Below are 72,089 nucleotides of genomic sequence, written 5' to 3'. Positions count from 1 at the left end.
GGTATTGAATATGTACTTATGCACTTTATCTCTTATTAAGTTGCTTGTTGTGCGATAACCATGTTCCTGGGGACGCCATCAACTACTCTTTGTTGAATATCATGTGAGTTGCTATGCATGTTCGTCTTGTCTGAAGTAAGGGAGATTTACCACTCATTTAATGGTTAGAGCATGCATAATGTTAGAGAAGAACATTGGGCCGCTAACTAAAGCCATGAATCATGGTGGAAGTTTCAGTTTTGGACATATATCCTCAATCTCATATGAGAACATTAATTGTTGCTACATGCTTATGCATTAAAGAGAAGTCCATTATCTGTTGTCTATGTTGTCCCGGTATGGATGTCTAAGTTGAGAATAATCAAAAGCGAGAAATCCAATGTGAGCTTTCTCCTTAGATCTTTGTACAGGCGGCATAGAGGTACCCCTTTGTGACACTTGGTTAAAACATGTGTATTGCGATGACAATCCCGGTAATCCGAGCTAATTAGGACAAGGTGCGGGCACTATTAGTATACTATGCATGAGGCTTGCAACTTGTAAGATATAATTTACATAATACATATGCTTTATTACTACCGTTGACAAAATTGTTTCTTGTTTTCAAAACCAAAGCTCTAGCACAAATATAGCAATCAATGCTTCCCTCTTCGAAGGGCCTTTCTTTTACTTTTATGTTGAGTCGGTTCGCCTATCTCTCTCCACCTCAAGAAGCAAACACTTGTGTGAACTGTGCATTGATTCCTACATACTTGCATATTGCACTAGTTATATTACGTTACATTGACAATATCCATGAGATATACATGTTATAAGTTGAAAGCAACCGCTGAAACTTAATCTTCCTTTGTGTTGCTTCAATACCTTTACTTTGATTTATTGCTTTATGAGTTAACTCTTATGCAAGACTTATTGACGTTTGTCTTGAAAGTACTATTCATGAAAAGTCTTTGCTTTATGATTCATTTGTTTACTCATGCATGAATATACCAATTGAGGTTCTGATCGTTGCATCTCATTCCAGCATATGCCCACTATTAGCAAACGAATAAAAGATGCATTCCCCTAGGCCCATAAAGGTGAAGTATCATGTAGTCGATGTTCACATGACACCATGATACGTCTCCGATGTATCGATAATTTCTTATGTTCCATGCCACATTATTGATGATATCTACATGTTTTATGCATACTTTATGTCATATTTATGCATTTTCTGGCACTAACCTATTAAAGAGATGCCGAAGAGCCGATTGTTGTTTTCTGCTGTTTTTGGTTTCAGAAATCCTAGTAAGGAAATATTCTCGGAATTGGACGAAATCAACGCCCAGGGGCCTATTTTTCCACGAAGCTTCCAGAAGACCGGAGTACTTACGAAGTGGGGCCACGAGGTGGCCGGACAACGAGGCGGCGCGGCCCAGGCCTTGGCCGCGCCGGCCTACGTGTGTGGGCCCCTCGTGACGCCCCTTTACCTGCCCTTCCGCCTACATATAGTCTTCGTCGCGAAACCCCCGATGCCGAGAGCCACGATACGGAATACCTTACTGAGACGCCACCGCCGCCAATCCCATCTCGGGGGATTCGGGAGATCGCCTCCGGCACCCTGCCGGAGAGGGGAATCATCTCCCGGAGGACTCTTCACCGCCATGGTCGCCTCCGGAGTGATGAGTGAGTAGTTCACCCCTGGACTATGGGTCCATAGCAGTAGCTAGATGGTCGTCTTCTCCTTATGTGCTTCATTGTCGGATCTTGTGAGCTGCCTAACATGATCAAGATCATCTATCTGTAATGCTATATGTTGTGTTGTTGGGATCCGATGGATAGAGAATACTATGTTATGTTGATTATAAATCTATTACCTATGTGTTGTTTATGATCTTGCATGCTCTCCGTTATTAGTAGAGGCTCGGCCAAGTTTTTACTCTTAACTCCAAGAGGGAGTATTAATGCTCGATAGTGGGTTCATGCCTCCATTAAATGCAGGACGAGTGACGAGAAAGTTCTAAGGTTGTGGATGTGCTTGTTGCCACTAGGGATAAAACATTGATGCTATGTCCGAGGATGTAGTTATTGATTACATTACGCACCATACTTAATGCAATTGTCCGTTGTTTGCAACTTAATACTGGAAGGGGTTCGGATGATAACTCTGAAGGTGGACTTTTTAGGCATAGATGCATGCTTGGATAGCGGTCTATGTACTTTGTCGTAATGCCCAATTAAATCTCACTATACTCATCATATCATGTATGTGCATGGTCATGCCCTCTCTATTTGTCAATTGCCCAAGCTGTAATTTGTTCACCCAACATGCTATTTATCTTATGGGAGAGACACCTCTAGTGAACTGCTGGACCCCGGTCCATTCTTTTACATCGAATACAATCTCTTGCAATACTTGTTCTACTTGTTTTCTCGCAAACAATCATCATCCACACTATACATCTAATCCTTTGTTACAGCAAGCCGGTGAGATTGACAACCTCACTGTTTCGTTGGGGCAAGGTGCTTTGGTTGTGTTGTGCAGGTTCCACGTTGGCGCCGGAATCCCTGGTGTTGCGCCGCACTACATCCCGCCGCCATCAACCTTCGACGTGCTTCTTGGCTCCTCCTGGTTCGATAAACCTTGGTTTCTTTACGAGGGAAAACTTGCTGCTGTACGCATCACACCTTCCTCTTGGGGTTCCCAACGGATGTGTGTCTTACACGCCATCAAGCATTTTTTACGGCGCCGTTGCCGGGGAGATCAAGACACGCTGCAAGGGAGTCTCCACAATCCAATCTCTTTACTTTGTTTTTGTCTTGCTTTATTTTATTTACTACTTTGTTTGCTGCACTTATATCAAAACACAAAAAAAATTAGTTGCTAGCTTTACATTATTTACTGTCTTGCACTCTATATCAAAACACAAAAAAATTAGTTACTTGCATTTATTTTATCTAGTTTGCTTTATTTACTACTGCTAAAATGGGAACTCCTGAAAATACTAAGTTGTGTGACTTCACTACCACAAATAATAATGATTTCCTATGCACACCTATTGCTCCACCTGCTACTACAGCAGAATTCTTTGAAATTAAACTCGCTTTCTTGAATCTTGTTATGAGAGAGCAATTTTCTGGTGTTAGTTCTGATGATGCTGCAGCCCATCTCAATAATTTTGTTGAACTTTGTGAAATGCAAAAGTATAAAGATGTAGATGGTGACATTATAAAATTAAAATTGTTTCCTTTCTCATTAAGAGGAAGAGCTAAAGATTGGTTGCTATCTCTGCCTAGAAATAGTATTGATTCTTGGACTAAATGCAAGGATGCTTTTATTGGTAGATATTATCCCCCTGCTAAAATTATATCTTTGAGGAGTAGCATAATGAATTTTAAACAATTGGATAATGAGCATGTTGCACAAGCTTGGGAAAGAATGAAATCTTTGGTTAAAAATTGCCCAACCCATGGATCGACTACTTGGATGATCATCCAAACCTTTTATGCAGGACTGAACTTTTCTTCGCGTAACCTATTGGATTCAGCTGCTGGAGGTACCTTTATGTCCATCACTCTTGGTGAAGCAACAAAGCTTCTTGATAATATGATGATAAATTACTCTGAATGGCACACGGAAAGAGCTCCACAAGGTAAGAAGGTAAATTCTGTTGAAGAAACCTCCTCCTTGAGTGATAAGATTGATGCTATTATGTCTATGCTTGTGAATGGTAGATCTAATGTTGATCCTAATAATGTTCCGTTAGCTTCAGTGGTTGCTCAAAAAGAACATGTTGATGTGAATTTCATTAAAAATAACAATTACAATAATTCTAGGCCATATCCTGCTAATGGTAACTCTTATGGTAGATATGTTTCACCTAATGAGGAAAAGATGGTAGAAATTGAAAGATCCACCAAGAGCTTTATGCAATCACAATATGAGCAAAATAAATTGTTTACTAAAACTATGAATGAACAATCTACCTTGTTGAAGAATATAGGAAATCAACTTGAAAATCTGAATATGGAGATTTACGGGTTGCAAACTAAACTTGCAAATGCTTGAAAACCGAATCTCATACATGTCTGCGTCACAATCTTCTTTAATTAATAAAATGGATGCTAAACCTGAGGATATTGATAATAAAATTGTTACTACAGCAAATGCCATCCAAGTTAGAATTAATGAGAATATAAGATTGATGGCCGAATTGCATGCTAGGTGGGAAAGAGAAGAAAATGAAAAACTAGCTAAAGAGAATAATGTAGCTAAAGTTTGGACTATTACCACCACTAGTAATGTTAATGCTACACATGTTGCTGCACCTCCTACTAATAATGGTAAAAGAATTGGTGTTGGCAATGTTTCCACTTCTAATGCAAAGCCTGCAAAACTGCTAAAACTGCTAAAACTGCATGTGATAAAACTGCTGAATTTTTTTCCAACATTGGGGATGATGATCCCATTGCTTTAGATTATAATGGTTTGGATTTTGATGATTGCCACGTCTCTGAAGTTATAAAGTTCTTGCAAAAACTTGCTAAGAGTCCTAATGCTAGTGCTATAAACTTGGCTTTCACAAAACATATTACAAATACTCTCATAAAAGCTAGAGAAGAGAAACTAGAACGTGAAGCTTCTATTCCTAGGAAGCTAGAGGATGGTTGGGAGCCCATCATTAAGATGAAGGTCAATGACTTTGATTATAATGCTTTATGTGATCTTGGTGCAAGTATTTCCGTTATGCCTAAGAAAATCTATAATATGCTTGACTTGCCACCATTGAAAAATTGTTATTTGGATGTTAATCTTGTTGATAATGCTATAAAGGAACCTTTGGGGAGGATTGATAATGTTCGTATTATGGTTAACAATAACCTTTTCCCCGTTGATTTTGTTGTCTTGGATATTGAATGCAATGCATCTTGTCCCATTATATTGGGAAGACCTTTTCTCGAACTGTTGGAGCTATCATTGATATGAAGGAAGGTAATATTAAATATCAATTTCCTCTCAAGAAAGGTATGGAAAACTTCCCTAGAAAGAGAATGAAGTTACCTTTTGATTCTATTATTAGAACAAGTTATAATGTTGATACTGCATCTCTTGATAACACTTGATATACACTTTCTGCACCTAGCTGAAAGGCGTTAAAGAAAAGCGCTTATGGGAGACAACCCATGTTTTTACTACAGTACTTTTATTTTATATTTGAGTCTTGGAAGTTGTTACTACTGTAGAAACCTCTCCTTATCTTAGTTTTGTGCATTGTTGTGCCAAGTAAAGTCGTTGATAGTAAGGTTCATACTAGATTTGGATTACTGCGCAGAAACAGATTTCTTTGCTGTCACGAATCTGGGCCTAATTCTCTGTAGGTAACTCAGAAAATTATGCCAATTTACGTGAGTGATCCTCAGATATGTACGCAACTTTCATTCAATTTGAGCATTTTCATCTGAACAAGTCTGGTGCCTCAATAAAATTCGTCTTTACGAACTGTTCTGTTTTGACAGCTGCCTTTTATTTCGCATTGCCTGTTTTGATATGCTTGATGGATTTTTCTATTTCATTGACTTTCAGTAGCTTTGTGAAATGTCCAGAAGTGTTAAGAATGATTATGTCACCTCTGAACATGTAAATTTTAATTGTGCACTAACCCTCTAATGAGTTGTTTGAGTTTGGTGTGGAGGAAGTTTTCAAGGATCAAGAGAGGGAGATGATACGATATGATCAAGGAGAGTGAAAGCTCTAAGCTTGGGGATGCCCCGGTGGTTCACCCCTGCATATTTTAAGAAGACTCAAGCGTCTAAGCTTGGGGATGCCCAAGGCATCCCCTTCTTCATCGACAACATTATCAGAGTTCCTCCCCGAAACTATATTTTTATTCCATCACATCTTATGTGCTTTGCTTGGAGCGTCGGTTTGTTTTTGTTTTTGTTTTTGTTTGAATAAAATGGATCCTAGCATTCACCGTGTGGGAGAGAGACACGCTCCGCTGTTGCATATGGACAAATATGTCCTTAGGCTTTACTCATAGTATTCATGGCGAAGGTTGAATCTTCTTCGTTAAATTGTTATATGGTTGGAATCGGGAAATGCTACATGTAGTAATTCTAAAATGTCTTGAATAAATTGATACTTGGAAATTTTTGTGCTCATGTTTAAGCTCTTGCATCATATACTTTGCACCTACTAATGAAGAAACACATAGAGCTTGCTAAAATTTGGTTTGCATATTTGGTCTCTCTAAAGTCTAGATAATTTCTAGTATTGAGTTTGAACAACAAGGAAGACGGTGTAGAGTCTTATAATGTTTACAATATGTCTTTTATGTGAGTTTTTCATCCTTGTGTTTGTTTCAAATAACCTTGCTAGCCTAAACCTTGTATCGAGAGGGAATACTTCTCATGCATCCAAAATCCTTGAGCCAACCACTATGCCATTTGTGTCCACCATACCTACCTACTACATGGTATTTCTCCGCCATTCCAAAGTAAATTTCTTGAGTGCTACCTTTAAAATTTCCATTCTTTACCTTTGCAATATATAGCTCATGGGACAAATAGCTTAAAAACTATTGTGGTATTGAATATGTACTTATGCACTTTATCTCTTATTAAGTTGCTTGTTGTGCGATAACCATGTTCCTGGGGACGCCATCAACTACTCTTTGTTGAATATCATGTGAGTTGCTATGCATGTTCGTCTTGTACGAAGTAAGGGGGATTTACCACTCATTTAATGGTTAGAGCATGCATAATGTTAGAGAAGAACATTGGGTCGCTAACTAAAGCCATGATCCATGGTGGAAGTTTCGAGTTTTGGACATATATCCTCAATCTCATATGAGAACATTAATTGTTGCTACATGCTTATGCATTAAAGAGGAGTCCATTATCATGTTGTCTATGTTGTCCCGGTATGGATGTCTAAGTTGAGAATAATCAAAAGCGAGAAATCCAATGCGAGCTTTCTCCTTAGACCTTTGTACAGGCGGCATAGAGGTACCCCTTTGTGACACTTGGTTAAAACATGTGTATTGCGATGATAATCCCGGTAATCCGAGCTAATTAGGACAAGGTGCGGGCACTATTAGTATACTATGCATGAGGCTGGCAACTTGTAAGATATAATTTACATGATACATATGCTTTATTACTACCGTTGACAAAATTGTTTCTTGTTTTCAAAACCAAAGCTCTAGCACAAATATAGCAATCAATACTTCCCTCTGCGAAGGGCCATTCTTTTACCTTTTATGTTGAGTCAGTTCACCTATCTCTCTACACCTCAAGAAGCAAACACTTGTGTGAACTGTGCATTGATTCCTACATACTTGCATATTGCACTTGTTATATTACTTTACATTGACAATATCCATGAGATATACATGTTACAAGTTGAAAGCAACCGCTGAAACTTAATCTTCCTTTGTGTTGCCTCAATACCTTTACTTTGATTTATTGCTTTATGAGTTAACTCTTATGCAAGACTTATTGATGCTTGTCTTGAAAGTACTATTCATGAAAAGTCTTTGCTTTATGATTCATTTGTTTACTCATGTCATTACCATTGTTTTGATCGCTGCATTCATTACATATGCTTACAATAGTATGATCAAGGTTATGATGGCATGTCACTCCGAAATTATCTTTGTTATCGTTTACACGCTCGGGACGAGCGAGAACTAAGCTTGGGGATGCTGATACGTCTCCGACGTATCGATAATTTCTTATGTTCCATGCCACATTATTGATGATATCTACATGTTTTATGCATACTTTATGTCATATTTATGCATTTTCCGGCACTAACCTATTAACGAGATGCCGAAGAGCCGATTGCTTGTTTTACTGCTGTTTTTGGTTTCAGAAATCCTAGTAAGGAAATATTCTCGGAATTGGACGAAATCAACGCCCGAGAGCCTATTTTTCCACGAAGCTTCCGGAAGACCGGAGGAATTACGAAGTGGGGCCACGAGGTGGCCGGACAACAGGCGGCGCGGCCCAAGCCTTGGCCGCGCGGCCCGGTGTGTGGGCCCCTCGTGGCCGCCTTACCTGCCCTTCCGCCTACATATAGTCTTCGTCGCGAAACCCCCGATGCGAGAGCCACGATACGGAAAACCTTACGGAGACGGCGCCGCCGCCAATCCCATCTCGGGGGATTCGGGAGATCGCCTCCGGCACCCTGCCGGAGAGGGGAATCATCTCCCGGAGGACTCTTCACCGCCATGGTCGCCTCCGGAGTGATGAGTGAGTAGTTCACCCCTGGACTATGGGTCCATAGCAGTAGCTAGATGGTCGTCTTCTCCTTATGTGCTTCATTGTCGGATCTTGTGAGCTGCCTAACATGATCAAGATCATCTATCTGTAATGCTATAGGTTGTGTTTGTTGGGATCCGATGGATAGAGAATACTATGTTATGTTGATTATCAATCTATTACCTATGTGTTGTTTATGATCTTGCATGCTCTCCGTTATTAGTAGAGGCTCCTTAACTCCAAGAGGGAGTATTTATGCTCGATAGTGGGTTCATGCCTCCATTAAATGCAGGACGATGACGGAAAGTTCTAAGGTTGTGGATGTCTTGTTGCCACTAGGGATAAAACATTGATGCTATGTCCGAGGATGTAGTTATTGATTACATTACGCACCATACTTAATGCAATTGTACGTTGTTTGCAACTTAATACTTGGAAGGGGTTCGGATGATAACACTGAAGGTGGACTTTTTAGGCATATATGCATGTCTGGATAGCGGTCTATGTACTTTGTCGTAATGCCCAATTAAATCTCACTATACTCATCATATCATGTATGTGCATGGTCATGCCCTCTCTATTTGTCAATTGCCCAACCGTAATTTGTTCACCCAACATGCTATTTATCTTATGGGAGAGACACCTCTAGTGAGCTGTGGACCCCGGTCCATTCTTTTACATCGAATACAATCTACTTGCAATACTTGTTCTACTTGTTTTCTGCAAACAATCATCATCCACACTATACATCTAATCCTTTGTTACAGCAAGCCGGTGAGATTGACAACCTTCTTGTTTCGTTGGGACAAAGTACTTTGGTTGTGTTGTGCGGGTTCCACGTTGGCGCCGGAATCCCTGGTGTTGCGCCGCACTACATACCGCCGCCATCAACCTTCGACGTGCTTCTTGGCTCCTCCTGGTTCGATAAACCTTGGTTTCTTTCTGAGGGAAAACTTGCTGCTGTACGCATCACACCTTCCTCTTGGGGTTCCCAATGGACGTGTGTATTACACGCCATCACACCACTAGAAGAATAACACCACAACTTAAATATCAAACCATTAAATATTACTCAACATAGTTCAGTACTAACATTTAGACTTCACCCATGTCCTCAAGAACTAACCGAACTACCCACAAGACATCATATGGAACATGATCAGAGGTGATATGATGATGGATAACAATCTAAACATAAACCTTGATTTAATGGTTTCACTCAATAGCATCAATAACAAGGAGTAATCAACACCGGGAGAGTTTCCCCTATGAAATACTCAAGATTCAACTCTAGATGTTACAGCGGAGACGAGGTGCAGCGGTGGAGATGACGGTGTCGGTGGTGGAGATGATGATGATACCAATGAAGTCCAGCTCGATGACAGTGACGATGGCGACGATTTCCCCCCTCCGGGAGGGAATTTCCCCGGCAGATTTCTGCCTGCCGGAGAGCTCTTTTCTCTCTGGTGTTTTCCGCCTCGAGGAGGCGGCGATGACTATCCTCGATGATCTTTCACACCTTAGGGTTTCTGGGAGATGAAGTACGCGAAAGGGCGATGGCTGAGGGGGTCGTGGGCCCCCTCCCCACGTGGCGGCGCGCCGGCATTGGTGGCCGCGCCGGCCAATGGGGAGGGCCCATGGCGGCCCTCCTCGGTCTCCCCTTTTGGCTGGCTCCGTCATCTAGAAAAATAGGAGCTTCGTTATATTTTCCGTCAATTGTTGATCTTCAGAAATATTGTATCCTGACGGTGCTTTTTCCAGCAGAATTCTGACTCCCGTGAGTAATTCTCCAATAATCATGAAACATGCAAAATAGGTGAAATAACATAAGTATCATTTCTAAATATAGAATATATCAATGAATAACAGTAAATTATGATTTAAAATAGTGATGCAAAATGGACGTATCATGAACTCATGAACCCCGGTCCAATTTTAATCATAAGAAACATCTTTCCATTGCATTTATCTTAATTTGTATTTTCAACACTATTTTAATCCGAAAATACAAAAATATTTATTTATCTTAGTTGCATATCTTATTTGCATAGGAAACCCCAAAACAAACAAACCTTTATCGCTTTGACTTAGTTTAATTTACTTGTTTAGTTTGCTTTACTTTAGTTTCTACTTTATTTTACGTTTACTTACACAAAACCTTGTGCTTGACAACCACACAGTGGAGTTAGGGACATAAGACTTTATTTTCTTTTACAGGATTGCTAGAAGAAGAGAGGGAGAGATACCTCTTTACTCCATTCCCCGAGAGTTTGATATAAACCCTCGAGTCCCCCTGGGGGGGGGGGGATACTCTGCTGACACAACACTCTGCAGTTGGAGTCTAAACATCATCAGCGGTATCTTGTTGTTGTTGGGAGACCGGGTGTTTAGGACAAGCTCTAGCTCATCTAAAACGGACTCCGTATTGAAAAATTGTTGCACTTTCGAGTTTAATGGTTTTATCAGTATGTATTTTATAGATATGTCAAAACTTTCTTGATTTGTTTTATCCTCCCTTGTTGTACTATGATATTTAAATTAATGATCTTTTAGATCTTGTTTCTAGCTTCGAAACGATCCCAAGATCATCAAAATCGGAGTTTGGATGCTCCGGTTATGGTCGTTTCAGTTTCGGTTGTTCCCCGTACAATAAGTTGGTAACTCGTAGTAGGGGGCGGACCACCCGGCGCCCAACCCCCTCGGACTATTCTACACCCTGCACGGTCCATAACGATAAGCCCTCGAGGGTCATATTTAAGGGGCCCTTCTTCCCCAATGGTTCCCCACCCTTTAGGCAAGGTCTTGAGCACGTTTTCTCCTCCATTCTTGACCCTCTTGAGCTTCCTATCTCCTCAACCCCTCCATGTTTCTTGAATCTTTTTGAGGGCAAAGAGAGTGGATATCTAGATCTACAATCCTACCAATAAAAATCCCCTCTTTGTGAGGGGATATTTCTAGATCTTGATCTTTGAGTCTTTTGTGGATTTCCTCCTTTGTTCTTGATCCCATAAGCTTCTGTAGCTTTGTTGAAATTTGGGAGTGAACGATTTGAGCACTTGTGCTCTTTCCCTTGTATTTGGTGCATCGATTTGAGTTCTCTAAGGAGGTTCAGTTGTGGGTGATTTCTGTTGAGTGCTTGTACCCAGAGTTGTACATCTTGGGTTCTTGGAATCCTATATGGTGTTGTCGCCTTTGTGGAGGTGTGGCCTTCATGGTGGTGTAGCCTTTGTTGCAGTGTGTCCTTCGTGTCGGTGTAGCCTTGGTGGCGGTGTGGCCTTCGTGGCATTGTGGCCTTGGTGGCGGTGTGGCCTTGTGTGGCGTTGTGACCTTGGTGAAGATTACTTGGGAGCCTCCAATTGGCGTGGAGTTTGCCTCAAGCTTGTGACCTCCGTGGAGTTTACTGGGAAGCCTCTAATTAAGTTGTGGACCTCGCCCCAAGCTTGTACAGGTTTGGTGACCACCCTCAAGGGTCCCTTAGTGGATTGAGGATTTCCCTTTTGGTGGGAGGCTCGAGGACAATAAGGTGCGCCATTGTGGCATTTGGAGTCCTTGTGCCGCCACACCTCTCGAACAGAGAGTAGCACCTGCAAGGGTGTGAACTTCGGGATACATCGTCGTCTCCGCGTGTCTCAGTTACTCCTCAACCCGAACTCCTTTACTTATTCACTTTACTTTGTGATAGCCTTCTTTCTTGATGTGCTATATCTTTGCTATCACCCTGTTTCTTATCTTGCTTAGCATATGTTGTTGGTGCACATATGCAAACCCAAGTTTATAGTGTTTGTGCTTGACAAGTAACAGTTTCTCAAGCCCCCATCGTGGAAGTTTTTAAAACGCATATTCACCTCCCCCTCTAGGTGGCATACTTGTTCTTTCAATTGGTATCATAGCTTGGCCTCTCTTTTTAGGCTTCACTGCCCTGAGAGTAAAGATCACAGCTAGTGGTTTAGTGCACAATGGCATTTATATTTGATGGCACACATTATGATGTTTGAAAATACTACATGCTTGAATATTTTCGGGGCATGCACCCACATATGGAGCAAATTCTTGATATGGGGTTTTCTCCTCCTAAGGATCCACAAAATCCAACTTTTGAGGAGAAGAAAACTCTTCTCTTGATGCCCAAGATACTAAAGTGCTTTGCCTCTGAGCCATGTACTCACTTCATCAATCATGCCTTTTCAGAGCGCTTATGAGTTATGTATAAAGCTTTAAGACAAATATAATGTGTCCAACCGTATCGAGGATAATTGTACTAATTCCATTTTGTCCATGAGAACTCTCATCTACTTCACCAATATGTTACAAGACACAAGTGATGTATTTAAAATGCATACATGAACTTTATAGTTTATTATGTCAAAATCATTATTATTATGCAACTCTATTATATGTATTGGTACTAACCTATTAATAGTTGCAAAAGTGCAAAAGTTGTTTTTTTATACTTTTTTTGTGTAGGAAACATGCAAATATAAAAGGAAATCGGTCATTATGGTGAAATCTGGAGTTTCCCGGACTTTGTCGCTACAGAACTGTTTTTCGAAGATCGCCACGGTAAACCCCCAAGACAGCATCCAATGGAAAAAGCCGAAACATGAAAGTTGTGGGAAATTTTATGCGCTTCATTTTAGATATAAATTTCGCCACAATCGGACTCCGGATGCCCCCTTCCCGGCCATATTACTACGGATGACAAAGGCAGTTTTGGGACTCCAAAAATATGTGATGACGTGATTGACTCAAACCCTTCTATATTTGTGGATTTTTTTGCCAAGGCACGACTTGATAGACTCATAAAAGACATAGGAGGAGGGGGGGGGGGGTCCTAGGAAGCTTCTAGAGGTGCCGAAGAGGCCTTAGATCGAAGAGGCATCCATCCTATGGCCAAGATTGCATCACCACCTCTATTTATTGAGGAAACCGCTACATTTGGAGGAAACCACCCATAGCCACAAAAACCCTCCTCCTTGGCAGCCGCCAAGGAGGGGGAGAAACTTCTCAAGATCAACACCGTGGACAAGGGGCCTCCGCCCCTAGGGAAGTCACCTCCTCCATGCCGATACCGCTTCTCCCCCATGGGGAGGCTCATCTCCATCACCATCTACAGAAACTCTCCATCACCCCACTGTAATTATACCATGACTTCAGTAAAGTAAGCAGGCTCCGTAGTTGATGCTAACCAGAGAAATTATGGAGACAAATCATGATAAACAACCTGCAAGAGGGATGTAAAGACATGAAAACAATAGCATCTTCTGCCATGTACACTTCCGTGCATTTAAGCAGATGCAGTTTTTGTTTTGAACTATGTAGGAGAACTGCATGTGATCAAATAAGATGAGGAAATCCTTAGAAGGCAAAGTACATACGCCTATACAACACATAAAACGACCAAGTCGGGGTCTAGATTGAAAATCAGATATATTCTAAAAATGAAAACCAGCACAAGCCTGAGAGTGAAAACAAGATCAAAATGACTGAAACTGCCATATGTCCCTGCAACAGCCAAGATTAAACCACCTCTACTGGCAGACTCCCATTAATGCATCTACCCGGAGTGTTTTTTTTTCTGATAAAGAGTTTCTCTGTTTTCGCTTATCCTTTATAGGACATCATGTGCCACCTTAGAAAGGGGACGACACCTGGCTTATATGGTAACCCCGAGTCGGTTCAGATCTTGGAATCTTAGTACAAACTACGTGGATTCCTCCTAGACCGACTTTGACGGTGAGTCGACTCAAGTCTCCCATTGTGCAAGCCCACTTTCGAAAGCGGCCATATGCCGATTATGGGTCCCCCTTGTCGTCTAGGCCGTCTTCATCTTGGAAATACACCTTTGGTATTCCCACGTTGGGTTTGCGGGTGCTTTGGCATATGTGGGTCTTTCACTAACTGAGGTTATCAGCTCAAGCATGGTTGTCGTTATTGGTAAGTTAGTATCCTCTGATACTGAAGTTCATTTAACATTCATATTCTTTTTCTGGGCAAGCTTCTGATGATACATGTGAGGGACATCTCATTATCAAACACAGTATGACCTATTATTTTATAAATAATTACATGAGGGACTCTATTTATTAGGTTACCACAAGTTGGATTAAGTCAGTCTTTTCTTCGATAACTCTAGTTATCTCATTATATGACAACTCATTTCGCTTCAGAAATTTGGTCTGTTAAATAGTCAGATATATACCAGAGCAATATTGTCAAGATTTGAACAGTTCAATTATTATAGTTCCTCCATTTCAGTAAGAGATTTCAAGATATAGGTTCTACGGAGTAATATTTATTATCCGGTGTCCTGATTGTAGAATTAGACACATTATTACCTGCCCATTCTATTACTGGATATTTATTACTCAAGATGCATGTTGTATTTTCAGGCACAACAGTGGATTACTTCCTAGACAAGCGCATTAACAAGGCAGGGATTCTTTTCACTGGATCGAGTGGCATGCTTCCTTGCTGCGGTCATCCTTGGCTCTTCTGTCCACGCTTCCAATGCACTTGATAATGAACAGAAACTAAGTGGATCCACAAACAACTACAAACTTGGGTATATTATTCCCACTTTCTTGGCCATAATTTTTCCTGGATGAGTAACCAAATCACCTTACCCACTTTGTAACTTCCCTCTGTTAAATGTTTAGATATGAGTCTTCATAAACTATTTTATATTTTATATTTGCTGCTCAGATCATTATGACGCGTGATTTTACAGGAAAACTGGAGGCGCAGAGACAGGGAAACAAGTTAAAGGCAAAGGTAGCATATATGGTGCACGATTATATAACTACTGGCACTGTTGATGTACTGCAGTTGCAGATTCTAATTCTTAACGGTGCCTATTTCAGATGCTCCTAGGGACATGGAGGATGGAGCTTCTGCTGACTATGCCACCAAAGCTGGAGCAGGAACTGCAGACTACCTAATTGAGCTCGAAGAGCAGCGTTCAATTAAGGTATTATGCACGTAATTCTATCATATAATCATCATTGTAAGAGCATATCTAGTAGATCCCCATATTGGCCCCCATATAGCAATTTGGGTTGATATGGAGTTTTAGGCTGTCTTTTTGGACAGGCTGACACCGTATCTATGGTCTGGCCTAGATATATTTTCCAGCTGCAGCCCAAAACCGCTCTCGTCCGCTATATATCCCAGTCGGCGCAGCGGATGCAGGTCAAACCCCATCCGCCTCTCCGCTGCTTCCGCTCCCGTTGACGAGAAATCCGCCCCATTACTCCACTCTCCGGCGAGCAATCGCGTTCCTCCCACGCCCGCAAGAGCCATGGTGTCCGACGGAGGTCTAGGAGGCCGCGGCGGAGGGAGGGTGGGCGGCGCCGGATCCCATTCGGCCCCCACCCGCAAGCTGAACGCCGCCGAGGAGCTCGAGCGGGACCGTCGGGCCTCTGACGCCGCCTGCATCCGCGGTAATTACCAGTACCTCCACCATGGCCTAAAGCCGCCGCGCGAAAGTCGTTGTTCTACCGTGACCTGCAGACGTCGAGGTCCCGAGATCCGCCGCCACGCCGCTCGAGCTTTAGCGAGGCATCGAGCTCAAGCGCCTCGCCCCGGAGCCGCGGTTCGACCCGGGCGACTACGCGGAGGACGACGACATCCCCACCCTCGCCACCAAGCTTGAGCTTGCCGCCCCCGCGCTGATGGCCGGTGACTTCATTCCCGATTTGGCCCTGGCACGGTGAGGAAGCTGGTGGAGGAGCAGAGCCGCCGTGACGCCGAGAAGGAGGAATGGCTCCGTGAGTAGGCGCGCCTGCTACATCGAGATCGATGACAGCGACCGAGCTCGAGCCAGCTCCGCCGCTGCGGCACAAAGCTCTCCGGTGAGCTGTATTTTGGTGGTCTCAGCGGCCGCGGCGGCGCCATTGACGTAGAAAGCAGAGCACTGGGCTCCGCTGCTTCATCCCCTGTCTATCAAAATGTAGCAAACAAAATCTAGCGTGAATGTTTGTTTTAAATTATGCAGTTTGATTTGCTGCTTCTGATCTGCGCCGTCCTTTTTTAATCCGGATATATGCTTTATGGGGGGCCTGGATAGATGCTTTTGGGGTTTGGGGATCTGCTGGAGATGCTCTAAAGCAATTCAGATATATTTGACTTTTTTCTGAAGCAACACCACTGAACTGATGTGGTAAAACTTCTTGCTTTTCCAGGTATTTGGATCAAGTACCTACATAGGGGTTGGGATAGTTTTCTTTTCTGGCATCTGCTTCTCTCTTTTCTCCCCGGCGTTCAACCTAGACACCAACGACCAGTGGCACACCTTGAAAGACGGTGTCCCACATCTGGTAGTCTACACCGCCTTCTTCTACTTCTCGATTTCGTGCTTCATCATAGGTATCGGGTTGAACATCTTGTTCCTATACCGACCAATGGCCGGTGTGCCAAAGTCTTCATTCAAGGCCTATCTGAATGACTGGGAAGGCAGGCAATGGGCTCTTCTTGCCGGTTTCCTTTGCGGTTTCGGCAATGGCTTCCAGTTCATGGGTGGTCAGGCTGCTGGTTATGCCGCTGCTGATGCTGTTCAGGTTTGTCTAATCAATGTCAAGTCTGATGCTGTTCCTCTACCCACATGTTTGCAATATCTGATTCAATATGTTGAAGCAATATACAGTTTTTTGAGCATATGTTGTGGCCAATTGGCCACACAAATATAATATTTTACTTTTAAGATGGTAGCAACAGAGAAAGTAGGGAACTTTTCTGCACCTATATATATGATTCTAACTGCTTCAGCATTGCTGTTCGTCAGGCCTTGCCACTCGTGAGCACATTCTGGGGCATCCTGCTATTCGGGGAGTACCGGAAATCATCGAAGAAAACGTACACCCTGCTCGCCTTCATGCTGGTTATGTTCATTGCCGCTGTAGCAACGCTCATGGCTTCATCAGGTCACAGGAGCACAAAGTGATCTGCTGCCCCATCCTTTTATCTTATCTTCTAGTTTGCAACTCTTTCTGTCATAACTCGTAAGATCACTACCAAATCATAATGTTTGATGCCATGTGAAGTTGAACTTCGAATTCCAATGTTCAAACTGATGCATGGCCCAATAAGTTGGTTGGTTTGGTTCGGTACGTGACTACAAAATAAGCATCTTGGTTCTGCACAATTGGCATTCTACTCATGCACAGAATACAGCGAATAGAGTAGTACCATGTTTGTAAACCAAACAGATAACAACTTTACAGAGTATTTCCAGGCAAAATCGCATGCATGGACGAGCATTCCTTACAAGAAAGGCATATGTCCATGTTATTATTGCAAACAAGTGTGTTTTCACTCTGTTAATATGAGCAGATTATTGGGAGTTGTTCAGCTCCAATTTGAACATCGGAAAAAAACCAGCAGCTGGCAAAGCATCCCATTTTGAGAGTGGACTTTTGGAGCAGGTGCTTGGTGAGCACCCGTATCCATACCGTGTATACTGCATCAAGATTCGTGCAAATTCTTTTTGTTCCCCTCTCAAACAATTTCTCATTTTTGTATCTCTCGCACCACACATTTTTTGAAAAAAATCTTTTGCAGATCACTTAAACATAACAATTAGAACATGGGAAAAATATTTTGGATTTTTTATTTCATTGTGTAAATATATATTTCAAGAATTTATTTTGAATTTTAAATAATTTGAAATTTGAAATTGCACAAAAAAAATTCCGAGCTATTTTTGTCTCATTCCATTTGTTATTTTTTAGTGAATTGCAAAAAAATCAAATCGAAATATTACGTAATTTAAGAGATATAAAAAAGAGAAAATGAAAAAGTGTGAGGGTGCGCAGAGCGCACCTGCTCTCTCACACTTTTCCCCATTTTCCATCCACAGAACATCGATCACAGCTATAATCATATCGAACCAGCGACACTAAATCCATTATATCCATGTTATTCAATAGCTGTATCATGTATGGATTCAAACGTGCCACAGATAATTTAACTGCTAATTACCAAAACCACCACAAGAGTAATTCTTTTCTTCCTCTCCCTATCTGATCTGATTACTTCCTAATTAACCAAAACCTGCCTAAGCTCGAAAAGAAAAAGAAAAACAACCTCTCGATCTCCTAATCCTACGACCTTAGCTTCTTCATACGATCCTGGGCCTTTGGACGAGGAGAGGACTCCGCACCTGGTGGTTGCCGGTCCCGTCGGACCAAACGAGAGCACCGAACGCGTACCCGCCGGCGCCCTCCGGCCTGGGCACGACGGGGACCTTCTCCGCGAAGGTCACGTGGAACTCCTTCTCCTCGCCCACTGCCCCGAACGCCAGCGTCGGCGGCGTCACCGTCACCTGCACCCCCACGGGCTCCACGACGGCGGCCGTGTATGTGGTTTGCTGCGCCGGGCCGACGTTCGTGACCCTGCGGCGCACCGTCCTCGGCTCGGCGAGGGCCGGGATGGTGAAGGTCGGGTAGTTGAGGTCCTGCACGGCGACGGGGGACGCCGGGCACTGGTAGGGCACCCCGTTGAAGAGTTCCATGGCTGTGGCGTTGTACCCGAGCGTGCAAAGGAAGCCGAGGTAGTCGGCGGTGGAGGCGTCGTAGACGAGGCCCGGGTCGAGCGCGCGGGCCGGGAAGACGTGGCCGGAGCCGTAGGCGAAGGGCGTGGCCTTCTCCAGGAACGGGTCCAGGATCGGCCGCTTCTCCATGTCCAGGTCGGTCGCGGTGGTCATGATGGCCGACTTGATGGCGGCGGGGCTCCAGTCGGGGTGGACGGTCCTGACGAGGCCGGCGATGCCGGCCACGTGCGGTGTCGACATGGACGTGCCGGATATGGCGTTAAAGGCGACGCGGCGCGGGTCCCAGGGCCGGTCTGACGGCGCCGCCTGGCCGCTCCACGCGGCGATGATGCTCACCCCCGGCGCCGTCACGTCTGGCTGCATGCATGCATGACCACAAAATCATTTACAATGGAACAAGTAGATGATCTGAGAGAAAAAAAATATAGAAATGTAAGAGAACAGATTGTGCTCAGTTATGGAAATTAAGAGAACCTTCAGGATCTGCCGGTTGAGGATGTTGGGCCCCTGAGACGAGAAATCGGCCATGATAGGCGCCGGCGTCATGCCGACCACCGTCCTCGCCTTGGTGATGAAGCCAGACGGCGTCCTTCACACGGACACAAATTGGTTGATACACTCAGGAATTGCAAGTCGAATTTGTGGCAAAAGTTGTTAAATTTGAGGTTCTGTATGTCTCATTGGATAGTACGTTGCAGGAGGATCGGCTGGCTTACGGGGTGGATTTGATGTAGGCCAAGAGCGCGAGCCCGTCGGTGTAGCTGATGTGCAGGGCCGGGAGGATGTGCGCGTCGGCGGTGACGGTGCTCCCGCTGTCCTCGTCGTTAACGAGGACCATCCCGACGCCGCCGGCTCGCCGGACGGCCTCGCCCTTCTCTATCCTGCGGTTGGCTCCTTTGACACACACCACGATTTTCCCCCTCACCTTGGCCGCGTCCAGGGTTTCCAGCTTGCACAGCCGACTGCATAGATGGCATCCACAAGTAGTAAGTGCAAGCTAGCAAGGCAAGATTATTATTGTGATCCAAGTTCAGCGTGCGTGCATACGCGTCATCGACCGTGCTGTTTGGAGCGACGGCGTCGGTGGCGACGATCATGGGGTAGAACATCTTCCCTCGCAGCGACGTCTCCGACAGGCTCTGCCCTCCGACCCTAGTTTTGTTGAAGACGAGGTAGGCCGTGAAGCCCCTGTCGGTGGTGCTGGCGGCGACGGTGACGACCCACGGCGCGAGGTTGTTGACGGTGCCGAAGTCCGGCCCGTTGTTGCCGGCGGAGCACACAACGGTGATGCCGGCCTTGACGGCGTGGAGCGACCCGATGGCCACGGCATCCTCGAGGAAATCCCTAGGGTCGCCGCCCAGGGACGCCGTGATGATGTGCACGCCATCGGCGATGGCGGCCTCGAAGGCGGCCAGGATGTCGGCGTCGAAGCACTGGGTGTCGTTTACTTCCGGGCTGAAGCAGACGCGGTACGCCGCCACGCGCGCGAGCGGGGAGCCGCCCCTGGCCGTGCCGTTGCCGTAGCCGAAGGCGTTGGCGCCGCGCACGGAGGAGCCGCCCGCCGTGGCCAGCGTGTGCGACCCGTGGCCGTCGTCGTCTCGCGGCGTGTTCTGCCTGTCGCCGAGGGGAGCGCCGGCCGCCGACCCGTACCCCTTGTTGAAGTAGCGCGCCCCGATGAGCTTGCTGCACGAGCGCACGAAATCAATATATCAGCAAACGAACACGTACGTACAGCTGAAATATATAGTCAAGGTACATATATACCTGTTGCACTGGAACTGGGGGTCGTGCTCGTTCTGGCAGATCCCCTTCCAGGTGTCCGGAATCGCTCCCATCTCGCCGTCGTTGAAGCTCAGCGACTCCGGCCACACGCCCGAGTCGAGGTTTCCGATGATGACGTCCTCGCCGTACCTGGCCACCTCCCACGCCGACCACTTGGGGACCTCGCCAGCTCTCTCGAGACCCAGGAACTCCCAGGACCTCGTCGTCTGCATCGTGAGGCCTCTGTTCGGGAACACCGAGACCACGTCGGGGCGCTCTGCAACACGCACGCGCGCACATCCAGAACATGAGAATGTTAGGCGCTTCAATCAATACGTGCAAGGATCTAGATAAGTAAAAAAGGCTCGTGTACGTCGGCTCACCGGCGATGGCTGCGGCGACGCCGGGATCGAGGTTGGCGGCGAAGCCGTTGATGTTCTTGGTGTAGGAGTAGAAGATGGCGTTGCGCGCCATCTCACGGCTGCACGAACCGATCGATCGATCAACCATGGCACATTCATATCAGAACTAGGTACGAATACACTTACTCTCCTAAGACGGAGCCAAGGATGTCGTAGTGCGACTCGGTGACCGCCTCTGTCGACACGCCGAGGCCATGGGAGCGGCCGCCGAGGTACACGATGTACCCCGACGACGACGACTGCTGCGTCCCGGAGGCGAGCGCGCGCGGAGCGCCCTGCAGCAGCGAGCAGAGGAAGAAGGAAGCTGCTAGTGTGAGGAGGATCCGGCGCGTGGACTCAGCTGCCGCCGCCGCCGTGCCGGTCTCCATGCCCAGGTGCACGTACGGGAGGAACGATCGGTGAGTGTGGCAGGAAGCTGGCTATAAAGGAGGAGTGGAGGCGGTGTGAGTGAGGCAGGAGGACCGTGTCTTACTTGCAGCTCGTAATTCGCGTCGGCAGTTTCGCTAGATCTGCTCGATGGAAATCGGTTACAGAGGTAACTGCCGCCATTCGTGTGCATGAAAGCACTGCAACCGATCCAGATGGACTATGGACTGCATGCAAATAGAAGGTCGTATCTAATGGCCCAATTAAGTGAAGTATTTTGCGATTACAAGAGTGACAACTTTTTACAAAAAAAAAAGGAGGCACACATTTTCTTTTCGAAATAATATATTACTGCCCAAATACATCAAAGTCCCTTTTTCCATACTACTTAGGCAGTAATATATTCCCTTCGTCAACATCTATTAGAAAACAGAACAATGTCCCTTTTTTATAAATGGAATATATTACTGCCAGATACATCCCGGCTTTGCAACAGCATAATGTTTAGAGCCAAACATAAACATCAAAGAAGAAAAAGAGGAAGAAAAAAAAGAAAACAAAGACTAAGTAGATGCGGATCCACTATCACGTCTTTTTCGATTCACAAGGATCGAATACTTATGGTAAAAAGGATAGGAGAATTTTTAATTATTCAACGTCGTGTCCAATGATGACCAACGGCCATTGAAATTTATTCTATCCTTCTATTTTTATAAAGAGAATTTAGATTCCAAAGCTTACATGCCATAAACAGAAAAAAGGGACCTACATCGAATATGCAATGCCTAAACTATTTACATTAGGGGAAGTACAGCGGGCGCTAAGGCCTAGACGCTGGGGTCAATTTCCTGGGAGATCCGCAGTTACGGATTCTATTCCTAGCGTCCATGCGCCATCGACACAAGATGTAGCGGCGGCTGCTTAGTTTATTTTTTTAGAGTAAAATGCATCGGTAATACTAGAACTTGGAGAGGACAATCGATACGGTCACCGATCTTAGGAATACAACACGTACAATCACTAAATACGACACACGTCCCATTGCAGTCATTGTGGGGTGTACAACGTGGGTATTCGGAGGTATCTCGTGATGTGGACTTGTTTGGTCCCGAATGTCTGAGAACCGGAGCGGGGCGGCCATGTTCTTTTTTGCAAAACCACCCTCGCCCACCCGTTGAATTGTGTCTGAACCACTACACTCACAACGAGCTTCAATGTGCCATCAGGGGACATGCCTGTAGAACGGTTGAAGAACAATGAGCATACGAAGATGTAGGATAACGTTGCATAGAAAACAAAAATTTTCCTACCGCGAACACGCAATCCAAGCCAAGATGCAATCTAGAAGACGGTAGCAACGAGGGGATATCGAGTCTCATCCTTGAAGAGATTCCAAAGCCTACAAGATGAGGCTCTTGTTGCTGCGGTAGACGTTCACTTGCCGCTTGCAAAAGCGCGTAGAAGATCTTGATCACGATCGGTTCCGGCGCCACGAACGGGCAGCACCTCCGTACTCGGTCACACGTTCGGTTGTTGATGAAGACGACATCCACCTCCCGTTCCAGCGGGCAGCTGAAGTAGTAGCTCCTCTTGAATCCGACAGCACGACGGCGTGGTATCGGTGGCGGTGGAGAACTCCGGCGGAGCTTCGCTAAAGCGAGCGGGAGCTATGGAGGAGAGGGGGGCGGCTAGGGTTTGGGAGGGGGTGGCCGGCCACTCAAGGGGGCGGCCAGGTTGTGGTCTTGGGGTGGCCGGCCCCCTCCCTTGGCCCCTCATTATATAGGTGGATCCCCAAGAGTTGGTCTCCAAGTCTTCGAATAAGACCCGAACCAAAACCTTCCAAAAGAGAGGGAAACCTAGCCAAGCTAGGACTCCCACCAAAGGTGGGAGTTCCACCTCCCATATGGGGGGTGGCCGGCCCCCAAAGGGGGAGTCCACTTGGGACTCCTCCCCCACTAGGGTTGGCCGGCCATGGAGGTGGAGTCCCATGTGGACTCCACCTTTCTTGGTGGTTTCTTCCGGACTTTTCTAGAACCTTCTAGAACCTTCTAGAACCTTCCATAGAACCTTCCGCGACATTTTAATTCACATAAAATGACATCCTATATATGAATCTTATTCTCCGGACCATTCCGGAACTCCTCGTGATGTCCGGGATCTCATCAGGGACTCAGAACAAATATTCGAACTCCATTCCATATTCAAGTACTACCATTTCAACATCCAACTTTAAGTGTGTCACCCTACGGTTCGTGAACTATGCGGACATGGTTGAGTACTCACTCCGACCAATAACCAATAGCGGGATCTGGAGATCCACAATGGCTCCCACATATTCAACGATGACTTTAGTGATCGAATGAACCATTCACATATAATACCAATTCCCTTTGTCTCGCGATATTTTACTTGTCCGAGGTTTGATCTTCGGTATCACTCTATACCTTGTTCAACCTCGTCTCACGACAAGTACTCTTTACTCGTACCGTGGTATGTGGTCTCTTATGAACTTATTCATATGCTTGCAAGACATTAGACGACATTCCACCGAGAGGGCCCAGAGTATATCTATCCGTCATCGGGATGGACAAATCCCACTGTTGATCCATATTCCTCAACTCATACTTTCCGGATACTTAATCCCACCTTTATAACCACCCATTTACGCAGTGGCTTTTGGTGTAATCAAAGTACCTTTCCGGTATAAGTGATTTACATGATCTCATGGTCATAAGGACTAGGTAATTATGTATTGAAAGCTTATAGCAAATAACTTAATGACGAGATCTTATGCTACGCTTAATATGGGTGTATCCATTACATCATTCATACAATGATATAACCTTGTTATTAATAACATACAATGTTCATGATTATGAAACTAATCATCCATTAATCAACAAGCTAGTTAAGAGGCATACTAGGGACTCTTTGTTGTTTACATATCACACATGTATCAATGTTTCGGTTAATACAATTATAGCATGGTATATAAACATTTATCATAAACATAAAGATATATAATAACCACTTTTATTATTGCCTCTTGGGCATATCTCCAACGAGTCTCCCACTTGCACTAGAGTCAATAATCTAGATTACATTGTAAGGAACCTAACACCCATGGCATTCGGTGTTGGTCATGCTTTGCCCTAGGGAGAGCTTTAGTCAACGGATCTGCTACATTCGGATCAGTGTGTACTTTGCAAATCTTTACTTCTCCATCTTCGATGTACTCGCGAATCGAGTGGTAACGCAGCTTGATATGCTTCGACCTCTTGTGTGACCTTGGTTCTTGTGCATTGGCGATGGCACCCATGTTGTCACGAGTATATGACTAGTGGGTCCAATGCACTAGGAACCACACCGAGCTCTACAATGAACCTCTTCATCCATACCGCTTCGATGAAGCCTCGAAGCCGCTATGTACTCCGATTCCGTTGAAGATTTCGCCCATCGTGCACTTGCTTCGAGCTTGCCCGACCTAACTGCAGCACCATTCAATATAAACACGTACCCAGACTGTGACTTAGAGTCATCAGGATCAGTGTTCCAACTTGCATCGGTGTAACTTGTTACAACGAGCTCTTGGTCACCTCCATAACAAAGAAACATATCCTTAGTTCTTTTCAAGTACTTCAGGATATTCTTGACCGCTGTCTAGTGCTCCATTCCTGGATCACTTTGATATCTGCTAGTCAAACTAACAGCATGCGCTATATCCGGTCTTGTACATAGCATGGCATACATAATAGAGCCTACTGCCGAAGCATAGGGGATCTGATTCATCCTTTCTCTTTCATCTGCCGTAGCTGGTCCTTGAGTCTTATTCAAGACCTTGCACTAGTAACATAGGTAAAAACCCTTTCTTACTTTCGTCCATTCTAAACTTCTTTAGAATCTTGTCCGAGTATGTACTCTGTGATAGCCCTATTAGGCGTCTTGATCTATCTCTATAAATCTTGATGCCTAATATATATGATGCTTCACCAAGGTCTTTCATTGAAAAACTGTTATTCAAATAACCTTTTACCCTGCTTAATAGTTCTATATCATTCCCAATCAATAATATGTCATCTACATATAATATCAGGAATGCTACAGAGCTCCCACTCACTTTCTTGTAAATACGAGGCCTCTCCATGACACCTGTATAAACCCGAAGTCTTTGATTACCTTATCAAAGCGTCGGTTCCAACTTCTTGATGCTTGCTTCGGTCCATAGATTGAACGCTGAAGTTTGCATACTTTGTCGAGCATTTTTAGGATCGACAAAACCTTTGGGTTGTACCATATACAACTCTTCCTCAATGTCTCCATTAAGGAACGCCGTTTTGACATCCATCCGCCAAATCTCATAATCGAAAAATGCAGCTATTGCTAACAAAATCCTCACAGATTTTAGCTTCGCTACGGGTGAGAAAGTCTCATCGTAGTCAACTCCTTGAATTTGTCGGAAACCCTTTGCGACAAGTCGAGCTTTATAGACGAGTAATATTACCATCGGCATCTGTTTTTCTCTTGAAGATCCATTTATTCTCGACAGCCTTTCGGCTATCGGGTAAGTCTACCAAAGTCCATACTTTGTTATCATACATGGATCCCATTTCGGATTTCATGGCTTCTTGCCATTTGTTGGAATCTGGGCTCATCATCGCTTCTTCATATGTCGCAGGGTCCTCATCATTGTTATCCACAATCATGACATTTAGACAAGGATCATACCAATCAGGAGTGGCACGTTCCCTTGTCGATGTGCGAGGTTCAGTAGTTTCTTCGTTCGAAGTTTCATGATCATTATCATTAGCTTCCTCTGTTGCCGGTGTAGGCGGTACGAGTACAACTTCCGATGCTGCGCTACTCCGATCAACGAGTATAGATTCATTAATCTCATCGAGTTCTACTTTTCTTCCAGTCACTTCTTTAGTGAGAAATTCTTTCTCAAGAAAGGTTCCGTTTTTAGCAACAAAGATTTTGCCTTCGGATCTGTGATAGAAAGTGTACCCTATAGTTTCCTTAGGGTATCCTATGAAGATGCATTTCTCCGCTTTGGGTTCTAGCTTGTCCGGTTGTAACTTTTTTACATAGGCTTCGCAACCCCAAACTTTAAGGAACGACGACTTAGGTTTCTTATTAAACCATAATTCATACGGTGTCGTTTCTACGGATTTTGATGGTGCTCTATTTAAAGTGAATGCGGCTGTCTCTAATGCATAACTCCAAAATGATAACGGCAAATCGGTAAGAGACATCATAGAACGAACCATATCTAAGAGAGTTCGATTACGACGTTCGGACACACCGTTTCGTTGTGGTGTTCCCGGCGGTGTCAATTGTGAAAGTATTCCGCATTTCTTTAAATGCATGCCAAACTCATAACTCAGATATTCACCTCCACGATCAGATCGTAGAAATTTGATCTTCTTGTTACGTTGATTTTCTACTTCACTTTGGAGTTCCTTAAACTTCTCGAAAGTTTCGGATTTATGTTTCATGAAATAGATATACCCATATCTACTCGGATCATCTCGTGAAGGTTAGAACATAACGATAACCACCGCGCGATGCTACACTCATTGGTCCGCACACATCGGTATGTATGATTTCCAATAAGTCGGTAGCTCGCTCCATCATACCGAGAAAATGGAGTCTTAGTCATTTTTCCCATTAGACATGCTTCGCATCTATCAAGTGACTCAAAGTCAAGTGATTCAAGTAATCCATCGGTATGGAGTTTCTTCATGCGTTTCACTCTAATATGACCAAGACGACGAGTGCCACATATAAGTAGAATTATCATTCAATTTAATTCGCTTAGCATCAATGTTATGTATATGCGTATCACTACTATCGAGATCTAATAGAAATAAGCCATTCTTTTGTGGTGCTCGACCATAAAAGATATTATTCATAAAAATAGAACAACCATTATTCTCGGACTTGAATGAATAACCGTCTTGCATTAAACAAGATCCGGATATAATGTTCATGCTTAACGCAGGTACATAATAACAATTATTTAGGCTTAAAACTAATCCCGAAGGTAGATGTAGAGGAAGTGTGCCGACTGCGATCACATTGACCTTGGATCCGTTTCCAACGCGCATCGTCACTTCATCCTTCCGTAGTTGTCGTTTATTCTTTAGTTCCTGTTTCGAGTTACAAATATGAGCAACCGAACCAGTATCAAATACCCAGGTACTAGAACGAGAACTAGTGAGATAAACATCTATAACATGTATATCGAGATATACCTTCTTTCTTCTTCTTGACAAGGCCGCTCTTCGGATCCGCTAAATACTTGGAGCAATTACGCTTCCGGTGTCCCTTCTCTTTGCGGTAATAGCACTCAGCATCGGGCTTAGGGCCGTTCTTAGGTTTCATAGGAGGCGTGGCAGCTTTCTTGCCACCCTTCTTGAATTTTCCCTTAGACTTGCCCTGTTTCTTGAAGCTGGTGGTCTTGTTGACCATCAACACTTGGTGCTCTTTCTTGATCTCAATCTCAGCAGCTTTTAACATGCCAAAGAGTTCGGGTAACTCCTTGTTCATGTTCTGCATATTGTAGTTCATCACAAAGTTCTTGTAACTTGGTGGCGAGTGATTGAAGGACACGATTAATCCCCAGTCACGTTAGGAATCACTATTCCCAAGTCACCGAGTTTCTTCGCATGCCCGGTCATGGCGAGCATGTGCTCACTAATGGAGCTGCCTTCTTCCATCATACCAGCTGAAGAAATGTTTCGATGCTTCATAGCATTCCACGGCCGCATGAGTCTCAAAAATAGCTTTCAGCTCATTCATCAACTCATGAGGATCGTGGTGCTCAAAACGTTTTTGAAGATCGGATTCCAGACTGCACATGATGGCACACTGAACTTGAGAGTACCGAGTTTTCCGAGTCTCGTAAACAGCTTTTACTTCATCGGTTTCAGTTTACGCGGAGGGTCACCTAGCGGTGCATCAAGCACATATTGCAGATTTCCGCCGAGAGGAAGATCCCCACATGACGGAACCGGTCGGTGAAGTTGCTACCGTTGCTCTTAAGCTTTTCTTTCTCTAGGAACTGGTTAAAATTGATTGAGGACGCCATCTCTACAACATATATTTGCAATAGTTTAGACTAAGTTTATGACAAAATGAGTTCAAATTTTAATTCAACATAATTAAAAATCTAGGTGAACTCCCACTCAAAACAATATCCCTCGCATTGTCTTAGTGATCACACGAACCAAATCCACCGCACCTAAACCCGATCATCACGAGAAAAGGTGTGATTTTAATGGCGAACACTCAAAGTGTTCATCATATCAATCATATGATTCATGCTCTACCTTTCGGTATCATGTGTTCCGAGACCATGTCTGTACATGCTAGGCTCGTCAAGGCCACCTTAGTATCCGCATGTGCAAAACTGTCTTGCACCCGTTGTATGTACTTATCGAATCTATCACACCCGATCATCACGAGATGCTTCGAAACGACAAGACTTGATAACGGTGCTACTAAGGATGAACACTTTATTATCTTGAGATTTTAGTGAGGGATCATCTTATAATGCTACCGTCGCGATCTAAGCAAAATAAGATGCATAAAAGGATTAACATCACATGCAGTTCATATGTGATATGATATGGCCCTTTTGTCTTTGCGCCTTTGATCTTCATCTCCAAAGCACGGACATGATCTCCATCATCTTTGGGCATGATCTCCATCATCGTCGGCGTAGCGTCAAGGTCAATGGCGCCGTCTTCATGATTGTCTTCCATGTAGCAACTATTACAACTACTTTGAAATACTACTCAACATGAAATTTAAAGACAACCATAAGGCTCCTGCCGGTTGCCACAATACAATAATGATCATCTCATACATATTCATCATCATATTATGGCCATATCACATCACCAAACCCTGCAAAAACAAGTTAGACGCTCTCTAATTTGGTTTGCATATTTTACGTGGTTTAGGGTTTTCGATATAGATCTAATCTACCTACGAACATGAACCACAATGTTGATACTAATGTTGTCAATAGAAGAGTAAATTGAATCTTTACTATAGTAGGAGAGACGAGACACCCGCAAAGCCTCTTATGCAATACAAGTTGCATGTCGAACGAGGAACAAGTCTCATGAACGCGGTCATGTAAAGTTAGTCCGAGCCGCTTCATCCCACTATGCTATAAAGATGCAAAGTACTCAACTAAAGATAACAAGAGCATCAACGCCCACAAACCATTGTGTTCTACTCGTGCAACCATCTATGCATAGACACGGCTCGATACCACTCGTAGGATAACGTTGCATAGAAAACAAAAATTTTCCTACCGCGAACACGCAATCCAAGCCAAGATGCAATCTAGAAGACGGTAGCAACGAGGGGATATCGAGTCTCACCCTTGAAGAGATTCCAAAGCCTACAATATGAGGCTCTTGTTGCTGCGGTAGACGTTCACTTGCCGCTTGCAAAAGCGCGTAGAAGATCTTGATCACGATCGGTTCCGGCGCCACGAACGGGCAGCACCTCCGTACTCGGTCACACGTTCGGTTGTTGATGAAGACGACATCCACCTCCCGTTCCAGCGGGCAGCGGAAGTAGTAGCTCCTCTTGAATCCGACAGCACGACGGCGTGGTATCGGTGGCGGTGGAGAACTCCGGCGGAGCTTCGCTAAAGCGCGGGGGAGCTATGGAGGAGAGGGGGGCGGCTAGGGTTTGGGAGGGGGTGGCCGGCCACTCAAGGGGGGCAGCCAGGTTGTGGTCTTGGGGTGGCCGGCCCCCTCCCTTGGCCCCTCATTATATAGGTGGATCCCCAAGAGTTGGTCTCCAAGTCTTCGAATAAGACCCGAGCCAAAACCTTCCAAAAGAGAGGGGAAACCTAGCCAAGCTAGGACTCCCACCAAAGGTGGGAGTTCCACCTCCCATATGGGGGGGGTGGCCGGCCCCCTAAGGGGGAGTCCACTTGGGACTCCTCCCCACTAGGGTTGGCCGGCCATGGAGGTGGAGTCCCATGTGGACTCCACCTTTCTTGGTGGTTTCTTCCGGACTTTTCTAGAACCTTCTAGAACCTTCCATAGAACCTTCCGCGACATTTTAATTCACATAAAATGACATCCTATATATGAATCTTATTCTCCGGACCATTCCGGAACTCCTCGTGATGTCCGGGATCTCATCCGGGACTCCGAACAAATATTCGAACTCCATTCCATATTCAAGTACTACCATTTCAACATCCAACTTTAAGTGTGTCACCCTACGGTTCGTGAACTATGCGGACATGGTTGAGTACTCACTCCGACCAATAACCAATAGCGGGATCCGGAGATCCATAATGGCTCCCACATATTCAACGATGACTTTAGTGATCGAATGAACCATTCACATATAATACCAATTCCCTTTGTCTCGCGATATTTTACTTGTCCGAGGTTTGATCTTCGGTATCACTCTATACCTTGTTCAACCTCGTCTCCGACAAGTACTCTTTACTCGTACCGTGGTATGTGGTCTCTTATGAACTTATTCATATGCTTGCAAGACATTAGACGACATTCCATCGAGAGGGCCCAGAGTATATCTATCCGTCATCGGGATGGACAAATCCCACTGTTGATCCATATGCCTCAACTCATACTTTCCGGATACTTAATCCCACCTTTATAACCACCCATTTACGCAGTGGCTTTTGGTGTAATCAAAGTACCTTTCCGATATAAGTGATTTACATGATCTCATGGTCATAAGGACTAGGTAATTATGTATTGAAAGCTTATAGCAAATAACTTAATGACGAGATCTTATGCTACGCTTAATATGGGTGTATCCATTACATCATTCATACAATGATATAACCTTGTTATTAATAACATCCAATGTTCATGATTATGAAACTAATCATCCATTAATCAACAAGCTAGTTAAGAGGCATACTAGGGACTCTTTGTTGTTTACATATCACACATGTATCAATGTTTCGGTTAATACAATTATAGCATGGTATATAAACATTTATCATAAACATAAAGATATATAATAACCACTTTTATTATTGCCTCTTGGGCATATCTCCAACAGAAGCTACGCAACATGTACCGTGAGGGTGAAAGGGCTCTGATTGCTTATTTGGAGAGACTTCTGCGTGACTGTGCAACTGTTCTATTCTTAGGGACTAACAACATGGTGCCATTGGATTACTTGGGTAGCTTGTTGGACATGGATACAATTCATGAACATGCTTGGGATAAAGATATCTTGGCATTTTGCATGGATCAAGTTGTTGAGTTCCAAGAGAAGAGGAGGTTGCAGAAGGAGTTCATGAAGCAGAATCCAACTGAACGTGTGAAGCAATTCTCCATTGGACCTTGTTTTCCCGCTCTTGTCGTAAGTTTCATGCCTATCTGTCCTTTTTTCTTGATTACATGCTACTGTCTAAGTTTTGTGGCATATTCTGATTATTTTTTGTCCTCTCCAGATTGTCTATATTGATCATCTTGACTTCCCTGTTGAGCAATTGCATGGTCATGGGTTTGACTACTCAGTCCCGAGGGCTCTCCATGTTTGTAATGATGCTTTTGAGCCAGCAATGCCTACTGATAGAAACAAGAAGACGTTGGATATATGAGTGTTTGGGAAACAACTGTAAGATGGAGTTGTTGGGGGGGATGACCCCCGGTATGCCAAAGGCATGCCAAACCGGATGGTTTGATCCATCAAGATACCGGTTTAATGTTTATACCGGAGCACGAAGTTAGGGATTTGGCTAAGTGAAGCTAAGCCGGTATCCTCAGAAGTGGTATACCGGAACCGGATAGAAAAGACACCGGGCTACCGGAAAGCAGAGCAAGTCGGCAGGACTGGTCAAAGATCCTTTCCGGAGCTAGAAGACAAAGATGAGCTAAGCAAAGTAGCTTTAAACGAAGGGCTGACGATAAAGAGGAGGATGACGAAGAAAGAAGCCGGAGGACGTCAGCCTCCCTGATTAAAGAGGACCCCGGTGTCATCTATGATTAAAGTAACTTTGTAAAGTAGTTTGTCTAGTCGAAGATGCCATTTGGGTTTCTTGCCCTGTAAGTCACCCTCTCCCCTATATAAGGAGAGGGGGCATCCCTCTCTACGGGCACGGACGAACACATGTACGCGTAGTTGAGCCTTTGTACTGAGAAACTTGTAACCTGTGGAGATCAATAAAGAAGATGATCTAGAGCGAGTTCTTCCTTATGTCTTTCTTCTTCAACCTCTAGCCTTGGCTAAGTTCTTGAGGAAACCATCCGGAAGTTCATCCCATCTAATCACAAACCCTCCCCGAATCCTCTAGCGTCCATTCGGCCCCAACTTAAGCCATCCTATGGCATCTGTCTGTTCACCACGGCGACAGTTGGCGCCCATCGTGGGGCATGAAGTGGCGCTTGCTGGAGTACATATTCGGGCGGGCATCCTCGAGGTCGCCGGCGAGCGGACGGTATCTGCGCTCGTCCAGCGCCTCTACTCCATGGACTTCATCAACGACAACGCGGGCTGCTTCGCCAACGGCGGCATCTTCCCCAAGAACGGCCGCATCATCGAGTTCGGCAGCCACCGCGTCTACTTCGGCACCGTCCCCGTGCGCCAGCGCCTCTCGCCGGTGCTGGTGGCACCGGACCCGCCAAGGTGGCTCTGTGCTGGCCGCGCCGCCGGCAGCGTCGAGGTAATGATGACCGGTGTGGTTGGTGCAGGCAAGGAAGCTGTGGATGAAGGTGCTGGTCGTGCGGCTTCGACCCGCGCGGCCAAGCCACCGCTGGAGCGCGACACTGGTGCTGCGGGAGCATCGTCCGCACCACCGGCAACACCACTCCAAGCGGCGATGAACGTGCTGGCAACGCCCATCGCGCAGAACATCGACCCGGCGGCGGCTCAGGCGGAGCTGGAGGCACAACGCCAGAAGCTGCTCGCGAACGGCGCCAACATCGTCCGGGCGCAGCGCGAGCTGAACCTAACCTTACGTGAGTACAACGCTGCCCATGGCTTTGCTTCTGTTAGCGCTCATGCTGCTAGGATACCGGAGAACCGGCTTAAAGCTCGCAATCTAGATCAGGATTTGCGTAAGGAAGTTCTTGCCGGCAAGAGTACCTCTGCATCTGTGAGCATTGTAGAGAAACCTAAATACAGTAGCCCGGATAAAACTATAAAAGCTGCTAAGGCTGCAGTAGAGCTGTGTGAATCGCTTTCCGGGGATGCTTTGGCAAAACAGCAAGAGCGTGTTAGAGAGCTACTGGAAACTATCGAGCAGCAAAATGCTGAGCAGCTGGCTAAGCTGAACAAGGCTGCGGCCTCAAAATCCGCGCGTTCAACAAAGAATGCCGGAAGCAAGTCCCATGGGCAGGCCTCGTCCCCCCATCCGGACAGAAGGAGAGAAAAAGAAATGAACGCACAACAGATGACTGTGTACGATCCGGTTCTTGCCGGAAAGCAACAAGCCGGGCAACACGATGCTGGAAGAAAAAGCCAAGGGGCAGACCGAGGCTACGTCAAAGGAGGTTATGCCGGAAACAATCATGCCGTCAGATATGAAACCGGGCAAAACTATCCAGCTGTAAGGGCAACGTATGATGATGAGGAGATGCCTCCACCAAGGTACCGGCAGGCAAGGGCCGCGTATGATGATGAGGAGATGCCTCCACCAAGGTACCGGCAGGCAAGGGCCGCGGTACCGGAACGCAACGATGAAGCTGACTCGACAAGACTTACCGCTTACCGGAACCCTTTGGGAGAGCGCGTGGTAGAAAGAAACCTGCCGGAACGGGATGCGAGGCACCGTCTGGATAGGGTGTACCTGTCTGAAATGATAGAGGCAGAGGGTCCTCCGGGTCCGAAGTGCTTTGGCCCAAGGATCATGAAAGAGCAACCACCGGTTCGCAACTTTCAGTTGCCCCGTGACACCAAAACATATGATGGCACCACTAAGCCGGAAGATTGGCTCGCGGATTATGTGACCGCGGTATATGTCGCCGGCGGCGGAGGTTGTGTAGCCGGAGGAGGAAACCGGCGTTGGGCCGTGAGAATCGTGCCAACGTTTTTGGTAGGACCGGCAAGAATCTGGCTGAACAACTTGCCGGCAGGAAGCATAAACGGCTGGTTGGATTTTGAGGAAGCTTTTGTGAGCAACTTCAGTAGCACCTACTGAAGGCCAAACAGGCCTCAGCAGCTCGCTTTGTGCTTACAGCGCCCGCAGGAAATGGACCGGGATTACCTGACCCGGTGGAACTCTATTAGAAACTCTTGTGAAGGAGTGATAGATGTAGGATAACGTTGCATAGAAAACAAATATTTTCCTACCGCGAACACGCAATCCAAGCCAAGATGCAATCTAGAAGACGGTAGCAACGAGGGGGTATCGAGTCTCACCCTTGAGGAGATTCGAAAGCCTACAAGATGAGGCTCTTGTTGCTGCGGTAGACGTTCACTTGCCGCTTGCAAAAGCGCGTAGAAGATCTTGATCACGATCGGTTCCGGCGCCACGAACGGGCAGCACCTCCGTACTCGGTCACACGTTCGGTTGTTGATGAAGACGACGTCCACCTCCCGTTCCAGCGGGCAGCGGAAGTAGTAGCTCCTCTTGAATCCGACAGGCACGACGGCGTGGTGTCGGTGGCGGTGGAGAACTCCGGCGGAGCTTCGCTAAAGCACGCGGGAGCTATGGAGGAGAGGGGGGCGGCTAGGGTTTGGGAGGGGGTGGCCGGCCACTCAAGGGGGCGGCCAGGTTGTGGCTTTGGTGTTGCCGGCCCCCTCCCCTATGCCCCTCATTATATAGGTGGATCCCCAAGAGTTGGTCTCCAAGTCTTCGAATAAGACCCGAACCAAAAACCTTCCATAGGGAGGGGAAACCTAGCCAAGCTAGGACTCCCACCAAGGTGGGAGTTCCACCTCCCATATGGGGGGGGGGGTGGCCGGCCCCCTAAGGGGGAGTCCACTTGGGACTCCTCCCCCACTAGGGTTGGCCGGCCATGGAGGTGGAGTCCCATGTGGACTCCACCTTCCTTGGTGGTTTCTTCCGGACTTTTCTAGAACCTTCTAGAACCTTCCATAGAACCTTCCGCGACATTTTATTCACATAAAATGACATCCTATATATGAATCTTATTCTCCGGACCATTCCGGAACTCCTCGTGATGTCCGGGATCTCATCCGGGACTCCGAACAAATATTCCAACTCCATTCCATATTCAAGTACTACCATTTCAACATCCAACTTTAAGTGTGTCACCCTACGGTTCGTGAACTATGCGGACATGGTTGAGTACTCACTCCGACCAATAACCAATAGCGGGATCCGGAGATCCATAATGGCTCCCACATATTCAACGATGACTTAGTGATCGAATGAACCATTCACATACGATACCAATTCCTTTTGTCACGCGATATTTTACTTGTCCGAGGTTTGATCTTCGGTATCACTCCATACCTTGTTCAACCTCGTCTCCGACAAGTACTCTTTACTCGTACCGTGGTATGTGGTCTCTTATGAACTCATTCATATGCTTGCAAGACATTAGACGACATTCCACCGAGAGGGCCCGGAGTATATCTATCCGTCATCGGGATGGACAAATCCCACTCGTTGATCCATATGCCTCAACTCATACTTTCCGGATACTTAATCCCACCTTTATAACCACCCATTTACGCAGTGGTGTTTGATGTAATCAAAGTACCTTTCCGGTATAAGTGATTTACATGATCTCATGGTCATAAGGACTAGGTAACTATGTATCGAAAGCTTATAGCAAATAACTTAATGACGAGATCTTATGCTACGCTTAATTGGGTGTGTCCATTACATCATTCATATAATGATATAACCTTGTTATTAATAACATCCAATGTTCATGATTATGAAACTAATCATCCATTAATCAACAAGCTAGTTTAAGAGGCATACTAGGGACTTCTTGTTGTCTACATATCACACATGTACTAATGTTTCGGTTAATACAATTATAGCATGACATATAAACATTTATCATAAACATAGAGATATAAATAATAACTACTTTATTATTGCCTCTAGGGCATATCTCCTTCAATAGAAGCACAAGCCATTGCTTGGTTTAGCCAGGGATGCCGGCGAGGTTCGCCTTTGTGGCAAAAGCTGCAGCGAAACATGCCAACAACTTCGGCGGAGATGATACGTGTGGCGGATAACTACGCGTTGGGAGACCCAATGCAACCGGCGGTACAAGCTGAGCCGGAGCAGTTAAACCCGCCTCAGCAGCGCCAGGAACAATACCGGGACAACCGGAACAACAAAAGGAGGGAAGATTTCCCGGATCGAAGGTACGGTCCGCAGCAAGTTGCTGCTGTGCAAGAAAACTCTGATGCCAGCGGCAGCCAGAGACAGAGAACCGGATCACAGCCGTGGGCGGGTCCTAAGAAACAATGGGTCGAGAAGAAACCCTGGGGCCAGAAAAAGAATTGGCAAGAAACCGGGAAATATACCATGGAAGCCGCTATGGATCAACCTTGCCGGTGGCACACGCTGAATCCGGCTCATCCGTCAAACCACCTGACAAAGCATTGTACCTGGACCAAGTACTTGATGCAAAAGGGAGCAGTAAAAGATGCGCAGGCACAAGGGTGCAACACAATGTTGCCACCACCACAAGATATGCAGCGCCAGCAACAACTACCACCACCACCACCGCTTACCGGAGCAAATGCTTTACCGGTACAGCCACAGCCAAACAGACAGCGAGTATCGACGAAGTCAATCAGGTGGGAGAAGGCCATGGCCAACCGCCTCCACCGGCACCTTTGGGCCGGAATGTTTATGAGGATCCAGACGTGTGCTGTGTCGTGTTCGTCACTGAGCCGACAGACAAGCAAAGCCTGCATCGCCGTTCCATGGAAGTGAACGCGGTGATGCCGGCAGTACCAAAATACATGCTGTGGTCAGATCAGGAAATCACCTGGTCGTTCAAGGATCACCCAAAATCATGCCGAATCCGGGTGGTTACGCTCTCGTGGTGGACCCAATCATGAAAGGGCCAACGACTCGCGTCAAGTTCAGCAAGGTGCTGATAGACAATGGGAGCGAGCATAAACATAATGTACCGGCACACCATGCATACGGCCGGGCATAACGAGAAAACATGCTTCAGCCAACTCGTACAACGTTCCACGGAATCGTTTCGGGTTTGTCTTGCGCACCGGTAGGAAAAGTCCGGGTGGACGTATCGTTCGGAGGACGTGACAATTGCCGGGTTGAAAACGTTGAGTTCGAGGTGGTGGACCTAGATAGTCCGTACCATGCACTGCTAGGGAGACCGGCATTGGCAGACTTCATGGCCTCGACCCACATGGCGTATCTCAAGATGAAGATGCCGGCACCTCGTGGACCCTTAACTGTGGTGGGAAACTATAGAGTATCACTGGAAACAACATCTGCCGGATCGAACCTAGCGGAATCGCTGGTGATCGCGGAGGAGAGAAGGAGGATGCAAACTGCAGTTGCGCTGGCTCAGTCCTCACAATTGAGCTTAGCGGCAATGAGTGAAAGTTTGAGTGCTCCAGCGTTCAAGCCGACAAAGGAAACAAAGGACATCGTGCTGGACCCGGCTTTCCCTGAGCGTACCGTTCGTATCGGTGCCGGCCTCAGCGAAGCATAGGAAAGCGCGCTCGTCAGCTTCCTCCGTGAGAATCGGAATATCTTTGCCTGGTCTACTGATGACTTGGTAGGTGTTCCGAGGGAGCTGGCTGAGCCCTCTCTGAACGTCCGGAAGGATGCCAAGCCGGTGCGACAGCCCTTGCGCCGGTTCGCTGAAGATAGGAGGAAGATTATTGGAGAAGAGGTGACGAAGTTGTTAGTTGCCGGTTTCATTGTGGAAGTCACGCATACTGAGTGGCTGGCCAATCCGGTAATGGTCGAAAAGAAAAAAGATGAGAACCTGGAGGCAAAAGCTCCAAAGGTGTGGCGCATGTGCATCGACTACACCAACCTCAACAAGGCTTGCCCAAGAGATCCTTTCCCTCTACGATGGATCGATCAAGTGATTGATTCAACTGCTGGGTGTGAGTTGTTGTCTTTCCTGGATGCTTATTCCGGTTTCCACCAAATCCCCTTGAAGAAGGAAGATCAAATAAAAACTGCGTTCATTACCCCGCACGGGGCTTATTGCTATGTCACTATGCCTTTTGGTTTGCGCAACGCTGGTGCAACGTACCAGCGCTGTATGCAAAAATGTTTGTTTGATCAAATTGGAAAGAATGTGCAAGTCTATGTGGATGACATTGTGATAAAAACTAAGGTAAAAGATACCCTAATTGACGATATCCGGCAAACATTTGATAATTTAAGAAGGTTCCGGATGAAACTTAATCCGGCGAAATGTACTTTCGGTGTCCCTGCCGGCAAACTGCTTGGTTTCCTCGTCTCAAGTCGGGGGATCGAGGTCAATCCGGTAAAGATCCGGGCAATTGAGAGAATGACGATACCGCAAGATCTCAAGGATGTACAAAAGTTTACCGGAAGCTTAGCATCGCTAAGCCGGTTCATAAGCAGGTTGGGAGAAAAGGCCTTGCCACTCTACGCTCTGATGAGAAAATCCGATACATTCGTCTGGACCCCTCAGGCAGACACGGCATTTAGAGAGCTAAAAACGATGTTAGCCACTGCGCCAATACTGGCCTCGTCGCTGGAAAGAGAGCCCATGTTGCTATACATAGCAGCTACTAACCGGGTTGTGAGCGTTGTTGTGGTAGTAGAAAGAGAAGAGGAAGGAAAAACCGTCCAGAGGCCGGTATACTACCTGAGCGAGGTGCTCTCCCTCTCAAAGCAAAACTACCCACACTTCCAGAAAATGACTTATGGCGTGTTCATGGCCGCCACGAAGCTCAAGCACTACTTTGTAGAACACCCCATGAAGGTGGTGAGTGAAGCACCCATCTCCGATATCATGTGCAACAAAGATGCTAGCGGCAGGATTGCAAAATGGGCGATCCAAATATCACCATACGTACCGGTGTATGAAAGAAGAGATGCCATCAAATCACAAGCTTTAGCTGATTTCTTGGTCGATTGGGCGGAAATGCAGTACAAGCCCCCAGATCAAAGGATAGAATACTGGAAGATGCACTTTGACGGATCCAAACTCAAAGAGGGTCTAGGTGCCGGTGTGGTGCTCACCTCACCCAAGGGAGATCACCTCCGGTATGTTTTACAAGTACATTTCAGGGCATCAAACAATGTCGCTGAATATGAAGCTTTGATCCATGGGCTTAAGGTCGCAAAAGAAATCGGTGCACACCGGATCATTTGCTATGGAGATTCAGATCTCGTGGTACAACAATGTTCCGGAGATTGGGACGCAAAAGATGCCAACATGGCCTCATACCGGTTTCACGTGCAAAAGATTGCCGGATTCTTCGAAGGGTGTGAGTTTCACCATGTGCCGCGTGCAGAAAATGAAGCCGCAGATGCTTTGTCCAAGATGGGCTCGTCCAGGCAAGAAATTCCTCCCGGGATAGCCTTGACACACTTAAGAGTACCATCGATCAAGCCGAGTCCGGAGTCGGAATCAATTTTCGTACCGGAATCACATGTTGTACCAATGGATATCGACGAAGGAAACCCGGGGACTGCTCCGGCAAACTCGGGGACTGTACCGGAAAGCTCGGGGACTGCTGTGCCTGTACCGGAAGAAACAATGTTGGTGGATAGCATGGACATAGACGTACCAGTGTTCCTGGTTCGGGAGGCACCATCATGGGTTGAACCTATTAAGGAATTCCTGATCAATGGCACTTTGCCGGTTGACGAAAATGAATCGAGAAGGATCCAGAGGAGGTCCAAAGCTTACACCATCATCAATGGCGAGGTGTACAAAAGAAGTGTTACCGGTGTCCTCCAAAGATGTGTGGAACCGGAAGAAGGAAAAGAAATGCTTGAGGAGATCCATCGAGGGGAGTGTGGGCATCACGCTTCATCAAGGGCGCTGGTGGCAAAAGTGTTCCGGCATGGGTTCTATTGGCGCACGGCTTTGGAAAACGCGGAGGATCTGGTAAGAAAATGCAATGGGTGCCAGAGGTACGCCAAGCAAAATCATACCCCAGCATCTGGTTTAAAGACAATACCGCTAACTTGGCCGTTTGCCGTTTGGTGCCTAGACATGGTTGGCCCATTCAAAACCGCAAGGGGAAACATGACTTACATCTTGGTTATGGTGGATAAATTCACCAAGTGGCTAGAGGTGAAACCCATTGCAAAGTGTGATGGGCGCACAGCGGTGAAATTCTTAAAAGATGTTATTTTACGATACGGCTACCCGCATAGCAATCACTGACAATGGCACAAACTTTGCTCAAGGTGAGTTCAAAAGATTTTGTGAGGACAACAACATCCGGTTGGATTTGTGCTCAGTGGCACACCCACAAGGCAATGACCAAGTTGAAAGAACAAACGCTTTGGTACTTTCCGGTATCAAACCAAGACTCATCGATGCGGTGGAAAAATCGCCGGGATGTTGGCTCGATGAGCTACCATCAGTGCTGTGGAGTATAAGAACAACTCCAAACCGGTCTACCGGATACACTCGATTCTTTATGGTTTATGGAGCAGAAGCGGTCATACCAACCGACATTCTCCATGATTCACCAAGGGTGCAACTCTATACAGAGGAAGAGGTAAAGGAGGCCCGAGAGAACGATGTGGACTTGCTAGAAGAAGCAAGAGAATTGGCTTTGGCAAGAACAGCCATTTACCAGCAAAACCTCAGACGCTATCATAGCTGGAAGGTTAACCCGAGGGTGTTCCGGGAAGGAGACCTGGTGCTACGCCTAGTGCAGCGCACTGAAGGCCGGCACAAGCTTTCCCCTCCATGGGAAGGACCTTTCATTGTGAGCAAGGCTCTCCACAATGATGCCTACTACCTAATTGATGCATAGGAATGGAAGAAAGGAAAGGCGGACAGGTCCGGAGAGGAAACCAAGCGTCCGTGGAATGTAGCTCTGTTGCGTCCTTTCTACTCTTGAAGTTGTGGTGTAAGAAGTTCCTTTTTGTACCTTATCTGCTATGAATAAAAGATGTCGGAACCTCGAATGAGTCTCGGGGACTACCCCTAAAGTTGCGTGTAACATGTTTATTTTTTTTCAGTTTACCGGTTGCTTATTGAACGTTTTTTCTTTCCGGTTTAGTATTGTGCTAAACCCTACCGGAGTCTTCGACTCTGCTGCTGTCCGCAAACCGGCTTCATGGCAAGCAAGATAAACCGGTAGGGGATAAGCACATGAACTGCGAAGAGGGAGAGCGGGAAAGAACAATCCGGAAAAATTTAACTAACCCCGGGTATACCGGTTTTTTGCAAAAATTTCGAGTTATTTCTAAGTTCAAGAAAGTGCTTGCTTGGTAAAAGAACTTTGTGCTCATACGCCAAAAACACCCAGAGAAGGTAGGCAGAGCCAAAGCAAAAGAGCCAAGTGTGCATCGAATTGGATGCGGAAACAATTTCGGAATCATTGCAGTGCAAGACAAAAATCGGAATGATAAGCAAAGTGCTAAGTAGCAAACCAACATAGCTTAATAAGTTACCGGTATGCAAGACACCGGCATAAACTGTTGTACCACAACCAAAATAGAGATTAAGTTTTATCTTACATCATAGACCCCGGCATACCGGGGTAAAATTTAACGGGCAATGTTTCCAAGTTAAACAGGACAGGCCTATCACAGGCAATCAGATAACAGGCGATATTCAAGCAACATGAGCTTCAGGGGGAGCAGCACTGGCCTCGGGGGCTTCAGGGGGAGTAGCGTTGGCCTCGGGAGCTTCCGGCAGCACATCCTCGGCACCCTCGTCCTCATCTTCCTCTTCTTCCTCCTCATCGCTGAGGTAGTCCTTGACATCAGGAGGAGGAGGGATGAAGGTGCAAACCTGGGCGTATTCAGCCAGCCGGTAGGCCCGATCTTGCCGCTTCGCGGTAGGAACCGGGTCCACGTCGGTTGGAGCATCTTGGCGCACGCCTTGGAGTGCATCCAGATCCAAGTCCGGGTACCAGGAGCACGCGGAGCGCAGCGCGGTGTCAGCTCCAGCACGAGCTGCGGAGCACTGCCACTCACGAATCCGGCGCCCTGCCTCCTTCAGCCGGTTGGCGGTGAGGGTGATGTTGGCTGGCATGGCTTCTTCAGGCCACAGCACCTTGAAAAGCTGGATGGCGGCATCCGGTAGGTCGGCAAGGAGCCGGTCCACTGAGCGCATGTGTTGGACTCGAGCGGAAAGGGCGACCAGATAGTCGTACCCGTCCCAGTGCGCGTCCATGTTGGGGAACTCCCGCGCCACCCGATCCTCCATCACCTTTTTCACGGCGTGCGTTTGAGATTCCGGGAAGTGTTCTACAGGAAGAAGAGAAAAGCATAACCATAAGATACCGGAAAACAATCTACCGGAAGGAAAAGGAACACGAATGCATTTTCAAAAAGAAAAAGCTTATAAGCAAAAGAAGGGACAAGGCAAGAGCTTACGGAGAGCCAGCGCATCAATTTGCATGACCAGCCGATCATATTCTTTATGATCAGTGGTCATAACCTCAATGTGGTGCTCCGCCGCTTTCCGCGCCTTCCTCTCCTCCTCCAGCTCTGCCCTCAGCACCGCGTTGGAGTTCGTGGAATCATCCACAACCTCCGCCAGCCTGGCCTCGGCTGCGGCCTTGGCATCCTTTAGAGCTTGGTCATGCTGGAGCGCGGCCTGCATCGCCTGTTCCTTAAGCTCCCTGGAGGCGGTCTTCTGGGCGTCCAGCGCCTCCTGGTGCTCCTTGATGAGCTGCTCCTTTTCACCTAGGCACCGGAAAGAAAAGTGTTAGCAAAGTGGCAGCTGATAAAATGAGGAAAGAACGAATCAACCGGAAGAGAAAAAGTGACACCTTGGAGAGTGGCAATCTGGACCTTGAGGGCCTCAATGGTAGCTTCCGGGACAGCTGTTGAGCAGAAGATTCGTAAGTGTTAAAAAAGAAAAACATTCTGGTAAAAAGATGCCGGAAGAAGGGAAAGGAAATAAACCTTGGTAGTGGTTGTGGGCCTCGGCAAGGTCCCGGTGCTCCCAGAGAAGCTCCTCGAAGAGCTGCTTCCGGGCGTCCGCGGTGCTCTGTTCAAAGGAAGATAATTGTGAAAAAGAAAGAAACTATGTTATCGACTCGAAACTCGGGGACTGGCTATGCCAGTTTCGCGCGTTTCTAGTTAAGTTTCGCGCCAAGAGCAAAGATCTTAACCCGAAACTCGAGGACTGGCTATGCCGGTTTCGCGCGTTTCTAGTTAAGTTTCGCGCTAAGAGCTATGCTCTCAACACGAAACTCGGGGACTGGGAAGATAGACAAGATCCGGAAAGAAAGAAACCGGCATCAACAAAAGATTGCAAAAGGTTGGCGAAACTTACCACCACGTTGCTGGTGGCGTCGTACCACGCACTGTCGAACTCCTTCACGGCGCGCTTGAGCCGCATGAAGTGTTCTTCAGTGGACCGGGGCCCAGCAGGGTCTGGCGCTGGAAGACGGTCCTTCCCCAAGCCGCGGGTGGATGCAGAGATATCCGCATCGTTCCATTTTTGGGCGTAGGGGAGAAGGTGCCCCGGGTCCCGGCCCTCGCGCTTCAGCTCAACAATCCGGCCCAGGAGGCCGGAAGGTTTTTCTGGGACCGCAGCAGCGGCAGGGCCGACGTGCAGCACTAGAGACTGCGAGCCGGCTGAGGCGCTGCCCTCCACGGCCTTGCCCCGTGAGGCCCCTGGCTTCAAGAACTTGGTGATCTTGGGGGCTTCTGGCGGCGGCTTTGGCTTGGCCGCGGAAGCTCCTTGGCTCGGTGGCGGTGTTGGAGTAGTTCCGGTAGGCTCAAGAGTAGGAGCTTCCGGGTGCGGTGCAGAGGAGGCCGGCGCGGAAGTATCCGGCGCGGTCTTGGTGGGGGAAGAGCTTTGTTGCTTCTTCTTCTTCTTCTTCGGGGCAGGAGGAACCAGAGGTTCCGCCCGCCCGGCGGCTTCATCGTCGGCGCGCGGTGTTGCCGGCGCCGGTGTCTTGGGTCTCGGGAGGGGAGGTGAGATCCTCCTCCGCGCGGTGATCGGGAGGTGTAGGGGCCGCGCGCCCCGCACTTGTAGTGCCTCCCAGAGGGGAGGCAGAGAGGTCGCCGGTACCGGATGGTACCGGGCTTGTTTGAGGAGGAGGAGTTGAGATCCTTGCGGAGCCGGCAGAGCCTTCAGGTTTGGACCCAAGCTTAAGCGCGGGGCTGAAAGAGAGAAAAAGAAAGGGTTGGAGAAAAGCAACCGGAAAAGAACTTGGTAAAAACAAAACAAACAAAAAGAGAAATGAAGAGCTTACCCGGAAGAGACCGGCATCTGCTTATGCTTGTAGCGCTTCGTGCTAACTTGCTTTCCACCAATGACTTCCGTCCGGGAGCGTTTGGCGGGAGGAGCTTGGCTAGAACCGGCATCAGCAGCAGGCGCCTTGTTCTTTTTGCTCTGGGGCATGAGCTTATTCAGAAACTCATCCCCGACCTCGGCCTGCAGGGGAGCCACGTGCTCGTGGACCTGTGGTTCGGGGCCAGCTGAGGGAACGTCTACGAGAAGGAAATAGGTAACAGAAGAGTATGAGAGATCAAAAAGAAGAACTACCTCAAGCAAGGTCAGGTCGTCGGACGAACCGGCTGGTTCCGGTGGAGACTTGCTGAGGCGCGAAGCTGGAGTCCGGCCCATCTTCAGGTCCAGCCAATGAATGAAAGGGTCCGGGTCGAACTTGTCTAGAGCACGCTTCCGGCAAGGGCCTCGCCGCTCTAAGTCAATGCGAGGGAAGCGGTCCCTGGCCTGAAAGCAAAAAGAAAAAAACAATTAGCCACCGCATAAAAGTTACCGGTAAACCGACCCCAGTCGCGTAATTTCTTACTTCTTGGGTCGGAGGGTTAGTGGAGCTGAGAGGAAGAAAGCCCCACTCCCAGTCATCCGGCATGTCCGTCTGGCATATTTGATTAGCCTTCAGGACCACGTCCGCCTTGCTCAAGGGTAGGCCGGTAATCTTGGTGGGATCACCAGGGCCGTACATCTCGCTTATCTTGTGAGCGCGGCGCTTAAGGGGAAGCACCCGGCGGCTGATGAAGGTGCGGATGATATCATCAGAGCAGATATTGGTCTCCTTCATCAGGTTCAACATGAAGCGTACCACCCGGTTTGTCTCTATGTGGTCCGTACCGGGGTTGTAGTTCCAGTTGATCTTGGCGGGCGGCGCCGGGTTGAAGGGCGGCAGATTGATGAGGTCAGTGGCGCTCTTGTTCTTCACGTAGAAGAACGTAGTCTGCCACAACCGGCAAGACTCGAGGCCGTTGAACTTAAAAAAGGGGCTCCCTTGGCGGGAGCCGATGATACAAGACCCGCATTGTACGGGGGTTTGGGCTTGGGAATGTCCTTGCCCTGGACCGAGTTGATCCGGAGAGAAAAGAAGCGGGCAAACGTCTCGCGAGCGGGACGGATGCCGATATAGCCTTCCATGAAGGCCACAAAACAAGAAAGATAAAAAACGGCGTTGCCGGGAAGGTGGTGAGGCTGGAGTCGATAGAAATCGAGGATTTGGCGGAAGAAATCGGAGGCGGGGAGGCCGAAGCCTCGCTCGAAGTGAGCAAGAAAGACAACGACCTCACCGGGATTGAGCACCGGTTCGATCTCGTCGCCAGGAAGCCGGCAGGAGACCCCCTCCGCTATCCTCCTAGACCGGTAAAGCCAGTCAATCTCATGTTGTGTGACATCGGAGCCTCTCCAGGCTCCGCGTGTGATACCAGAAAGATCCTTTCCGGGGGCCCGGCTAGAAGTGCCGACCTCTTGGTCCTTGCTGGATTCAGCTTCCATCCGGGCGAGATCTTCGGTCAGCCCGTCGAAAGTCCTACTTCCTTGACTACTAGAAGAGGAAGCGAGAAGAGATTCTTCGCCAGACATGTAGATCAGGAAGACGCCGGAATCTACCGTAAAACAGTTTCCCCCAAAAAGACCCTCGCGCGAAGATCTACGAGTAAGAGAAAAAGCAAAATAAAGAGGGGATAAATACTCTACCGCCCCAAGATCTGGAAAGCTAAGAGAGAAGAAGTAAAGATGTATCGGGCCTCACCTGAGGCGGTGGAGTCGCAGAAGAAGTGGCTCGCCGGTGGAATGGAGAGCTTGCGGTTGGCGAGGAGGTCCGCCGACGGTGAGGTGGAGAAAAGCTTGAGGAAGAACCAATGCCGCCACCGCGACAGGAGCGCCGTAGAGGTTCTTCACGCGGTGAAGTTCAGAGACGTCTGGCGGAGCAGTAGCGCAGATTCGTCGGGCGGCGGAGCTCGAACGGCGAACGGAGCGGCAGAGGCGTAGAGAGCAAGGGCACTGTGCGCAAAGAAGTGGGGAATGCGAAGAAGAAGATGAAGAGGAACCGCTCCGCCCTTATATAGAGAGAGGGGGTAGTGGGCCGAAAACCGTCGGGCCACGGCGGTTCGCCTCGTGGGCCGCCACGTGGCGCGTGGATGCACGCGCAGAAAACAACATGCCACAGGGAGGCCACACGGATCCGGAACGGCCGCGAGGATCCGGTGTGGCGCCATAAATGCTGGCGCAGAAGCCGAAAGGAAGTGACCCCTGACACTGGCGCGTCAGACACACAGTGCGCATGTCACTGACAGGCACGGTACCCGAGAAATTCTCGACTTCGCCGAGGAAAGAGTTAATGTCAAAGACGACGGAGGATAAGACACTGGAGAACACTTAGCAAAGAGAGAAAACGTGAGTCCGGGCCAAGATGCCGGATCCAAGCTAAGCGCCGGGTGGATTAAATCGGTATCCTAAGACAGAAGAACCTGGCATGGTCTGTTGGATAGAATCCGCCAGACTATACCAGCTTCGGGGACTAATGTTGGGGGGATGACCCCCGGTATGCCAAAGGCATGCCAAACTGGATGGTTTGATCCATCAAGATACCGGTTTAATGTTTATACCGGAGCATGAAGTTAGGGATTTGGCTAAGTGAAGCTAAGCCGGTATCCTCAGAAGAGGTATACCGGAACCGGATAGAAAAGACACCGGGCTACCGGAAAGCAGAGCAAGTCGGCAGGACTGGTCAAAGATCCTCTCCAGAGCTAGAAGACAAAGATGAGCTAAGCAAAGTAGCTTTAAACGAAGGGCTGACGATAAAGAGGAGGATGACGAAGAAAGAAGCCGGAGGACGTCAGCCTCCCTGATTAAAGAGGACCCCGGTGTCATCTATGATTAAAGTAACTTTGTAAAGTAGTTTGTCTAGTCGAAGATGCCATTAGGGTTTCTTGCCCTGTAAGTCACCCTCTCCCCTATATAAGGAGAGGGGGCAGCCCTCTCTACGGGCACGGACGAACACATGTACGCGTAGTTGAGCCTTTGTACTGAGAAACTTGTAACCTGTGGAGATCAATAAAGAAGATGATTGATACGTCCAAAACGTATCTACTTTCCCGAACACTTTTGCTATTGTTTTGCCTCTAATTTGTGTATTTTGGATGCAACCATCCGGAAGTTCATCCCATCTAATCACAAACCCTCCCCCGAATCCTCTAGCATCCATTCGGCCCCAACTCAAGCCATCCTATGGCATCTGTCTGTTCACCACGACGACATGAATTGACAACTCCGCTGTTAAGGCTTACAAATATTCTTTGGCTCCCCTTGTGTCGAATCAATAAATTGGGTTTTACTTCCCTCGAAGACTGTTGCGATCCCCTATACTTGTGGGTCATCACACCTCTCAAAACTTTATTTGTATGCTCTCTATATGATTTCAAAACTTAAAAAGCTCTAGCACATGATTTAATCCCTGCTTCCCTCTGCGAAGGGTCTTTCTTTTACTTTATGTTGAGTCAGTTTACCTACTTCTTTCTATCTTAGAAGCAAACACTTGTGTCAACTGTGCATTGATTCTTACATGCTTGCTTATTGCACTTATTATTTTACTTTGTGTTGACAATTATCCATGAGATATGCATGTTGAAAGTTGAAAGCAATTGCTGAAACTTAAATCTTCCTTTGTGTTGTTACAAAACCTCTTATTAAGAATTTATTGCTTTATGAGTTAACTCTTATGCAAGACTTTTTGATGCTTGTCTTGAAAGTACTATTCATGAAAAGTTTTTGCTATATGTTATCTATTTGTTAGCAAACTATAGATCATTGCCTTGAGTCACTTCATTCATCTCATATGCTTTACAATAGTATGATCAAGATTATGTTGGTAGCATGTCACTTCAGAAATTATTCTTTTTATCGTTTACCTACTCGAGGGCGAGTAGGAACTAAGCTTGGGGATGCTTGATACGTCTCCAACGTATCTATAATTTCTGATGTTCCATGCTAGTTTTATGACAATACTTACATGTTTTGCTCACACTTTATAATGATTTTATGCATTTTCCGGCACTAACCTATTAACGAGATGCCAAGGTGCCGGTTCTGTTTTACTGCTGTTTTTGGTTCCAGAAGAGCTGTTCGGGCAATATTCTCGGAATTCGACGAAACAAAAGCCAAACCTCCTATTTTACCGAGACGGACCCAGAACACTGAAGGAGAGACGGAGAGGGGCCGAGGGGGCCCCACACCACCTGGCGGCGCGACCAAGAGGGGGGCGCGCCCAGCTATGGGGTGGGCCCCTCGGGACCCCTCCGACGCCGCCCTTTCGCCTATATATTCCTCGCGACGCAAAAACCCTATATCAATCAATCATACTCCAGAAAGACTCCAGGGGCGCCGCCGCCATCGCGAAACTCCGTTTCGGGGGACAGAATCTCTGTTCCGGCACGCCGCCGGGACGGGGAAGTGCCCCCGGAAGTCTTCTCCATCGACGCCACCGCCTCCATCATGCTCCGTGAGTAGTTCCCCCATGGACTACGGGTTCTAGCAGTAGCTAGTTGGTACTCTCTCTCCCATGTACTTCAATGCAATGATCTCATGAGCTGCCTTACATGATTGAGATCCATCGATGTAATCGGTGTTGTGTTTGTTGGGATCCGATGAATTGTTACATTATGATCAGTCTATCTATAAAGTTTGCGAAGTTATTGTTGCTGCAATCTTGTTGTGTTTAATGCTTGTCACTAGTGCACGAGTGGCATGATCTTAGATTTAAGCTCTATAATTATTGCCTAGATTGTATCTACAAGTTGTTTGCACATGTCTATGTCCGGAACCCGAGGCCCCAGAGTGACGACAAGCTGGGATAGCTGGAGGGAAGGCTTAGATATGAGGATCACATGTTTTCACCAAGTGTTAATGCTTTGCTCCGGTGCTCTATTAAAAGGAGTACCTTAATTACCGAGTAGATTCCCTTGAGGCCCGCACTGCCATCGGTTGGTAGGACAAAAGATGTTATGCAAGTTTCTCATTGCGAGCACGTATGACTATATATGGAAAACATGCCTACATGATTAATAAACTTGATGTTCTGTCTTAATGCTATTTCAATCCTATCAATTTCCCAACTGTAATTTGTTCACCCAACACTTGTCACTTGTTATTGGAGAGTTACCACTAGTGTAGATAGCTGGGAACCCCGGTCCATCTTTCATCATCAAATACTCACTCGGTCCTATATGTCATTGGAAGTAGTATCAACTATTTTACTGGTGCCATTGCCTACGTATTGTTACTGCTCATTCGTTGCTGTATTCTGTTACTATTGCTCTCATATTACTTGCTGCTTTCACATCACCCCTGTTACTAGTGCTTTTACGAGTGCGGCTGAATTGACAACTCAGTTGTTAAGGCTTATAAGTATTCTTCGTCTCCCCTTGTGTCGAATCAATAAATTTGGGTTTTACTTCCCTCGAAGACTGTTGCGATCCCCTATACTTGTGGGTTATCACTCGTTGCCGCGGTCCAGAAACTAGCGGCGCTTGGTCGAGGGGGTCACCGGAGCTTCACCGGCGGCGAGGATCTACGGAGGAGGTGGCCGGCAACACATGAAAAAGAGCATCCATGAAGCAAGGAGAGGGAAAGGATGTCTAGCAAGACCGCAGGGTTACCAGGAGGTCAACGGTGAAGTCGGTTTGGTCGGGGGTGGACGACCGGCACCGGAGACGACGATTTCTCCTTCCGGGGTCGGAGAAGAATGGTGGGATTGACGACGATGACGAGCACCCTCGGCTCGATTGCGGGCACCATGAGGTAGAGGGTGGCGAGGAGCAGCTTCTGGTGCCTTCAGATTGACGGGGGACGGTCGGAGACGAGCAGACGACGGTGAGGTGGTCACGGCGGTTCTCGGTGGTGTTGGAGTTCATCACAGAAAAGGGAGGGAGAAGAGAGGGGGTGGCGGCAGGAGGGAGAGGAAGATGGGTTGGTGGCTAGGGTTCGTGGGGCGAGAAGATAAGGAGGAGGGGGAGCAGGTGAGATGTGGGTGCGCGCGGTGTGACATCGGCGGGAGGAAAAGCAGCACGCCCTCTGCGTGCTCTCTCTCTCTCTTGGAAAGACGACAAGGAGAGGATGAGCGAAGGGGTACGCATCCGTCGGTGGGCTGGGCCGAGCTGGGCTTGGAGGGGAAGGGCTGCTGCGGCCAGTGAAAAAGGAAGGGGAGGAGAGGGAGAATGGGCCGCCGGGGTGGTGAAAGAAAAAGGCCAGTGGGACAGGAAGAGAGAGCCCAGTGAGGGTTTAGGGTTTCCTGTTTTTGAACATCTCCTTTCCTTTTCAAATTGTTTTGTATACTGTTTTGAATTGATTCAAATAATTTGAATTTTGAAAGCAAAGATAGAGATAGGGAAAGAAAAATAGTTTCATTAACCAATTGGTTGTTTTCATGGAGTTGGTTTTAGGGTTTTGTAAATATGCTCAAAGATACAGAGGCACTCTTGCCGGCAAGAACTTCCTTACGCAAATCCTGATCTAGATTGCGAGCCGTAAGCCGGTTTTCCGGCATCCTAGCAGCCTGAGCGCTAACTAAAGCAAAGCCATGGGCAGCGTTATACTCACGTAGGGTTAGGTTCAGCTCGCGCCGCGCCCGGATGATGTCCGTGCCGCCGGAAAGCAGCGTCTTGCGCGTAGCCTCCAGCTCCGCCTGAGCCGTTGCCGGGTCGATGTTCTGCGCGATGGGCGTCGCCAGCACGTTCATCGCCGCTTGAAGTGGTGTCTCCGGTGGCGCGGAAGATGCTCCCGCAGCGCACAACGTCGCGCTCCGGCCGTGGCTTAGCCGGACGGGTCGATGCCGTACGCCCGGCCACCTTCTTCCACGGCTTCCTTGCCGGCGCCAACCGCGCCGGCCATCATGACCTCCACGCGCCGGCGACGCGGCCAGCACATAACCACCTTGGTGGATCCGGCGCCACCGGCACGGCGAGAGGCATCGGCGCACGGGGACGGTGCCGAAGTAGATGCGGTGGCTGCCGAACTCGATGATGCGGCCGTTCTTGGGGAACTTACCGCCGTTGGCGAAGCAGCCCGCGTTGTCATTGATGAAGTCCATGGCGTAGATGCGCTGCACGAGCGCGGACACCGTTCGCTCGCCGGTGACGTCGAGGAGGCCCGCCTGAATGTGAACTCCAGCAAGCGCCTCTCTCTGCCCCACGGTGGGCGCCAACTGTCGTCGTGGTGAACAGACAGATGCCATAGGATGGCTTAAGTTGGGGCCGAATGGGCGCTAGAGGATTCGGGGGAGGTTTTTTGGATTAGATTGGATGAACTTCCGGGTGCTTTCCTCAAGAACTTGGCCTAAGCCAGAGGTAGAAGAAGAAAGACACAAGGAAGAACTCTGCTCTAGATCTCTCTTTTTATTGATCTCAACAAAACATAGGTTTGTACATACATCTCATCGTACCCGCGACGGGGGTGTGCCCCCTCTCCTTATATAGGGGAGAGGGTGGCTTACAGGGGAAGAAACCCTAATGGCATCTTTGAACAGACAAACTACTTTACAAAGCTATTTTAATCATAGATGACGCCGGTATCTTCTTTAATCAGGGAGGCTGACGTCCTCTGGTTGCTTTTGGCGTCACCTTCCTCTTTGGCGTCAGGGCTTTGTTTATAGCTACTTTGCTTAGCTCATCTTTGTCCTCTAGCTTCTGAGAGAATCTTTGACCAGTCTTGCCGACGTGCTACAGCGCACTTCTTACTGGCAATCCGGTGTCTTTTTTAGCTCATACCGGTATGCCCCTCTTTGGGATACCGGTAAGAGTTACTTAGCCTAAAGGCTTATCTTTTTTGTCCGGAATGAACTTTAAACCGGTATCTTGATAGCTGAAACCATCCGGTTTGGCATGCCTTTGGCATACCGGGGGTCATCCCCCCAACAAGTAGAGATAAATAATATTGGAGAGTTCCTTAATCATATTAGTAAGTATGAGAAAATCCTAGAAAAATCTTTAGCTGAACTTGCTCCCGATTATGAAACCGCTATGGCTTGCCTAGTTAAAATGCTAGAGAGTAAATTTATTAGCCTTCATCCATCCTTGCAATACATGTTTCTTAAACTGCATGAAATTGAGGATGGTGAGAAAAAAGAATTTATTCCTGAAACCTTGCTTAGAAACTTTAGGTATGAAGCTATAGAAGCAAGGAAAATATTTGATCATTATGGTATGCTAGGATCAAGCATAGATATTCAGAAATTATTTGGTAAGATTAGTAAAGTTAAACCGGAGGAAATCAATATACCAATACCTCTTAAAATTTCAGCAGTGCATGAAGCTTACGATAGGAATTTTGATTGGATTGTTCCTGGGAATTTATTTGTTGAAGAAAGTAAACCTAAAAGTGCTAAGAGACGAACTTCAAAAACCACTATAGATAGCATAGAATGCCTGGTTGAAACTACTTTCATTCCCGATCTTAATGATTTCTCTCTTGATAATACTTGATTTGCACCCTTTCTGCGCCTAGCTCAAAGGCGTTAAAGAAAAGCGCTTATGGGAGACAACCCATGTTTTATTTCTGTTATTTTTGCTTTGTTGAGTCTTGTAAGTTATTTCTACTGTAATAACCTCTCCTTATCGTTTTTATTTCGTTTTTGTGCCAAGGGTAGCCTCTAATAGAAAGAAAGCAGTGTTTGGAGTATTTGCAATTCTGAAACAGATTATGTGCTGGTCACGAAAACAATTCTTAAAAATCTACAGAAAGTTATTTTGAGCTGAAATGTTTTGTGCTTGTGCACCAGTATGTTAGCTAACTTTAGTTAGTTTAGCATGTTTCGATTTGATCAACATAACGATTTCTTTAATTTCGATCTCTGCCTGCTGGTCTGTTTTGACAGATTTCTGCCATGTTTTGCATTTGCGTCTTATGCTTCGTCTTTTTGAGTTTTTTTTGTGAAAAAAGAGCTTTGGGAAGAAGTAGCTACAGTAGCATATGTTAAAATGAGTTTTTGATATGTGCCATTACTGAAGCCTTGCTGGTTTGATATATTTTTATTTGCACTAATGTTGTTAATCAATTGTGATGAGTTTTGTGTGAAGGAAGTTTTCATGTGTAGGGAGAGAAGAATAATGCAATAAGATGAAGCATGGACAAGAGCTCAAGCTTGGGTATGTCCCCTGGACCCCTCAAGAAATATCCAAGAAGTACAAGCGTCAAATCTTGGGGATGCCCAAGGCATCCCCTCTTCATCAACAAAAAGCACCAGGTCATTTTTCAACACGCTATATTTTTATTCCTTCATGTGTTATGTGTTATACTTGGAGTGTCTTTACTTTTATTTGTGTGTTTACTTTCAATAAAGTTGGATCCCATCATTCATGTTTACTTCGGAGTGAGACACGCTCCACCACTTTGCATATTTACTCTGGAGTGAGACATGCTCTGCTGTTTTGCATTTTTATTTTGGAGTGAGACACGCTCCACTGTTATGCATTTTGCGTTGGAGAGAGACACGCTCCACTTTTACATTTATTTGAGTTTCAATAGCTCTCTCGACATTTACTTGTTTTTCATATATGGGAGTTGTTTGGTTTCATTTGGTTGGTGTTGGAAGCATGAAAAAAGTTTTATGTGTATGTGATGCAAATGGAATCATTTTTAGACTGTGGCGTAGTTATTTTTGCATATCTTGCTAGATGTTATTCTCATGATGAGCTTGTTAATTATGTTTTCATTATGATTAGTCTCAAATACTGAGTGTGTTTAGTGTGCCATTGAAGGTTTCATGCATTGTTTTTAGCATACAATAGGAAAGCATAATATTTTGGTATATATTCTCCTGCGAATGTTTTTATTTGGGTCGACTTGGTACATGTGTTTGCAACATGTTATGACTACATTCCAGTCAATTCTTGCCTCTATGATCATTTAGTTTGAAACGTGTGTATCACTTTATGCTTTGATTAATATATTTTGTCGCTGTGCATGATTATGGCCATTATGCTCTCTTAGTTGGTCGCACCCGGTCTTTCTCTAGCCTCCATTTGTGTGAGTATTTTATTCATGCATCCAACCACCAAAAACCAAATATGGAAAAGTGTCCACCATATCTACCTATATGTGGTATTTCATTGCCATTCCATAGTAGTTTGCTCGTGTGCTACCTTTAAAACATTCAAACAGTTCCTCATTTTGTGACATTGTTTTTAGCTCATGAGGAAGTAAATTAAAATTGTGGTTGTCGTCTTCCATACTAGTTAAGTAACTCAAAGATCGCGAGCTTCATCTTTCTTGTCACATAAAAAAGTATATATAAAAGAAGAGCTGGTTTGACCACAACTTCCAATAGGGAAACAAAATAGGAAAATTATAAGAAAAGGGCACTCCTCCATGGTTTGTGATTGCTTGGTCGGCACCCGAGGATTCGGTTAGCCATGGTATGTGTAAGCAAAGGTTGGGAGGAGTGTCACAATTTTATAAGTAGTATAAATGAAAAGAGGCTTCGCCTAAATATTTCGGAACCGCTCTCAAACTTGCTTAGTACGGAAGATGGCAATAGTTCTTTTTACTACTCGTTGAGATGAACAACCACCTCTCAAAAGTGCATTTTATACTCTTGTTGTTTCAATAAAAATCTCTGGCACATGAGTGATCTTACTTGCCTCTCAAAGAGAGACCTTCTTTTACTTTTATGTTGAGTCTCCACCTTCTAGTTTATGCACCACTTATGAGAGCATAGTTGTCATTCTAAGTTTTATGTGCATGGTCCCAAGATTTTATTGATTGATTCATAATTATGGTATTGCTTGTTCAAATTTTTTGTTTCTTGTCATCCTAATAATCTTATAAAGGTGTCCAAGCATTTATGTTTTGCTTCCACTTATGGGACAAGTTGAGTACCACTTTATTATGTATCTATGCTATGCTCTTGACAATCACTTTGCTTTCCATGCACGTTATACATTTTCTTTTGTTTGATTACTATTCATGTTTTAGCATGGTTATTAAGTTTCATTATTTGATTATATCTATCATTCTTATGTTAGGATTCTATGATTCCAGCTATGTTTGCTTTTACACTTAGATTGATCAAAGTAGTGTGACAACATGTCACCTCAAAAATTACTTGTTTGTTATCACTTACCTACTCGAGGACAAGCAGGAGTTAAGCTTGGGGATGTTGATATGTCCCAAAAGTATCTATAATTTTTGATGCTCCATGCTTGATTTGTTACAATTCTTATATGTTTTATGTGCACTTTTCCACACTTTTTAGCATTTCCTAAGACTAACCTATTAACGCAGTGCCAGTTCCTGTTTTCTGCTGTTTTTGTGTTTCAGAAAAGTTGTACATGAAAGTTTCTCGGAATTGGACAAACAAAAGTCCGGAGTCTTATTTTTCCAGGACGAAGACGGAGCCAGAAGGACACGCGCAGGAGAGCTGCCACGTGGCAGTACATAGGGCAGGCGCGGCCCCACCCTTGGCCGGCCTGGCCCTTGTACTGGCGCCTCGTCGCCTCGTTTGCTCCGCCCTTCCGCCTATTTATTCCTCGTATCGGGAAAACCCCAGAGACGAGAGCCTCCATCCACGAAAAGTTCCGACACTGCCTGTCACACCTCAACTTTTGCAACCTTGTATAACTGTCCAGAGTGCAAAAATTAGGGGGAACAAAAACTTTTTCTAAGGACTAACTATAGATGAATTTCCTTGATCTGCTTGTTGATATGAATTGCTTGTTTTGCTTATAGATGAATTTGCCTTCGTCTGTTGGTTGAGTTAGATAGTCTTGAGTTACTCCACCACATAAACCTCCTAGGTGAAAACCAACTAGCCACGCTTTAACTGAAAACCTTTCCATCTATGGAACCATGAATGCACCTATCTTGGGATCATCTCTGTAATGTACTTTAGTTCACCCTATCTTATATTCAAGTTTGAATATCATCCACTCCTAAATATATCCTTCTCCCTTATCCTAGTCACCCTAGGACCTCACAAATTTGGCTAAGTCCTAAAACTGATACCAGGTCCCATTTTGGAGCCCCTAGATTAAGCTACCCCTCGCCATCCAAGGCAATGCACTTGGTCCTAGACCTACCTTATCATGAGCACTTCCCAACCATGTCCTTGCCCTGGACCAAATCACTCTTATACCCACTTATCCCTGATGGTTTTGAGGCCAAGTCAAAACTCTGTTTTTGGCAGATTTAAAATATTCAAACTTTGGCAGTTGACCTCTAAGCACCCTCAACTGTTATTGGTAACCTCAATGCATGGATCTCATCTATGCAACACCCTCTACAACTTCCACGTCTTGCATGTCCCATTCTACCCTTGCAACTCTTATATTCACCCGATCTTATGCCCTACCCAATATTTCAGCACTAGATCACTTCTTTTTCTTTTACCTCTGGTTTTTCTTTAATCCAAGTTTTATCTTCACAAAACCAAGAGTGGGAATGATGGGTACATTATGTAGCCACCATCTACCCTTGAGATTACTCCTCCCAAAATTAGTTTTCCTTCTCTCTCAAAACCCTATTGTTTCCTTCCCTAGTTTTAACCACGAAACCATTTCTAGTCTTATCAAAGCATTTCAATTTATTTCCCCAAATAACTTAGGAAAGGTGAGTGGTACTTTATGTTATCCCTTTACAACCCAAAACGTTTCTATAAATTATTTCACTTTAATTATCTTTCTTTTTACTAAATGCTAGTTTATGGTATTTATACCATTTCTTCCTTTTCTTGCTTTTATCTTGTTTTTTTTCAAATTTGAGAAAAACCACATTGCTTAGTAAAGTAAGTAGAGAAATTTGAAAACTTATGCATTACCTCTTTTCTCTCAACGTATTCAAAATCTATTTCAAATAAATTCTCCCAAATTGGCCATTGCCATAAGAAGTGCTTCAAAACTCCTAACTAATATTTTTTCAAATTTTTTAAAAAAAAACCTTTGGCTAATACACTTCTCTCATTTTCTCATCATCATCTTAATATTCTTCAAACCATATTTGGACCTTGTGTTCATTCGATCATTCACTTGATTTATTTCCATTTTCCATATCCTCTCCAAAAATCCTTCATATTTTTTTTCTAGATTCCATGCTAGACCTAACCTTTTTGTTCATCTACACTATATCTAGCCTACCTTGTCCGTTTGGGCACTTTGCATGCCATCTAAGCAATGCATATGGGAGGGTGGCCGAGCCATGCATGTGAACTTGATGCCCTACCGCATCCTCCCCTCTCACATTGACCCAAGCCAATGGAATGCCTTGCCCCCTGTCCCTCCTATACACACCTACACTCCAGCTGTTCCCCTAGCTCAGCTCTTGACCATTCCTCTACTTCTCTCTCTATCACTTCTCTTGGGAACCGTTGGAGGAGAGCACGCCCCTCTCTTCTCTTTGTCTGTCTTGCACGCTAGCCATTAGCTGACCTACCCCCTCAAGTACATCCCCATGATGCATGCAGGCCAGTGTATTGGAGTAGACGAACCCTTGCTGCACCATTCTTCTTCACTCCCCACGGTGGACAACCAAATCTTTGAAAAACAGCGACCTGAGCACCCCAGGCCCCAAAGCCGCGCCATGAAGGCTCTCTGCCTCCCCTCTACCCAATGCACAAGTTCCCGAGGCAAGCCCTGCCTCTCAGCCTTTGGACCGAGCTCCTCCCGACCGTGGTCACCACGTCTTGGTCAAGAAGAAATCGAACGCCCTAGCACCCGAGGCTGCGCCATGATGATGACCTGACATCCCTAGCCCTGAGGTGCATGCTCCCGAGGCCAGCAATGCCCCACAGCAGCCCGCCCGTGCTCGCCATGGCCGTGATCACCACGCCACGACGTGTGCACCGTGTCCACCTGATCCCGGCCTCGGCTATAAAATCCGGCCAAGCGCCCCAGCCTCTCCCTTGCCTCACTCCACCTCCCCACACTCCAACACCGAATCCCGACGCGCTCCGCCCTGCTGCTGCTCGCCAGCAGGCGCGCCCGCCATGGTCACCGTGAGGTGACGAGCGCGCCGTGCTCGCCCTCATCGTTCTTGTCGCTCTCTCTCAGTACCAACCTACTCTCCATCCTTCTCTTGCTCTAACCCCCTCCTCCGTTGCCCTCCAGGACCGCCAGAGCTCTCCGCCGTCGCCCTTGCCCGAGTACACCGCGAGGAGATCACCACCGGGAGGAGATGCTGCCGAGGAGAGGTGGCCGCCGAGCCGCCCCTGTACACGCGCCTGGACGCCGTCGACCTACCGCAGCCCGCCCCGACGTCGCCGTCGCCCAGCCCTCACCGTCGCTGCCGCCGCCGGTAAAGCCCCTGTCGCCCCGTCCGATTTCTTTCCGTCGCACGCGAGCCTGCATGGCCATACGAGGAAGACGGCCACAGGCTGGTCCTCCCGATCCGATCATGCCTGCATGGCCTTTTTGGGCCACGTCGGCATGCAGGCTGGCCCACCTGGGCCCCTTCTCATTTTTTTTTCTTTTCCTTTATTTCCCTCACCAGTCACCACCATCACCTGGAAAACTCTCCTGGGCCGGCCCACTTTTTCAAACTCGCGCGGCCCAGACGTTCCCGCCCATTTTGGAGTTTCGAAATTTGCTGTTATATTATGTTGAAACCAGTAGCACTGTTTTGAGTATAACTCGCGATCCAGAAACCCAAATCGAGTGAAACCAATTGCATTAGTTCAAAAATTTCAATACCTTTCCAATGCCACTGACCTTGTATTTTTAGGATTTTTTTTACGATTTTTAGTGTATTAAACATGAACATTGTTTTCTGGTTAGTATTCCTAATGCCTAAAATTGTAGGTTTAGTATTTTTGGATGAATCCAATTGTGTTAATCTTGTGTTGTTACTGTTCATATAGGAAAAATATCATTAGTGTCTGTTCTTGAAATTTTAACTCTGTTTGTGAGTGTATGTGTGTCACATGCAATGTTACAATTAAAATCCCTTTTTATTATTCAAAACCTTTGCCACCACTTTGTTTTAAAAATAGCCAATCTATGTTTTGTTATTACCAAACCACTCCCCTGCATATTTTCACTTTTTCTTACTTGACCCTTGATTCTTGAACTATGTATTGAATGTATGTGTTATTTACTTTTGCGACGATAGATACGAACGAGGGTGAAGTTGAAGGGGAGGATTTTGGAGAAGGTTTTGAAGAGGACCAGGGACAAGCCAAACAAGGCAAGCCATCTATTGATCTCTGATTGTGATGTCTCCTTTTGATATCACCTTGTTGCTATCCTTAGCATCTTGATTCTCTGTGTGTTGGTCTCCTTATTGTTGTCATACATGCTTGGTCTCAAGCATGGTAATATTAGTGGTCATATCTTATGGTTGTCATAGTAAGTGTTGGGATGCATGATGATCATGGTCATGCTATCCTATTTTGTCGGCATACATGCTTATCCTAAGCATGCTAACTCTCTTGACAAATCACGCTATACTCCTTTGTTAGTATAGTGGTAGTCACTTCATGAACTAGGTATACTCTCAAATTGAGATGGGTATGCCTAACCATCTTGTGTTTTTTCTATTATTGTTGATCACCATCACTTACATTAGTGTTGGTTGGGTTAGCACCACAAATCTGAAAATATTTTCCCCTCTTTTGTCGTCAACATACATGCTTACCTTAAGCAAGTATGACTATTTTGATTCCACCATACACTACAAGAAATATGCTCACTGGTGACCTTTTCATAACGACCATCGGTCTTTTCGTCATAGATCTATGACCATGTCGCGACAAATGGTCGTCAGGCGTTTGGGAGGGTCTAGACCCTGAAACAGTATGACCAAATTTTGTTAGAAAGGTCACACTCGCATTACATGAATTGGTCGTAGGTTTAACAACAATCGTTCACGACCTTAATTTTGACCAATTCAAATGGTCATGACGTCCATGACCATACAATAAGGTCTTAGTTGGTGATGTGTTGGCATGACTAGGCAGCAGTGGGACCTGCACGGCAGCCATGGACATGGATCAAAACAGTGAGAAAAGGAACCATGCACATGAATAAAAAGGAGCTAGCAACCACGTGCATGGATCCAGATGGAGTAATGGAGTACATGATGAATCATCGAATTTTTGGTCTTCGAGCGTTGCTGTAGTTATTGTCTGGTGGAAGAGGACTGGAGGAGCGATTATCCAGAAACGGGTCAACCAACGATTTAAATTATTAAAAATATTTTTAAAAAATATTATTTGAACGATTTTTTATATCAACAATTTACGAATTTGAAATTTTCAGATTGGAACATTTTAAAATTCGAACATTTATATAATATAAACAGTAAGAAAAAGAAGAAAAAAAAGAGAAACTGTACCTGAGCGAGCGATGGAGAGGATCGAATAACCTGCGCACCTAAGGCGAACGTAACATGGGCCGAGCCCATCTTAACGCGATGAAAAGGAGCCTACCTTTCCAGTACGCATCGCACACCCAGTCACCCACACACCAATCGCACATCCATCCACACACCCCCTCCTCTCCCTAGGGTTTCGGCGACGGCGAGGCGATCGGCGACGGCAGCGATCGGCGACGGCGGCTGCTCTTCACCTCCCTGGTTTGTCCTCGCCCTCCTTCCCCTCCTCCCCTCCTCCGCTCCGTAGATCCGTGGTCTTGGTTGTGATGCCTCCTCCTCGCCTGTAAAATCGCCGCTATCGTTCAAATAAGTCCGTAGTTCCGGTTCGTCCACATCGTGGGCAACCAAGTCCGTAGTTCCGGTTCGTCCAGGATCTGTCTATGTCTTCTTCTGGTTCTCGTCCTTCAGAACTACGAACACATCTTGGAACACATATTCGTAGCAAGCAAATAGAAGAGGAATAGATGATTGATATTCTGATACATCTGGACTGAGCAGGGACATGAAAAAACATCATAACAAGAAGTCTATAGATGTAAAATCTGACAGAAAACAAGGACAAAGTGCACATTTTAGCCATATCAAATAATATAATGGGATCTAGTAAAATGGTAAAAATTGCAGTAACTAAAAATTATGAGCAACTATTCTTTTGTTATCGAATGACATACCTCATATCTTTGGATCTGGTATTCTTCGAACGTTGTAACATACTGAGAATATGTGTTTGTCAGCCCCGCAATAACAACATGAATATTGCTATTAAATTCACCATTGCTGCCACTTATCAGTACATTCTTGACAGCATCACGCAGCCGCCTGCCAGCCATTGTCGTGAATTCTGTACCAAAATGTAAGAAAGAATTAACGGAGTGCTCGTGCTTATTGTTGCTGAGCATTTGTGGCTCCCTTGCTAGTTCTAGAAGCCAAGCAATTTCCCACCTAACTCCTGCCCAGCAAGGCTGATTTTTTTTTTGGAGAGCTAAAAAACTTTGCTATGTATAACAAGCTCGCTAACATGTGCAAGGTTTGCTTGCTCTTCTTTTTGTCATCCTCTGGTCAACTAATTAGTTTGTAATAAATAGAACTATATACTATTTTTTGAAATAGTTATATTTTAACACAAAATACTCATCTATAATATCTAAATAGGAGCAACCCACTAAAAGTAATTCTCTCAACATGCAAGCATGCCACGTCATTTTTTCAGTTTCTGATGAGTTGTATGCTACGTCAGCTCTTTCCACGTCAGGTTCAGTTCAAGGGTCGTCGGTTCAGTTCAACTCCATGATCATTGAACGAAGCCCATTTTATTGGTACAGCCTACATGCCCACCGCAGCCCATTCCTTAATCATCCTTATTCACATGTCGTCGTCTTCTCGAGCGTTTCCCCAACCGGCAGACCAAACCTGACCTCTCCCCTTTACGATAGAAACGCCATTAACCATAACCACTAGCGATTTGCCTTCTGTCTTCCCAATCAAACCAGTGACGGAGCACTTACTAACTTTGCTCACGATCTCCGTGAATATTGGAAACTGATGGGGGAATCGGATGAGTTTGCACATGATTTCTCCTTTTTAAACGCTGAGATACACCGTCTCCGGATTAGTTCTTGTGACTCTCCAATTCTAGTGGGCTCCTTACTGTCGCTGCCCCTGGTGAGGAACCCCCTCCCGTTTCTTCATGGTCCATGATTCCCATCCAGCAAACTGCCCGCGGAGCTACAGGACAGGCACTGTCTCTGCCCAACAGACCTAGAATTTCACCACTGGTATTACCAACAGTTTCATGACAACGGTGCGGAGAATGGGTATGTGAAGAGCCATGAGTTGGTGTCTGAGAGGTAACCTTGCGAAGGGGAATTTTGTCCACTATGAATGTAGTGTGTTTTGGTCTTCTCCTGCTCCTTGCATATCAGATCGATGTGATCCTCCATACTCTACAGTCCAGGTAAGATAAAGGCCCTCTAAAATATGTCCATATTAATTCTGCAGGGGTTGTGCAGACCCAAGCCAGACTAAATCTCTACGGCCCGGGATGGTCTGATATTATGGTCAATATATTGATCAGCTTGATGAGTTTTCAGATGGTAATTATGAAAATATCTGAACATACTTCTGGATGTCAATGTAACTGTCTCTCTGTGCATTTTCCTGCCTAAAGTTAATCGGTTGACATATTCATTCATGGGCACGGTTTTTCAGACATGTATCTATTCATGATACTCCTTCCATGTTCTTAGTTCTGCATATGCGGATGATTCCGTTCTTAACTGTGGATTGTATGACTGAACCTGTCAGTTTTATGTTTGTTTTCATTGGTAATTCTAAAGCGCGCAGAGAGATACACATTCATTCAGGAATCCAAGGCTGCAATTAGAGGTCATATAAATTTTCCAGAAGGTGAAAATTAGCTGCTCGATCTATTAACGCTTCCATTTTCTGAGTTAGCATTGTGGGTGTTACATCAGTAGGTGCAATTGTAAGGCCTTTTCAGCTTCTCACGTTGTTAACAGTTTCAGAAAAAATGAACTACATTGTCTTGCCATTTGTGTTTTGAAGGTTCTAAAAGGTTTAACTAATTTGCAGATCATGGAGATCCGGAGGTACAAGATACGCTGCATCTCAAATTTGACTCATGCATACCCTGATGGAACATGGACTTTGATTCAGCGTTTCAGTAACACGTTCAATGATCATTTAATAGTACACTGTTCAATTGTATGTATATACACGGCAGGGCTCTTGCCTTTTTCTTTGTTTAACATTAGTGGACCTACAAAAGTAACTCAGTGTTTTATCTCAAAAAGAAGTAACTCAGTGTTTGGAAGGTTATATTGAAATGTCTTCCTTAAGTTTACTTAAGTTAACCGTATGTGCCAAATTATGGATTCAAGAATAGCTGATTTTTTTTTACCTGAATATGAACTTGCCTATTCGTCACAACTCCCTACATAGAAATCTATATTTCATTAAATGTCCCGCAACAAAGTGCGGGAAATCATCTAGTTCATCTTATCTACCAACCCCCTAGCTTTGCTGGTCATGCTGCCTTGAGCTATCACTCATCTGGGCTAGTTTTTCCTTCCGAAGCAAAGAAAAATAGGAAGAATGATCCAGACATGCATATTACTGCATCTTGGAACACATATTCGTAGCAAGCAAATAGAAGAGGAATAGATGATTGATATTCTGATACATCTGGACTGAGCAGGGACATGAAAAAACATCATAACAAGAAGTCTATAGATGTAAAATCTGACATAAAACAAGGACAAAGTGCACATTTTAGCCATATCAAATAATATAATGGGATCTAGTAAAACGGTAAAAATTGCAGTAACTAAAAATTATGAGCAACTATTCATTTGTTATCGAATGACATACCTCATAGGATATTGTGCTGCTTGCTACGACTCATTGCTTGCCTACTACGAACCAAATAGTAGCAACACAGTACTCTGATGAAGACCATTTCTGTTCCAAGATGTGGATGACCATGCATTTGCGTTTATATTCTCAATCGTGAACTCCTGTGCGTGGGGGCTGGGGAAACATTTCAAGGCGGTAGGCCCTATTGTTCGGAGAGCAAGCAAAGACATGTACCAGGGCTAGTCCGAAGTTAGCCACCACCGACATCACAACCGCAAAATGAAGGCGGCATGCCCTATTTGTCATGTCTTGGTTGTTTATCCCTGTCATATCTAATTCATGTTCATTCTTTTGCAAGCTAGGCACCATCAGCCTGAACACCTCGAGATAATCCATGACAAAGATGACAGGGAAGAAGCAGCAGCAACCAGCTGGTATACAACTTCTTCCTTGATCTTAGACTGCTAGTTTGTCTACGGTTTTGTGTGTATGTGCAAAGTATAGAAATATGCGTAGGCTATGCTTGCAATCTGGTAATTGAAATGTAATGTTCAAGTCTGAACGATTGGGTTTTATTTGCCTGTTCTGTTAATCTACTAGGATTAAATGAAAATAAAATCTGCTAGCATACCTTAGCTGTTTGAGTTGACATGCTTGTCCATGCATTTCAACCCATTCATCTAATGGTTACATTTTCTTGTTCATGTAACAAAGCGCCCCTCACCGAAATCGAGAAGATTGGGGCTAATACAATGATGAGGAACCACCGCATATTCCAGTCACTTGGCATCGGCACACTAGTGTCAATGATTAGGAAATCAAATGATGCTCAAGAAGAAAGTGCAGTTACTTCACATGGGTCAACAAGTGCCATACCACGAGGTGAAAGCTCGGACTACAATCCTAGAGATGATGTTATTGATGAAGAGGAAGTCGATGAGAGTGTAGTGGAGAAGACTGTTAAGGTGCAAACTCTTATCTTGTTTGGAGGGGTGGGATTAATTGTATACTGTGTGATTACTTGTTTTCTTTCATTCTGTTCTCACACAATTTTTCTTATCTTGTTTGGAGTGGTGGGAGTAATTGTATACTGTGTGCTTACTTGTTTCTTTTCATTCTGTTCTCACACAGTTTTTCTTACTTGTGATCTAATGTTGTTTTCATTGTTGTTTGTACGAGGTCCAAAAGGTTTCTAGGAGGAAGAAGAGTGGATTCAAGAAGACATCCAAGAAGAGGAAGTGCTCATACTCAGAAGCATCTTCAACAATGGCTCCTGGAAGGGTGATGGCCATATCTCTTGGGCGGTCGAAGAGGTTGCTAGAACTAGAGCAACCTGCTCCTACTAGAGTCACCAGATCAAAGGCCACGCTTGAAACCAACCATGAAGAAAGCCGTCTGCCCATGGATGAACAAAGCACCATGCGCATGGACCCAGTTCAAGGGTTAACCACTGTCCGCAATTGACTACTTCAAGGCCACTCACAATGGAAAGACTGGATATGCGGAGCCAGTTCAAAAAGCCATAGTAAGTTACCTTTATAGCCTATTCTGTAGTTGCATCCATATACCACTGGAAGGAACACTTATAGTGAAGGCTAGAACTTGATGTGTGACTGTTGTGCTATATAGCTAGTACGGATAGCCATGAAATAATTTTCACTACAAATACACATGAACAATCTGAATGTAATGTTCCTTGTATCATGCCAGCTGTATTTGTGCATCATCTTTGCATGGACCACACAGACACATCAGATCTGTGAGGTGCATGTGGCATGATCAGGTTTCGGGCCAGGAAAAGCCCCAAGAAAACATGGTTTGCATGCATAATCAAGGCAGGCATGAGCATATGGTGAGCTCTCAGCTGCTACATGCTGCAAAGTATGCAGAATGCATGTGGGTAGTAGCTATAGCCACCATTTGTGTATGTGGCTTGAGCATCTGATGTGTGTGTAGCCATTTGCTTGTGTGTGTTTATTATCTGGATTCCACATGAAGTCTGGTCTAAATAAGTTGACTAGCTCATAATGGCTATATATTTGTTTGGCTGTTGTTGTTATTGCTAGGATGACCAAATGGCCCCTTGTGTAGGATCTTGATTGTAAGCCTAAAATCTGAATACTACTAGTCAAATGCTACTTCAGTTGCTCACTTACTTTGTACAATCTTAATTGTTGTCGTTGCACTACTCAAATTCTTAGTTCACTTTATGTGATAATTCATGCTTCTATTTATTATGTTGTTTATTATGCTAGGCTGAAATGGAAAAGAGGATTGTTGCACCGTTACAAGAAGGTCAGGAGCAAAAGTCCGCTCTCGCAATTGTTGCCGAGGTACTTACAGAGCAACGCCCTGCAAGCACATTCCTCATGAATATTGGGCTGCAGTCAAGCTCAGCTAGGAACAAGTTCAGATCAGACTCTGTTGTGGCCGCACAATTGACCGACCTGAAGGAGAAGCTGGAGATGTCAGAACAGCAAGGCCAAGCAATGCGTGAAGAGTTGGCATCGCTCAAGAAAAAGTACGAAGAAGGCCGAGGCTGCCCGGGCCGCGCGAAACAGAGTATGAGCTCAGGTTTGCCCGTTTGGCGATGATGATGGGAGGAGGTACTACACCTGGGAACTAGTGGGGTGGGTGCTAGTGGGTGAGATCCTTTTTTGGCCATGTTTTCTTGCATCTAGGAACTCGTGGATGGCTGGGTGTCATTTTGCTCCGTTTTGGCCATGTTATGTGAATGTTTTCGGTGAAGCTGGGAACATGTGGAGATGATGTCGTTTCAGTACATGTGGAGGCTTTCGGTTTAACCTGTGAACAATTTGAGATTATGTGAACCTGTGATATAAATTGTTATCTTATCTGTCTAATGAGATAATTTACTGTCATTTGAGATGATAAATTGTCATTTAATGATTTACTGTTATTTTCATTACTGAACTGCAAAAGTCCAAAGCCCAAAAGTTACTGGATTAATTAATAAACTGGGCTAATGGACAGTGAAAAGGCTAGGCCCAAGAGTAAAAAGGCCAAGGCACAACCATGAAAAGCTAAGGCCCAAAATATAAATGGACTGTATAAAAGTAAAGGACCCAAATCATAAATGGACCAGGTTGTTGGGCTAGGCCCATGTAGAGCAACTTACTGGATTGGGCTGAATTCGGTCTACGACCAATTGTTTTGGTCATGGAATTCTGCCACGTAGGATTGGCTTACGTGGACAGACCAGATTGCCCATGACTAAATTTTTGGTCGTAGAATCTACGACCATATCTATTGGTCATAACAACCATGACCAATTTAGATAAAAGGTCTTCGTAGTCCGTCAGTGACGCTCAGCTGTCGACCAACTGTTTTTGGTCATAGAAAGGTCACGGATGAAAACCCATGACCATTCGGTGACCAATATAGGTGGTCTTAGGGTAGCAAATTTCTTGTAGTGATATCCACTACTTATTGGCATGATGACTATCATCACGGCCATATGGTGTCTTAGTTCCATCATGAAACTTTAGGTTGGGAACCCCTCAAGGTTTACCTTGTTTTAAAAGTTTTGAGAAAACCTTGGGTGAGTCGAACTTACCCGAGTGTATGGTTTATGAAAGGAAAGGATCGTAGAAAAGATGGTTGGAAAGAGGAATGTGTGTGTGACTTGGGGTTTTGAGAAAAAACGACACATGGTTCTCTGTATTCGCCCGGAACAACTAACCCGCGCAACCATAGCTACTCCAACGTGGGCACGGGGCTTAACTTGACGTTTGTTCTTCTTAGCATGAGGCACCGCACAACTATACAAGGGTACGGTTACCCCCGAGTCCGGGTTGTCATGGTTAGGACAATAGTATAACGGGAGGCCTTCGGGGCTGACCCGTCCGGAAGACACTATGGGTCTCCTGGCTTGGCGGTGGAGCCACGCTCAAGAGGAGGTGAGCTGCCACGGTGCCGGGGAGGTACATACTCCATAGGGTAGGACCTCGTGTTAAGTCGAATGGGCGAAAGGTTATGTCCGGGTATCCGTCGTGGCATATGTCGTTATGCGGGGATGATGCCCACACGATCGGTATCCAGATAGTTGTGGGGAAAGTGCGCACACTCTGCAGAGTTAAATCTATTCGAATAGTCGCGTCCGCGGTCATGGACGGTTGGGATGGCCGTTGCCGAGCTGTGTCGAGTTTTGTTTTATAAAGTGCTTTACAAAGAAAGAGAATGTGTTGGATGTACCGGAAGGGTACGGGAAGTCTTGAGCCGACCATATGGAGATGGTCGAGGAAAAAAGAACAAAATTTGGGTGAACCCTTCCTAGTGTTTCATGTAGAGAGACTCTTCTTCAATTAAGATATATAGATGTCGTAGTCTATCTTTTGAAGTATCTTCTATAACAAAGATATAGAGATGTCATAGGATCTTCTTAGTGTCCACTTCAACTGTGATGTTGGGATGCTACATCCACAAGAGAAACTATTTCTCTTTCTCATGCTATTTCCACAAGAGAAATTAGCTCTTCCCTCTTGTCATCTTAGATTAGCACTTGTTATCTTGCACTCTTGCAAAGTACCTTCGTGATGGTTTGCGAGTACAATTCCAAATGTACTCACGGCTTTGTCCACTGGCTATTTACTTGGCCAGACTTGGAGGAACACGACGGATGAAGAAGGAGTTGACGACGTCTATGCGAGCTAGGAACGTCTTCCCAGTCAGTTGCCTGTAGGGTTTATGGCAGATGACTTGGGTACTGCGATGCTGAAGTGATGTTGCTACTCTGATGTTTAGTTAGGCCCTTCGAGGCTATTATGTAAGTGTTGGTCAGGTGACCTGATTGTAATTTTCTTATTCCGCTTTGTAATGGATGGTGTAATTTGATATCAGTTCGGTTATGTGTTCACGGCGCACTGATCATGGGATCGTGAACTGTATACATAACAGGGAATTTCGGACAGCTAGTCCGGGGTCCCCACACTGCCGTCAACTGAAACCCTAGTTCGGGAGGGTTCTGCAGTCCATCCCGGCACCCTGCCGGAGAGGGAAATCACCGCCGAAGGCCTTTACATCGCCATGTCTTCATCCGAGGTGATGCGTGAGTAGTCCTCCACGGGACCATGGTTCCATAGCAGTAGCTAGATGGCTGTCCTCTCCTTGTTGTGCTTCATGTATAGATCTTGTGAGCTGCCTAACATGATCAAGATCATCTATTTGTAATTGCTACATGTTGGTTTGATGTGAATCCGATTTATAGAGAGATTGCTTTGGTTGAGATTATGTATTATGTTATTATGATCTTGCAAGCTCTCCGTTTTTAGTAGATGCTCTGGCCAAATAGATGCTAGCGACTCCAAGAGGGAGTATTTATGCTCGATAGTGGGTTCATGCCTCTATTTAACCATGGGAAGTGACCTTGTTCTCTTCCGTTGTAGATGTGTTGTTGCTACTAGGGAGAAAACAGCGGTGTTCTATTCATGGGTAGTTTCATCGTTTACTTTACACACAATGCTTAAAGTGATAGCCCGTTGCTTGCAACTTAATACTGGCGGGTGTCACTGATGCAATCCTAATGGTGGATTATTAGTCATAGATGAAATTGGATTACGGTCTATGTATATTGTTGTAATGCCCGCATACTTTCATAGCATGTATTCTGCACCAACCATTAGCGTAGAATCTCTGTTTGTCAATTTCCCATCTGTAATTTGTTTACCCAGCATATTTATTTTATTTGGGAGGTGCCTCTAGTGAGCTCGTGGACCCCGGTCCTTCTTCTTTTAATTGCAATCTTCTATAGCATTTTCCTGTTACGATTCTCTGCAAAAAATTCTTCTTCCACACGGTTCGTTTAATCCTTTGTTTTCAGCAAAACCGGTGAGCTTGACAACCTCGGCCGAAAGCTGGGGACAAAGTACTTGGTTGTTTGTGTGGAGGTCTCCACGTTGCTTGTCGACGCCGGCAGTGCGCCCTACCACGAGTTGGTTCGCAACACCTCGGGATAGAACGTTTTTCTCCTAATGGTCGATAAACCTTGGTTTCTTACTGAGGGAAAACTTCCTGCTGTGCTCATCATACCTTCAGATATGTCCCAAACGTATCTACAATTTTTGATGCTCCATGCTTGTTTTGTTACAATTCTTATATATGTTTTATGTGCACTTTTCCACACTTTTTAGCATTTTACGGGACTAACCTATTAACACGGTGCCGCAGTGCCGGTTCACTGTTTTCTGCTGTTTTTGTGTTTCAGAAAAGTTGTACATGAAAGTTTCTCGGAATTGGACGAAACAAAAGCCCAGAGTCTTATTTTTCCGGTACAAAGACGGAGCCATAAGGACACGCGCAGGAGAGCTGCCACGTGGCAATACATAGGGCAGGTGCGGCCCCACCCTTGGCCGCGCCTGGCCCATGTATTGGCGCCTGGTCGCCTTGTTTGCTCCGCCCTTCCGCCTATTTATTCCTCGTATCAGGAAAACCCCGGGGATGAGAGCCTCCATCCACGAAAAGTTCTGACGCCGCCGTCAACTGAAACCCTAGTTCGGGAGGGTTCTGCAGTCCATCCCGGCACCCTGCCGGAGAGGGAAATCACCGTCGGAGGCCTCTACATCGCCATGTCTTCATCCGAGGTGATGCGTGAATAGTTCTCCACGGGACCATGGGTCCATAGCAGTAGCTAGATGGCTGTCCTATCCTTGTTGTGCTTCATGTATAGATCTTGTGAGCTGCCTAACATGATCAAGATCATCTATTTGTAATTGCTACATGTTGGTTTGATGTGGATCCGATTTATAGAGAGATTGCTTTGGTTGAGATTATGTATTATGTTATTATGATCTTGCATGCTCTCCGTTTCTAGTAGATGCTCTGGCCAAGTAGATGCTAGCGACTCCAAGAGGGAGTATTTATGCTCGATAGTGGGTTCATGCCTCTATTTAACCATGGAAAGTGACCTTGTTCTCTACGGTTGTAGATGTCTGTGTTGCTACTAGGGAGAAAATAGCGGTGTTCTATTCAAGGGTAGTTTCATCGTTTACTTTACACACATTGCTTAAAGCGATAGTCCGTTGCTTGCAACTTAATCTTGGAGGGTGTCGCGGATGCAATCCTGAAGGTGGATTATTAGTCAAAGATGCAGTTGGATTACGGTCTATGTATATTGTTGTAATGCACGCATACTTTCATAGCATGTATTCTGCACCAACCATTAGCGTAGAATCTCTATTTGTCAATTGCCCATCTGTAATTTGTTTACCCAGCATATTTATTTTATTGGGGAGGCGCCTCTAGTGAACTGTGGACCCCGGTCCTTCTTCTTTTAATTGCAATCTTCTACGGCATTTTCCTGTTCTGTTCTCTGCAAACAATTCTTCTTCCACAAGGTTCGTTTAATCCTTTATTTTCAGCAAAACCAGTGAGCTTGAGAACCTCGCTGAAAGTTGGGGACAAAGTTCTTGGTTGTTTGTGTGTAGGTCTCCACGTTGTTGCTGACGCCGGCAGTGCACCCTGCCACGAGTTGGTTCGCAACACCTCAGGAGAGAACTTTTTCTCCTACTAGTCGATAAACCTTGGTTTCTTACTGAGGGAAAACTTCCTGCTGTGCTCATCATACCTTCTGATACGTCCCAAACGTATCTATAATTTTTGATGATCCATGCTTGTTTTGTTACAATTCTTATATGCTTTATGTGCACTTTTCCACAC

At 45.9% G+C, this 72,089-nt stretch overlaps 1 protein-coding gene across 1 annotated transcript; it reads right to left on the bottom strand.

Annotated features, from left to right (window-relative positions):
* Window positions 1–18,361: 18,361 nt before the first annotated feature.
* Window positions 18,362–58,482, bottom strand: LOC124680500 (subtilisin-like protease SBT5.3). Its single transcript, XM_047215552.1, has 11 exons — window positions 58,409–58,482; window positions 46,438–46,580; window positions 43,231–43,284; window positions 42,990–43,144; window positions 21,103–21,395; window positions 20,938–21,035; window positions 20,558–20,831; window positions 19,841–20,476; window positions 19,510–19,755; window positions 19,268–19,382; window positions 18,362–19,150 (listed from the first exon to the last, which is right to left on the bottom strand). Exons 1-11 carry the CDS (start codon window positions 58,480–58,482, stop codon window positions 18,362–18,364), a joined length of 2,877 nt encoding a protein of 958 aa, XP_047071508.1.
* Between the last annotated feature and the right edge of the window lie 13,607 nt (window positions 58,483–72,089).

This window comes from Lolium rigidum, unplaced genomic scaffold, assembly GCF_022539505.1.
Source record: "Lolium rigidum isolate FL_2022 unplaced genomic scaffold, APGP_CSIRO_Lrig_0.1 contig_17705_1, whole genome shotgun sequence".
In the NCBI taxonomy this organism is placed as follows: domain Eukaryota; kingdom Viridiplantae; phylum Streptophyta; class Magnoliopsida; order Poales; family Poaceae; genus Lolium; species Lolium rigidum.
The sequence above is the reverse complement of the archived record's forward strand: the minus strand, read 5'-3'. Positions and strand labels throughout refer to the sequence as shown.

Excerpts from the sequence above, each read along its gene's own strand:
- LOC124680500 (XM_047215552.1), bottom strand. The coding sequence starts at position 58,482 with ATGGCGAGCACGGGCGGGCTGCTGTGGGGCATTGCTGGCCTCGGGAGC. Across the intron at positions 43,285-46,437 it reads CTGCGACTCCACCGCCTCAG|CTGTCCCGGAAGCTACCATT; the intron begins GTGAGGCCCGAT and ends TCTGCTCAACAG. Across the intron at positions 20,832-20,937 it reads CGTCGCCGCAGCCATCGCCG|AGCGCCCCGACGTGGTCTCG; the intron begins GTGAGCCGACGT and ends TGCGTGTTGCAG.